The sequence below is a fragment of the Falco biarmicus genome, chromosome 5, assembly GCF_023638135.1.
Source record: "Falco biarmicus isolate bFalBia1 chromosome 5, bFalBia1.pri, whole genome shotgun sequence".
Lineage (NCBI taxonomy): Eukaryota > Metazoa > Chordata > Aves > Falconiformes > Falconidae > Falco > Falco biarmicus.
This window is the reverse complement of record NC_079292.1, coordinates 82738093-82809984: the sequence shown is the minus strand read 5'-3', so window position 1 is coordinate 82809984 and position 71892 is coordinate 82738093. Positions and strand designations below refer to the sequence as shown.

The 71892-nt window shown below is 44.8% G+C and overlaps 1 protein-coding gene and 1 long non-coding RNA gene across 2 annotated transcripts; both read left to right on the top strand.

Moving 5' to 3' along the window:
• The first annotated feature begins 21085 nt into the window (after nucleotides 1-21085).
• Nucleotides 21086-23243, top strand: LOC130150614 (potassium voltage-gated channel subfamily A member 6-like). The gene has a single exon (XM_056341748.1). It carries the CDS (start codon nucleotides 21087-21089, stop codon nucleotides 22644-22646), a length of 1560 nt encoding a protein of 519 aa, XP_056197723.1. The 5' UTR covers nucleotide 21086; the 3' UTR covers nucleotides 22647-23243.
• Nucleotides 23244-24599: 1356 nt separating this feature from the next.
• Nucleotides 24600-48401, top strand: LOC130150615 (uncharacterized). The gene is made up of 3 exons (XR_008822296.1): nucleotides 24600-27208; nucleotides 27525-27611; nucleotides 45870-48401. It is a non-coding gene; the product is annotated as an uncharacterized LOC130150615 (long non-coding RNA).
• The last annotated feature ends 23491 nt before the right edge of the window (nucleotides 48402-71892 follow it).

The window sequence follows — 71892 nt, the reverse complement described above, 5'->3', positions numbered from 1 at the left end:
TACAACTGCCAAAAATTAAGATTAATTGGTTTGTTGCTTTTAAAATTAATTGTCTTATTATACTTTAATAGTTTGAACCAGATGTATATGTAGCACCTATACTTCCAGAAAAGATTAAAAGGCTTTTGTTCCACAGATGCTTAGGCCTCAAATCGGAGATCAGGACACGTGGAATGGGTCAGCGGAGTTAATTATTGTTTAGCAACTGAGTGGCTCAGATTTTTTCCTGTCTTTTGAAAGCTTTAAAACCTAATTGTTTTGCCTGAAAATGTGAATGTCCTGCTATGGATCCACTGTTTCAAGAAAAAGCCTCATAGCCTTGGTCTGCCATTGTGCCCTCTGTATTTCCAGGTGATGGTTTTGGGAAGCCTCAGAAGCCAGGGAGCCAAATACTGTTCTTGATCAGTTTCCATACATTTGCACAAAACAGTTTAGTGCTGCACAGGCCTCTAAGCAGCTACCATGTTATGGCATGACCCAGGGCCATAGCTTAGAATCACAGAATCAGTCAGTTTGGGAGGGATTTCTGGATGTCAGCAGTCTGACCTGCTGCTTAAAGCAGAATCGTCTCTAAAGGCAGACCTGGTGGCACAGAACCCTGTCAAGTTGGGTCTTGAAAAACTTTAAGAACATAGACTGTACAACAGATCTGGGCAGGCTGTTCCTGCTCTTTGTTATATTGCTGTGCATTTTTTCCCACCTTTACGTCTAGTAAGAACCTCTCTTGCTTCAATTTATGACCATTATCTATTGCTCTGTAGCTGGGCACCTAAGACCCTGGCTCCTTATACTCAGTAACAGCCTGTCAGGAACTGGAAGGTGGCTTTAAGGTATCTTAAGCTTTTTCTTCAGTCTAATCAAGTTCCATTTCCTCAGCCTGTCCTCACAGGGCAAATTATCTAGCCCCTGGACAATCTTGGTGCCCCACCTCTGAACTCAGTTTGTCAATATCTTTCTTGCACTGAAGGATCCCAACTTGGAAACAGTATTCCAGATGAGGTCTCCTGAGCACTTAGTAAAGGAAATAATGATACTCCTTTTATCTACTGGCTGTGCTCCTGTTAATATAGCACAGTATGCAGTTAGCCTTCACCGTGTTGTGCTGCCCTGCTGACTCCTGCTTAGTCCATTGTTCACTAGGACCTCCAGTTCATTTTCAAAGCCAGTCAAACTGCAGCAGGTGCAAGACTTTTTTCATTTAAGTTAATTTTTTTGAGACTCTTGTAGGTCCTTCTCCCAGCCTGTCTCAGCCCCTTTGAGCAGTGGCTGTGCCCTTGAGTGTCGCAAGTGTACCCTGGTTTGTTGTAATTTGTAAACTATATGAGAGTGCAGTCTTCCCTTGTGCATATTTGATGAAGATACCATTGAACACAGCAGGACAGGACTGGAATAGGTTCCTGCAACGCCCCACTTGTAACCACCTCCAGGTAGATCCCTTTTGATCCCAACAATAGAGCCAGTTTTTCACCTAGCTAATTGTTTGCCCACGTAGACTGTAACTTCCCAACTTGGATATAAGGATGTTGTGGAAGAATACCTTGAAAGCTTTGCTAAAGTCAAGATAAATGACATCCATGGCCTTCCCCTTGCTGTATATTTAGTCTTTTTGTAACAGAACATATTCAGATCATTCAAGTTTGATTTCTCCTTGGTAAATCCATGCTGTTTCTAGTTACCACCTTCTCCTTTGTAAGCCCAGAAGTGGGTTCCTGCTCCTTGATTTTCCTGGGGACTAGAATGAGACTGACTGACCTGTAGTGCACTGTATAGTTCTTCTCATCCTTTCTGAAGTTAAGTCCACTATTTGCCTTCCTCCTGTCACCAGAAAAAAACCCCAATCTGCCTTTCAGACATGATAAGACTGACCCCACCATGACATCATTCAGCTTTCTCAGCTCCTTCAAATGCACCCAGTCTGGTCCCATGGACTTGCATGGGTTGAGATTTCTCAGGAGATCCATGATTTGTATCTCATTGACCTGTCTCTCCGGGCACAGAGGCCTAGAAGACCTTGTTGGTGAAGACCAAGACAAAAAAGGCATACTGCATCTCAGCAGCCGTGAAGCTTGGGGTGGAGGGAGTAGGCATTGCGATGATGAGGACAGGCAGAGCAAAGAAGAGCAATTTTCAGGACAAGGACTTCATTTCATTCCTTGCAGCTGGACTAAAGCTAATTATATTCCCGCTCTGGATGTAGGCAGTGATACTTACTCATCAAAAACAGCCAAAGTGTAACATCCTCTCACATCAACAATAGCTCCATAACCCCAGGACTAGCCAGCAGCAAGGCTGAGCATGTACGAGGCACACAAACACATATACTTGCACATACACACAATACAGATATACATTTATACACACATCTAGCCACAGAAATCAATGTAGACACAAAACACAGCATTCATGCAAGCATGAACAGTACCCACAGCTTCATCTTTCTGCCCTCATTCCCTGTTCATGATGAAAACCCATTAATGGGTAATATCTATTCATACAAATATAAATATAAATATATATATATAAAAAATAAAATATGGACCACTCCAGTAGCAGGTCTTAGGTGCCCATTCTATCCAGGAGCCGGACCCTGGACTACCAAGTCGCTGGTAGCTGGGCATATGAACCCCTGAGGCTTGCAGCCCCACTCCAGTCCTGTATAATCCCAAAATACTCTTCACAGCACCCGGTAAAGAGCCCCATATTCCCATAGACAGTAACTCCTCTTCATCTATAAGATGACCCAGAGATTGTATCCAGTTGACTCATCTGGTGGGTCTCACTCCCCAAAAGTTGGGCTGGTCACTGCCCTGTGGCAGCTGGAGGGAGATGGATCAGGGTGCTCCGGTAGCTCTCCTCAGGTTACTGGGGTTTCCCCACCTGCCATTGTTTCTCTGTGCTCTTTTGTGTTTGTGGAGATGAGCCTTTAATCACAGAACATAAGGAAAAGTTAATACGGTGTTGTAGCACAGACAAACAGCAGAAACAAATTGCCAGCAGTTTTGTTTATTTTGGTTTTGTTTGTTTTCAAAAACAGAGCAACCTTGATCATTCATTCATCCATATTCTGCCAAGGAGTCCTCATTTTTGCATGGATTAAGTTTCCTTCCACACCTTGCCAATCATCCCTGTGACGGTCTTTGAGAAACCATTCACAATGGGCATGGTCAGAAGGTGCAGCTAGGGAAAATCAAACCATTGGGACAACATCCAGTATAGCGGAGGTCTCAGAAGGCTCCTGTTGGGACATAAGTGAAAACTGATGAAGCTTCTGGTCAGAAACAGATATGGAAAGCAATGAAAGAAGTGCTCCATACACTGTGCATTTTGGTGTGTTCCTCATGAGCAAAGTTAATCTCATGAGAACGGGCTGGGTGCAACATCACTGTGTGCTAATACCGTTATGCTCAGCTGTGCAAGCCTGTAAAGTGACATACTCCACACAAAGAGCAGTTATGTGCTAGACTTGGGCATGGTGTTGAAAGGGAAAGTATCTCCAAACACTTGAGCGCTCTCCATATGTCTAGTTGGGGAATTTTGGAGAGGGCGACTCCTCACAGAGATGTCAGACCTGCCCCATTTTCAGTTCTGAAGAGGAGCCTCACCCAGGGAAGTTCAGATTGATTACAGAAGAGAAACCCATGTTCTGAACTTCAGTCTCATACTACTGTGAATCTGGCGTAATACCTATTAGCAAAAATATAGTCCATGTGGTAGGATGACTCTATCTACAGTGCAGCAGAGCAACGGTCTTTCAGGGCAATTGATAAAAAAGATGTATCTGCAGGTATTGCTTCCTGCTGAACATTAATCTATATTTTAAAGATCCCCTGAAATAGCTGTTTATGCTTTAGTAGTTTTTAATGTTTCATCTAAAGGGATGGATAATCATGGCTAAAACATTTTAACTGGATTTCCTATAGGCCTATGTTCAAATATACAAGCACAGCATCTGTTTCACATTTTCCTAACATTCTGTCTGGGTCATCTTTTTATTTTTTGTGTCTCCCCCATGTCACCCAGGACTCACATTCTGTTTCCATGGAGAAAATACAGAGTTTTTGTCTTGAACTTTAATGAAGCCAATAAATTGGGTTCTTTAAGTTTTTGTCCTACTCCTATGGCTTGTGTTATTAATTAGGCAAAACAGCAAGGAACTGCTGCTTAGAAATGTACATCTGTGTTTTGTCAGGTAGAAAAAAAAAAGGCATATCGCTGCATATGTCTTATCATCATGTTAAGTGTTAAATGTTGCAAATAATTTACGTTAATAATGCCATTGAATGAGCTTTCCTGTCAATTCAGCTCAGCACATGATGTGTAAAGCCCAGATTTCTCCCCCGCACACCACTACCAAAGAATGTTCCTTCCCTTCTCAGACTTGGTCAAGAAAATTACTTCAGGAATAGAAATGAATTATATAAGGCTGTACCCTGGCCATCTGACAATCTTACATCTTCCCAGTAGGCACAGTACTAACTTTATCCCAGCACAGAGCTCAGGCTAATATGAGTCATCTGATAACCTCCTCATTGTGCATTGACCTCAACCTTGGACCAAAATAAACATAAATTAAATTACAAACCTATACTTGGTACTCTCATCCTCTCTTTAGTGCCTCTGAAGCTCTGAGAAGCGTGGCAGACTTGGAGGCTTTGCTTTCTTTCCATCCGGCTGTTGTGAAATGGAAGCCGAGACTCAGAATATATTATTGCCTTTGTCCTCTAAAGAGCCCGTGGGACTGATCCTATTTTCCGTGGGTTCAGCACTTGTGCTGCTCTGTTCATTGCAGGTGAATTACTTCTGACTGATGCTGGTGTAAGTGCAAGCAGGTGTCCTCTGTTATATGAGAAAAACATTGCATCTTCCTCTGAAAGCCGGACCTTGCTTCTAATATGTGATTTCTTGACTCTCCCCCTGATTGCACTGATGGATGGAAAAGATTTCTGTAGTTTTATAGTATTTTACCATTCTCATACACATACGAGTTGAGGATCTCCAGGAGGAGAACGGGGCATCTGCAGGGGTGGAGGGGAGGATCCAGGATAGGCTTTTTTGGATAAGCTCTTCTCTGAAACAAATCCACATGGAAGACGCAAATCTCCATCTGCCTCCAGCCCTCCAGCCAGAGGTCCCTCAGCTGGATGCTGCACCCACGAACGGCCAGCTAGGCGTGCTCTGTGTGACCAGGGAGCAATGGCACACGGCCACACATGGGTACAGGTTTATTAGAGCATTGGACTGAGGCAAAGGTAACCTCAGCGCTGGGGCTCGCTCGGCCACTGACATGCTTTGTGTCCTTGGGCCCTCAGCTTGCTGGGTCTGTTCCCCATCTACAAAAAGGGGCCCAGCACTAAGGCTGGCCTCTTCCAAAGCCGTATGCCATAAACATGCCCACACACCCCTAACGATGTGTGCAAATCCTACAGTTATTTGGTTTTAATAACTACCCGTGTGTCTGGACAAGGTAAAATGGAATCTGACAGCAGTTCTAAAGTCAGGAAGTTTGGGTGGAAGACATTACTGAAACATGAAATAATTATTTCTAAAAAAAACCCCTTAAAAAACAGGGACTTGCAGACAGTTCCAGCAAACTTGCAATACTGAATCTGACCTGACTGAACATAATAGAGAGAGAAAAGATAGTTACATTCTGAGAAAGAGCCTACTCACTTAATCTGTACCCAGCTACCCTGGAATGAAAGGATTCTTTCATCTGAAGCGTTTAGGCTCAATACACCTTTTGTTTGAAATGAAGCCTGAGGTATTCACCTCCTGTCACTTTACTGGTAAAGTGTTTTACCTCCTTTTATAACTCGATCAGAAGATCTTTGTACTTGGCAGAATGTTCCCTTCAATGCCAGTCAAGCTGGGATGATTTGCGCATCTTGTTTTTTAAAAAAAGGACTAATGACTCAGAAGTGCATTCATTTTGAATGTCTGAATTCAGGCACATTGAAGAGTGTGATCCTGACAAGTGGTCAGAACCTGTTTTGAAAATCCTTTTTTCATTGTGTACAAGAATACACAAACAAAACAGTTCCTTGTGGAAATGTACTAATGAGCTCATGCATCTCTGGAAGCAACATTCTTAGTGTCTGGGGTATGAATCCGAACTTGAGACAGAGTGCAGTGCCTCCGTAATAGGCATAGAAGGAAAAAAGTAAATATCTCTGCTTCCCCTGCCCCCACTCTGTGGATCAGTATGCTTCCTCAGAAATCAATGAGATGTTTTGACAACATGTAGTGCTTAGAAATCCTTATGGAATTCCCTGGTGTAGTTCTGCTTTTGCAGTTAATCATAATCACTTGGGAATAGCAGAGAAAAAAAATGCATTTCATGATGATCACTACTTTTTGTTCCTCCCTCATTTATATGACTTGCAATATTGGTCTGTGCCTCTGGTTTTCTGTGCAGTACACCCACTGTATGACTCTGGAGTACACAAATGCTGACCATCAGAAGTGTTTAGGTTTTCAATAACCTTACCACAAATCCTACCTGTTGTAATACCCTTGAAAAGAACAGCTGCTCTGGCTGGGCTCTGGAGAAAGTCCTCTGCTAGGCTTTAGTAACTATCTATATTTTTGATTTAGATCTGTGTCCGTTAGAAGGTCCCAATTGATTCATTTTCACTTCTGATCTAGGATCAAATTCTGCACACAGGTATCATCTGGGGACTGAGCAGTCTTCCCCAGTGCTCTGTGGGCGTCTTGGACCTCGGTTACACTAATATCGACTTGCAGCAATCCTGATGGTTGCAGCAAAATTTCTGCATATTTATGCAGGGATAATCAATAACACTCTGTGTTCAGAAACTGAGTGGTTCTTTACTGGAGCCTCCTTCACTTCCTTCCTTTGAATTAAAAAATGGGGATCAGACACCCTTTCTTTCAAACAATAAAGATGGTAGTCCTTTATTTATGATAATTTGGGAATTACACTTTAGCCAGGGCTGACTGGGAACCTTCTGTCAGCATGGTTTTCCGATGGAAAATATGTGTGGTCAGACACTGAAATTTTACGGGGAGAAAGCTTTTTATTTTCCCCTCTCTCCCCCGGGGATGACTGGAGGGAGGGATCCTTGGTTGTCTGCTCACAAGGTTCCATCTGCAGAAGAACAGGACTCTGGAGCAGTTCTCAAGTGGGGATGCACAGCAATCACCTCCCTGCCTGCCCCGCTCAGCAGCATCTCCGGCAGCTAGGCACTGGGAGAGGGGAGAGGCAGAAAGACACAGGACTTTGTTGCTCAGCCTTATAGTTCTTATGGAGAACTACTGTCAGATTCTCTTTCTCCCTAGAAGCAGACAGGGAAAACGGGGGAAAAGACACCGAACCCCTTAATGGCACGCCTGTAGTAAGTCAGAATTTCCTCTCGTATATTTCTGATGCAGAGAACTAAGAAAAAGTGGGAGGCAGGCACATCATGTTCCTTCAGGTTATCATTTGGTTGGGTGTGAGAGGTCAGGTGAATTTATCTGACATGAAGCAGAAGTAGTCTGTGAAGCTTGATCTTGTTTTGTTGATACAGTGTCCTGTCTGTCTCCGCTCGATCAGTGATTTTCCACATAACTCAGAAATAAACAGCAGACGAGACATCTCCTCATACCAGTGCACGGCATGGCCACGGATATCTCAAAATCTATCAGTATAAGCAGCGTAGGCTTACATGTAATTGAAAGAATACTGGAAGCAAATCCATTTAATGGGTTTTCAGTAGCACTGATGTCCTTTTAATACTGCAGGCAGAGGAATGAATTTCAGGCCAGTGCTGCCTACAGAAGATATCAAGGAGATTGGAGGAGGAGCAGTCCTGTATCAGCACACGTGCTTGCACTACCTTGCAGGAACACCTGCCAAGGGATGGAAAAGAGCCTGGTCCTTATGTGTTCACATGCAATGTGGGTGCTCCGGCTTGGCTGCGAGCACCGGTTGGCTGCAGAAAAAAACGAATCTGTGCAACAGTCCTCCTCAGAAGGCTTGGGAAATACTTTTCTCGTTTAATCTTCCTCGTACGTTGTTTGGGGAGCGTACACCAAACATTTTACTGGGCTACAATGAGCCCTACAGCTTGGGTATCAGTTGTTGCAAATACCTCAGCATTTGCAGAATTACCTCAGCAATTGCAGAATTATTGGTCATTTTGGGCTCACAAAAATAGATTGGATCCTTAAGGCTCCATTCCAATAGCTGGCTCTGATGACAGCTCAAAATGCCTTACAAAATGAAATACAGTTAATGCTATTTCTGTCCTGAGCTAATCTATGGGGTTTTTTTTATTATTCTTAAATATTAATAGCAACATCTCTACAAAAGATCTGAAGTCCAGAATTCCACATGTACCAATCATTTATTCAAACCATTCCTCATGTTAGGTGCTATTTATGCTAAAAAGGCGACAGAAGCATTTCTCAACTGGGAAAAAACTTGCAGGATTAGGATGGCTATCGTTATGTGAAATGGTTCTCTTGGGAAAAATCCTGGAGAATCTGCTCCTGAGAACCTACTGGAAATGAGATGGGCTTTGTTTTTTTTTTAGAAGCCTGGAATACTTCATTTATTTTTAGATGCCTGGCAATTAATCTGCCTGCTTTAGGATGCTTAAGCTCTTCATATAATCAAGTGAGGTTGCTCATTTTTCATCCGACATCAAGATGTCAACAACAGTTTTGATTACATAGACCTGGCAGTTCAGTTACGTTTGTTTAATTGACAGTGTTAGTCTGATGAAGTCTTGTTTGCAAATACCTAGTTCTCAAGTTTTGGCTGGCCTGTTGCACAGACAGGATATAACAGAAAAGGGTTAGGACACTATTTTTTAAAGAAAGCTTCCTTGCTAAAAACCGGGGTCTACTCAACTCGGAGTTCTAGAAAGGCTCAATATATGATGGTGTGTACAAGCAGAAACTGACATTTCTGTTTTTTTCAGGATTGTGAAACTGAAAAATTGACAGTAGCTGAATTGTGAAAGTTCAAAACCAGTTTCTATGACAAATTTAAGGTTCCTTTTAATTTTTTACAAACAATTTAGGCATTTTCCCACAGGGGTTAATTGACTCCAGTGAGAACAAAATCAGAAAGAAATTCCATTCTGAACTGCAGCTACTAGTTTGAAACCTTGTTGAAAAGCTATGGGAGAGGCATTATGCATTTTTCATAGAAAGCAATAAAATATTAATTCCTTTTAGTGACTTAGATGAGCACTATAAAAAAAAAGTATCAGAACTGGGGCAAAAGAACTGCATTATTTAACCACAGCCTCTTCATTACATGTTATTAAAAAGATGTTCGATATTTTGAGAGGAAAAAGACTTTTATAGTTCTGGTTATTAGAGTTAAAAATTAAAATCTATTTAGTCTTGGGAGAGAGGACAGAGGCTGTAAGAAGTTGTTGCCCCTCCTTTCTTCCCCTTCTCTTCTAAGGAAGCAAATGTCAGCTTTACAATTGAGGAATATTGTTGGACACCTTTATGGGTTTATCCCCTGTGCTGGAACAGCGTTTTACAAGACTGCTCATCAGAAAAACCCTGAGCAAAGTTAGAGCCTAGGTCCACGAACACTGACATGCTGGGCTCCCTCCCTCTCAGCAATCCCAAAGAGGTTACTGGGATGCCACCAGCAGAGGAAATTTGCTCCTGTGCCTGTCCCTACAACAGTACCTAAGTTACTATATAAGGCTTCTCACTAGTAGACGTCTGTGTAATATTTGTTCCTTACAACCATAATCCATTGGGCATTGACATGTGCGCAGCAAGCCTTGACCCACCAAGGATACAAGGTTAACCATATATATATCATTATATATATCATTAAACTCAGAAGAGTGATTCTGGAAGGTGCCCATTTTATTTTCCAGGCAGCTTTCGCCTGTTCAGAGGTTTTGGGGAAAAAAAAAAAAAAAAAAAAAAAAAAAAAAAAAAAAAAAGAGTGGTGCCGCTGCTGTTCCTCCTCACAAGAGCTGAGGCTTGGTTTGGCAGCCGCTAGGACACTGTTGGATATAAGTGGGTAAGACAGTCTAATGGGAGGGATGTCATGGAAAGAGGGTGATTCATTGCTTTGAGCTGTGCGCAGAGCTTGGTTTAATTTGGTGTTAGGTACCAAACTACATATCTATAGTTTGACACCAGGACTAGGAAAGATCACTTTTCCCCTTTGCTCTTGCTAATCCTGAACTCTTCCTCCTCTTTTGAGGAGCCTTTCCTGAATGTCTCAGGTTGGTTACATTCCAGTTAGATAATCAGATACTAGTGCTGGAGACATGCTCTGCAAGGAGCAGCTGGAGCTTGGAGAACATACTCTTTCCTTGGAATTCCTTACTTTCTAGGAAGTTTTTGAACAAATTTATGCCAGCTCTGCTTCCCAGATTAACACACGAGGCCTTAAACCGCTTCTAATGCTTAAAGCTGTGATTCTGCCAAGCTCCAAACCTTGAAAAATCCTAAAATTAGAGGACTCTTATCAGACAGATCTGCAGCATAGCTCTCTATTTCCATTGCTGTTTAACACATTCTTCGGGATTCATTAAGTTGTAGCACAGCGTGGTACATATAGTGAGGAAAGGGTAATGGCTGTTGTTTCCTATATAACGTACATTTAAGCACGAGGGAACACTGTTGTTGATAAAACAACGTAGGCAACATCCGTTGCTTTCTCCTCCTCCAGTGAACCAGTTTTTTTCATCATAAAAGGGAATAAAGTTGGTCAGATTATTTGCCTTTGATAAATTCATGCTGGCTTATCCCAATCACCTTCTCATCATCCTTCGTGTGTCTGGAAATGGCTTCAAGTGGGATTTGCTTTGTAACCTTTGCAGGAACAGCAGCGAGGCTGACTGGCCTGCAGCTACCTGAATCCCCCTTCCTGAAAATGGGGTTTGTATCTGCCCTTCAAACAACAGGAACCACTGCATGACTTTTAAAGATGATAGAAACTGGCCTTTGAATGACACCGGCAGGCTCCATCAACACCACAAAAGGCATCCTGGCTTATCCCATAGACTTACGCATGTCCAGCTGGTTAAAGTGCTCCCTGACTCCATCTTCCTCTGTTGTGGATAATGCTTCACTCCCACAGACTCTGCCGTTAGGTTCAGTGCCCTCAGGGGCCTGAGGTCCAACTTTGCTGGCAACAACTAGTGCAAAAAAAGCACGATGGATATCTCAGTCTTTTTCTCCTTTGTACGTACCTCCCCTGCCTCACTGAGCAATGGGATCATTTATCTATCAGCCTTCCTTTTTCTGCCTGTTTACTTATGGAATCAGTTCCCACTGCCCTGAAATCTGATTCAGATTGAAAGCTTGTGGTTTGCCAGCGGTTTCCAGAAAGCCTAGGAGCGAAGAGAGATGATTTTGCATGGGTAATTCCTACCAGACATTATCTCTCCTTATCAGTAGCCCTTATGGTTTTTATTCAGCTTCTCTGCAATGCCCCACTGATTTTCAGCAGTTTTCATCCAGGGGAAGAGACTACTCATATTATGAGGCTGATGCTTACAGCTGTTTCTTATTGCTTCATATTCAAAGGTCATCTTATTGTTCCAGTGGCCAAGAAGAGAGGAAATTATTTTTGTTCTTTGTAGCAGTTAACATGGGAGGACTGTGTGAATGGAATTAGTCTGTGTAGTGGTTTTTGTACATCAGGTTCCTCTGTTGGGTTTTAATAGTGTTTAGTGTCTATTTGGTCTGCATTCAGTGAAAACAACCCCAAAATAGTGTCACTAAGAGCAATGATCTTGCTACTGTTATCTTAGAAGAGCCTGGTAAAGCCCTCTCTGCTCCAGCTAGAAGGTTTCTTGTTGATCTTAAGACCGTTCAAATAACATTTTTTCATGTTGGGTTGTCTACCTCGGGGCTAATTTTCTTGTTTGTTTTTATTTGGAAAGCTTCTGCTAAAACAAACAAATGAAAAAAAGTGATTTGGCTGCCTCTGAAACAAAGTTGGTGGAAAATGTTTTGCTTTGCCTGTCAAAAATTATTACACTCATTGTGCTGCAAAGCTCTACTACTTTTCGAGCAGAGATGGAAAATTTGGCAGGGAGGCTGTTCTGATGTCATTATGTGCTTTTTTGCCATCCTTGAAGAAATTTGCTCAATACATTCCTGTAACATGTATTTCCTTATAGCCTTGTCAGAGATTTACTACCAAAATCCCCGAGGTTTTCTTTGCACCGAGAAGACCAGATGTTTCCAGTTCAGTGGGAGGGGCTGTACTGGCAAACCAAAACCTTGCTGCTCCTGTCCATGCAGGATGGATGCGATAACAGGCAGCAGACCTGAGAGCTGTTTCTCCAGTGGTCTCCATGCTTACAGGCAGGACACTGGAGAACAGGGAAGTTATGTGGGTCAGGTGTAGAAGTGCACCAACTGGGGCGAAGGGAGAGGCAGACTGAGAAGAGAGAAGGAACACAGTGCTGCCAGCTTTGGCTTCACAGGCAGCAACATGACCTTTATTTGGCCAGAGGAGCTCTAGAAGTCACATCATTTCTATTCCAGGGGTGAACAGAGATCCCTGTGAAGGGCAGTTAGAAGTCACAGAAAGGCCAAATTCTTTCCCTCCTCTTTGCAGGTGGGATGGGGATGGACAGGGATAGCAAGCAGGAAGACCTGTGTGGTTTCAGGGAGCAGTGCTCCTTTCTGCTTTCCCTCTTGTGTGCAACTGGTCAGGCTACTGCCTACGCTCACCCTAACGATGCCTAGTGAGAAAAAATGGAAAGACAACCTTTACAGAGACCCTCCACTCCAAGAAATGATGGCAAAGATGCCTCACAGATCGTGGCTGGCGTGGGGTTGAGAAACACAGCATTTACATGTACAGAGGCATTATCAGTCAATAAGTAGGGGCAAAGGAGCAGTATGGAACCAAGGCAGGGGAGGGGGCAGAGATCTTTGTGCAGAGAGGATATTCCTCACAGTCTTGTGTGTGTGAGGACACGGGTTTACCTTGGGGGTAGTGAGTTCACATCAGAACTATACAAATCTCACTAAAACCTTTTTCATTCTCTCTCAGTACTGACATGCAGGGGTGGCATAAAGGAGGTAACATGTTACAGTACAGCCAACATCTAACAACCAGTTATAACTTCTAACAAGTAACAAATTTAAGTGTAACAAGTTTCCACAGGTCTCTGGGAGATTTGTTTTGTTGTTTTTTTTTTTTTAATATTTTTTAAACAGGCAGCATGTGCATGTGTCTGTAGAAATGCCCTCAGTGGAAGTTCCACTGGCTGACCCCAGACTCTCAGGAATGGGTGTTAAGGGATGCTACAAGTGGCTGCCATCTCCAGCAGCTCCAGGACCCAGCAATTGCTCCTGCCTGGAGGTTGGAGCCCAGCCACACATGCCTAGAGACCCAGGGGTCTCTGTCCGGTATCAGTGGACATGGCTGTTATTTTTCCATTTGCAGGTGGAACCAGTAGCAAAGCTGAGTGGGTACCCAAGAGACACAGCTGGCTACACAGACAAGGTGTTGTCTTCCACAACACCCACATAAAACACAGCTATAGGCAGGGAAGTCCCCTTTCATCTCTAGAGCTGCTCAGGATTGAAGGTCACTAGTGATGATACGCGCTGCACTCCCTGGGATCAGAAGCATGCACACACATGCTCATGGATTCCCCGAGTACCAACACAGCCCCTCTGTTCATGCAACACTCCTGCCCAGATCCCAGCCCCTCTTACCCACCCCACAGGTCCCCTACTCACCACTGCATCCCACTCAGCGCTCGCTAGCAAGCAGGCACACTCACTCACTCATCTCACAGGCACCTCACACTTACAGGACCCCCACAAGTACCAGCATGGACACTCTGCCCACCTGATACCCCTGCCCAGACCCGGGGCCTCCTACTCACTGGCTAGTGCAGCCTGGAGCTTGCTAGGGAATTGCCCGCGCAGCCCGGGCTGGGGGAGGACACAAGCCCTCTCCCCCCAGCACACGGGCTGTGACCCATGGCCCCGCTCCAGCTGCTGGCACCGAGCCCCTCACTCAGCCCAGTCCCCCCAGCAGCTGTGCCCAGGACACACAGACACCCACCCCAACCCAGGGACCGGGCTGAGCCCCTCACCCACCCCAGTGGCTGGCACCACCGCCCAGGGTCCTGCACCCCCCCGACCCCAGAGCTGGCACGGTGCCTGCGCACAGGGTGCCCCCGCTGCTGGCACCTCATCCTCACAGCACTGACACACAGGGGCAGGGGGTGAGATTGCCGGGGGGAGCATGCGGGGAGGCTTTAATGAGAAGCCAGGACGGCGGTGATCAGGGCAGGGCTGGGTCAGACAACGCTCACACACCATCAGCAGCTGCTCACACATGACCTGTACCACGTTACACCCTCTCCTCTCAGTTCACCTCCCTTCCCCTCAGCTTTCTTCAGTAAGTTTTGCACAGTCCCACAGGCCCCCTCTGTCACATCACAAAACAAGCTGACAGGCTGCAACAAGGTTTTACCGTTGGCCAGAGCCTATTGTCTGTGCTGTTTCACCATCCTCCAGAAGCCAGGCCACACTGCTCCTTGTCTCTGCTTCACCCAGCCTCCTCTCCCTCCCTTCTCAGGGCAATTTAACCACTCTAGTGGGAATAAGCTACAGGTGCACATCATCCATGTCAATCAACCCACTGCCTTGGAAGCAAGGCCACAGCTGTATATTATCAATGTCCACCAACCCACTGCCTTCATTCCTCTATACTCCTGGCATATCCCAATTCCTGTTCCTCTTGTCCCCTTCTTATAAGCTACAAAGCCCAGGCTGGCCCTCTCCAAAGCTCTGCCTGGAGATTCTTAATGGCTGGTCAATTAGTGGCTGAAGGCTTTTCATGTTTTTCATTGCCTCCATTATCCCTTACCTATCAGATTTGTGTTTCTGTGTGTTTTTCTTTCTCTCCCCCTTTGTTATCACCTTTGCATTGGAAGGGTTCTTGACTGGGTTACCTTAATGAAGCAGATGCTTTCTCCTTCCATATACCCTTATACTGGGTACAAGGTGCTGAGATGGATCATTAACTGGACCACTTAGGAGAAAGTTACAGGACCCCTTTCAAAGTAATATCACTTATTTCTCTTTTCCAACATATAGGCACGTATTTTCTCTTTGTTAATATTAGCTCGATAATGAGTAACTGACAGTGGTTGTGTTTTGTGTGGTACTGCTCTCTCAAACCTCCATTGTGTTATATGCATGCAAACAAAAACCTACTGTGAAATTTTCTGTTGCAAACGCTACCAGTTAAAAAGCATTAGAGGTGCCACTGGCAGCACAGGCAATCTGCTCTTAGCACAAATTCCTAGCACGGGCTATCTGTACCTGGGCTATAACAGTTTTCCTCACTATGCATTTGGAAGAACTAGAAGGATGAGCTGAAAGGGCTAGCAGAGAATAGAAGATGAAACAGGAGGATGAGACATGGGCAGGGATCAAGGCACAGGATGACAAGATAAACATTTGGGACCGGCTCAGGGGCTGTAGGATAGAAATAAATTAAGGGATGGAAATTGAATGACGGAGTGCAGGAGCACAAGGGGCTGAATGGAGCAAAAAGAGGAAAAAGTGCAGCTGAAGGGTGAACAGGCATCTCAAAGGAGTTCTGCCTGATGCTGCAGAATCTGGAGTTGGACATTGTGTTTGTACACCTCAGTAATCCTAAGCCACCTAGCAAATAGCTGTGAAACCCTCCACCTTTTTCTGGTGATGGGTCTCCATACTGTTGTTATCTTCTGTCCAACTCATTAACATGCTCACACAGGACAAGGCTGTGTTGTGAGCTTAAAAATTGTGACTGTCTGGCAAGCTAGCATGTTTTTCATCCTGTGGTAAGTAGAGCCCTGGAGCCCCTGAAACACATCTAAGAGGTCTCTCTATGAAAGGCACTTAAGAAAAAACAGCTTTATGTGGAAAGTACTTAAGGGATTTGGAAACAGAGGTTTAAAAGAGGTTTAAGTTACTCATCTGTAGGATAAAAGTTGCGGAATTTATTTTCAATTTCAGTTTTTTGAAAGCTCAAGACAAACATAGCATTAAAGGCACTTTAGGTTTACAGAGGTAAGTACTTGAAAGCTAGGAAATGCTGGCATGACAGTTTCTGGTACAACCTGCTTTCCCTTCTCCCTTTATTCCAGTAGTGTGACATAATTTTTAGTTACACAGTGGTATATTTTTGCCAGTACAAGGACCTGTCCTCATTCAATGCACAAAAAAGAGTGCACCAGGAATAGTCCTGGGTGATATAGTGAATGAGACTGTCATCTTCAGCTTAACATGGAAGTGTAATTCTTCCTCCATCAGTTAACGATGGCACAAGCATCCTATTCAAAGCACATTGTAGAGACAGCCTGTGTAGTGTTTTGTAACTGTGAAAGCATTGGAAACTGTACACTACTTTGTTATGAAATTACAACTGTCATCTTAATGGTAAAGGGAGACAGTTCATTCAAGTGTGCATGTGTGAATACGTGTGTGAGTGTGTGCACACATGTGAATTCATTGCGCTATGGCTGGTGTTACATCTCTGCAGTAACATCTCCACTGTGTTTGCTGGCTTTTCTTCAAATGTGTAACTATATGGGGAAAGGAGGAAACTTTATACGGAAGCATGACAGGAGACAGCAGTTCAGAGAACTGAGATTTATGCTTTCCTGTCAAAGAATAATCAGGGTTGCTTCTATATTGGGAAAACTGGGAAGTCCTATCACTGCCCATTGTGGCAATGGTGGAAACTGCAGTGTGATGGGTGCATGGGTACTGTTAGATGCCTGAACCTTACTCACCCTGATGCTTTGAGATCTGCAGTTACACAAATTGAGAATTCTTTGTATATTTTCTTCCCTCTTAAAATGCAATGTGAATACAAAAGCCAGTATTTCATTTCCCACATTCAGTGAAGTCACTCCTCTTTCCTAGCATAAGTGTGTCTAACATTCTGCCAGGTGAAGAAAGCAACACTTCAGACTTATGCCTCCACTTGGACAAGGATAAAGAGGCTGAACGCACTAAAGAATTTGGCCATTAACATTTGATACCATATCAGTTGGCTGCTCTGATGCCTGGAAGGATGTTAATAAACAGCTAGGTTTGTTCCTGGTTTCTGGTAAGAGAACAAACCAGAAGAACTTCTGTTTCTGAGTGGTATGGCTAACAGCCTCAGGGCATAAGCTAATTCTGCTTCCCTCTCCTGTTTAGCATGCTCATTTATAGATTTATGACTCTGAGTAAGTAGGGAGGTATGAAGCTGGCTGTAATTGGTACTGTGCATAAATGTAAATGACCATTTCAAATGTGGATGCTCTGCCAGCTATTACATTTTTTTTAATTGCCCTGTCTATTGCTCTTTTTAGACCACCAGGATTTGTTTTACGTGTGGAATATTTTGGCTCCTGGGGTTGAATTCTGCCTCGGGGCCTCAAGCCCGTGGGAGGTTATGCTGTACCTCCTAGGCTGCATGTTCAGGTGTTGATGCATGATTTCAGAGGTCCATACTTCACTTAAGTTACTGCAGGTATGAAGGATTGTTTGGTTTTCTTCCGGTGCCTTCATTGATGTGGGTGAGTATTACAAGAGATCGCATGAGCAAAGCACCTCTAACTGTTCTCCTGGTTACCCAGTGTGTCCTTCCAGTGAGCCAGGCAGTCAGCCACCATCTTCAGTGCTTAGTGGGCAGGGTCTCATCCCAATAGGAGTTTTGGAAAAGGGATATAAGAAAGTATATTTGCTTTGATACCGGGGGCCACTGTCCTGCAAGTAAGTGCAGGAAGTAGTAAGAGTCAGAGGGATGAGATGCATCATAAGTGGAAAAGTACCTGAATGTGGGAAATAGGAGATAGGGTAGCACAGGAGCCATGGAAGGGAGAATTGGAAAGTTCAGGAGAAGACACAGTGGCTGGGAAAGGCAGGGAGTGGATAAGAAGTTCTGCATATGCTAGATGCAAATCTAGACACCCGGTTGGGGTATCTTAGTTTTGGAGTGCTTACCTTGAGGGTCTCTGAGTTTGAATTTCCTGAGAAAATGCTACATACCCATAATTCTTGTGGAAGCTGCAGTGCTGAGCCCATAAAACCCAGCAAAAGGGAGCTAAAGGGAATCCAAAGGGTGGCAGTGTTACCCAAAATGCTGGCCCGCATTCGGGGGTGCATAAGACGTGCAAGGAGCAGTTTGGTTTGTTGAAGCTGTACTGTGATGCAGATTGACAGGTGCTTGTAAGGGCCAGGCTCAGGGTGCGCAATGTCCCTCCAGCTTCTGGAGTGGGATGAGAACCCAGAATCAGGTGTCCTGCTGTGCTACGGTCAGCAACAATTTTCCCATGTATCTATGAAGGGTTTTTTGTGGACCTTGTCATTACTGACCAATATGGCCTGGGGGAGCATGTGGTCATCCTCCTAAACTCTTGAACCATAGCGACATGCCATACCTGAGCTTGGAGATGTCAACACAGCCCCTACCTCAAAGAAAAGCTTAGTGGCACCTTCAGGTGGCACTGGTCTTGTGGTGTTGGCTTCCAACCTAGCAGCCAAATCACTCTGCAGAGTGTTATGGTACTGCTCTTTGGCTTTCCAGAGTTCTTCTCTGGGGTTCGCCTCTTGCCCCTCGCTGACATGTCCGGATCTCTCTTGCCATTCCTCTCCAGCTTTGCAAATTGTGTACCATTGCAAGATGCTGGCCCAGCAAGATCCACACGGAGGCTGAAACTGTGGCAGCTGGCATTGCCTCTTAATATAGAAGTGAGGGGTGCGGCTGCACAGGCAGTGTGGTGCGGATCAGTTTGGGAACAGGCTGTGTGCTAAAAAGAGTTTAGTTGCACATTGCAAAGGCTTTACAGGTTTAATACTGAATCTGAGGTGCAATGTTAGTACACAGAGGGAAAACCAGTGACTTCTTCAGGGCTCCGAGGAGCAAGCACAGGTGTTATATAGCAGCCTGGGTGCCGACTCAGAGGTGGGCTCTGGCAGTGGGTGAACAGAACGGGTACATGTGGCCAGATGGGACTGCAGCTTGCATGGAGGCACCTCAGCTATCAGTAACACTGCTAGCTCAGGTAACGTGAAGACCAGAGCTGTGGCAGCACGAAATGTCTGTGTGGGCTGGAAAATCATCCTGAAAACCACTGTGGAGCTCCATGCTGTCTCTGCTCTGCTGCTTGAAGCTTGCTCATTTAAACCCAGTAGAGGATGAGCTCAAGCACAGCACTGACTGTGATGTAGACATGTCCTATACCCTCTTATAAACCTCGGGAGCTTTTCCACCCCCCCGAAAAGCTTTTTTTTTAAAGGATTTCTCAATAGTTCACCATGTGAATGAATAAATCATAATTATGATTCAAATAGTCCTGTGAATGAATAATTCATTGTAATAAGTGAAAAAGGAATCTCAGCAAGAAGCATTTTACTATTACATAGGTAAACACTGATTCATTGTTTTAAAAGAAAAGGTATATTCTCCAGCAAAGTATTTTTCATTTGTTTGCCATACCCTAATTGTGTATAATATGAAAGAAAAATATGCTTCCTTGTGCGACAGCCATCTTCATATAAATGGAAAAATATGCTTCCTTCTGCAACAGCCATCTTCAATGCTAATGAGCGAGAAAGGAAAAAGGATTAAGTGACATTTAAATCACATTCACCTCCTTCCTGAGGACAGAACCAAACAAGGCAGCCATAGTCAGCCGGTCAACATGTCCAAAGTCTGAAGTAACCGAATGTTGCCAGCTAGTTAGAGAGGAATTGGGAGGAGGGGTAAAGACAGGAATGTTTTCTTCTAGATCTGTGCTGCTAAGAGATAGTGTAGGCTAAGCATATGGCTCACAGCCAGCAAAGGCATCAGATACTATGATGATAAAAGCCTGGTTAATAATATTTAGCACTGACAAAGGGCTTTCCAGGGAAAGACCGACTTTCATGCTGAGAAGAATGGAAGCAGCCTCACCTGTTAGCCCCGTTTTCTGAGGGAGACGGTACACTGTCAGGAGTTTCTCTACGCTTTCAGATGCCAAGCGTGACATGGTGGGAGCAAGCCACAGGTTTCTAAAGCCAAAAAATTTTGCTGGTAGTCTGATCGCCTGCGAAATGCAGTTTTGACTCCCAGGGAGACTAAGTGCTGACTGTGCGGTGGTAAACAAAAAGAAAAAACAAAAACAAAACCCAAAAGCGCAAGCTCACCTGTGTGGTACCTGGCAGAAGGGACAAGCTCTACCCACGCCAAATGAGAGGAGAGAAACTGTATTTACCTCTGCCTCTCCCCAGCTGCACTGCTCACTGTGTGACAGGTTGTCTCCATCTGTGGATGGTCCGATGCCACTGTCGCGCTTGCATCACGGCAATGACATTCACAAATGGAGGTCCGCGAGCCACAGGCACGGAGCGACTGGCTCAAGGTCAACTACAGCCTGCGGCAGGGACGGGAACACCACCGAGGTCTCCCGGGCCCCGCGGCTGCGCTCTGGGCAGTGGCCGGAGCCGGTGTCGGAGTCCCCGGCAGGGCTGTGACTCCAGGGGCAGGTTTTCGGGGTGGGGGGGGAAAGACGGTGCCGCCCCTTGGGCGACCGGTTGCGAAGCGCCCGGCCGGAGAGCTGCGGCTCGCTGCGGGATACCCCCGGGGGTCGTCGTCCCCCCGCCCCCCCCGGGCTGGGGCGAGGAGGGGGCCCGAGCACCAGCCTCCGCGCACGTCTGCGGGTGCGCGCCTCGGTCCGTAGCGGTGTCCGTGCCGGCGCTGCCCACGGGTGCGTGTCCCTGCCCGCGCCTGTGTGTGTCCGCCCGCACCTCTCCGCCGCGTAACCCAGCGTGTGCGCCTGTGTGTGTGCGCTCGTAGCCGCCCTCCCCGCCTCCCTCTCCCCCTCCCGTGTGTGTGTGTGTGCGCGGCGGGGAGGGCAGAGCCGGGTGCGCCGTGCAGCAGCGCGGAGCCCAGCGCGGGGCAGAGCGCGCCGGGGCCGCGGCCGGAGCCGGGGCCGGGGCCGGGGCCGGGGCCGAGCCGGGGCCGGAGGAGGAGCAGCGCCGCACCGAGAGCCCCGCGGAGCCGCCGGGCGAGGCGCAACAGGCGGGGCGGGGGGCGGCGGCGCCCGCTGAGGGCGCGGGGCGCGGCGGCTCCGCGGGGCAGAGCGGGCGGGATGCGGGCGGAGGAGCCGCTGGCGCTGGCGGCCCCGCGGGCGGGGGGCGGCGAGGCGGAGGCGGAGGCGCCGGGCGAGGAGCGGAGCGGCGGCAGCTGCTGCAGCAGCGAGCGGCTGGTGATCAACATCTCGGGGCTGCGCTTCGAGACGCAGCTGCGGACCCTCTCCATCTTCCCCGACACGCTGCTGGGCGACCCCAGCCGCCGGGTGCGCTACTTCGACCCGCTCCGCAACGAGTACTTCTTCGACCGCAACCGGCCCAGCTTCGACGCCATCCTCTACTACTACCAGTCCGGGGGACGGCTCCGCCGGCCGGTCCATGTGCCCCTCGACATCTTCCTGGAGGAGATCCGCTTCTACCAGCTGGGCCAGGAGGCCATCGAGACCTTCCGGGAGGATGAGGGCTTCATTCAAGAGGAGGAGAAGCCCCTACCCCAGCACCACTTCCAGCGCCAGGTCTGGCTGCTTTTTGAGTACCCCGAGAGCTCTGGGCCGGCCCGGGCCATCGCCATCGTCTCCGTGCTGGTCATCCTCATCTCCATCGTCATCTTCTGCCTGGAGACCCTGCCCGAGTTCCGCCAGGAGCCCAAGGGGGCCCAGCCTGGCTTTGGGGAGGCAGCACCGGCTGGGGATGAGGCGCTGCTGCTGCCACCGCCGCCACCACCGAGCGGGACTCCGCCGCCCCTGCGCCCTGCCACTGGCGTCGGCCCCTTCTTCACTGACCCCTTCTTCCTCATTGAGACCCTGTGCATCATCTGGTTCTCCTTTGAGCTCCTCGTCCGTTTCTTCGCCTGCCCCAGCAAGCCTGAGTTTTCCCGCAACATCATGAACATCATCGACATTGTGGCCATCATCCCCTACTTCATCACCCTGGGCACTGAGCTGGCCCAGCAGCAGCAGCAGAAGCAGCAGCCTGGGAGCAGCAGCAACAATGGGGGCCAGCAGCAAGCCATGTCCTTGGCCATCCTCAGAGTCATCCGCCTGGTCAGAGTCTTTAGGATCTTCAAGCTCTCCAGGCACTCCAAGGGGCTGCAGATCTTGGGGAAGACCCTCCAGGCCAGCATGAGGGAGCTGGGCCTCCTTATCTTTTTCCTCTTTATTGGGGTGATCCTTTTCTCCAGTGCTGTCTACTTTGCAGAGACTGATGACCCCGACTCCCTCTTCACCAGCATCCCTGACGCTTTTTGGTGGGCAGTGGTATCCATGACCACCGTGGGCTATGGGGATATGTATCCCATGACAATTGGTGGCAAGATTGTGGGCTCCTTGTGTGCCATCGCAGGTGTGCTCACCATTGCCCTCCCTGTCCCTGTCATCGTGTCCAACTTCAACTACTTCTACCACCGAGAGACTGATCATGAAGAGCAGTGCCAGTACACCCATGTCACCTGTGGCCAGCAGCAGTCACCCTTCTCTGAGCCCAAGAAGGGGGACAGTAATCAGTCTCTCAGCAAATCTGAATTCCTGGAAGCAGAAGACCTGGAGTCCATGAAATATTCCAACTTCATTCCACCCAACAACCAGGGTTATAAAGAGAAGAAAATGCTGACAGAGGTGTGATCCTTTTTGTTGTCCTGGGCCCAGACACTGAGCTGCAAGCTGCTGCACAGCCGTCTTCCTACTAGCAGCTGGATCTATTCAGCATTTACATGCCAGACTGTGAATTGTGATACCGTAAACAGAATGATTGTGATAATGGGCTCTTCTGTCCTGATTTGCTGTTTCTCATTACTGTGTGCAGCCAGAAATGTTCTTGCTTTATTCTGTGGAGTGCTAGCTGTCATCCCCCACTCCCTCGTGAATTTCTTTCTCTGTTTTTGAAGACTGCTTTAATCCAGTATTTGCTCTGAAACCTAGCCTTTCTACTCCACTAGCAGAGAAGTCCTTGCCACTACTTCAGCTGAAGGAGACAGCAGGGAGTAAACAGTTAAAGGGGCTACAAACATCTGGCTCAAGCTGTGCCCTTAGTTCCTGTGCCAGCGCAGTGCCCTTGGCTGTGGGATCAGTCACGCCTGCCATGCCATTGCCTTTGAATAATGGAAACGCTGTAGCCAGCATCACAGTGAGTTGTGCAGCTGTAGGGGAAAGCAAGCAAATGCCTGCCTTCTTTCCAGCCCTTGGCATGCGAAAGATCGTCTTGGTCTGTGTTTCAGAAAAGGTGCATAGGTCTACATGTTCTTTGCTACTTGTGACCATATACCATTTATCAGAAACAGGCTTACAGAAATCAACAAGCTTAGTGAAGATTCTCTGTGTTTTGAGCTTATTTCAGCCTTATTTATGCAGTGCCCTGATGTTAATTGACTTTTATAGTACCAACTTAATCTTCATAGTGTTAAGTGCCTTCTGATGCAAGGCACATTTGAGTAAATTCATTTGTTATCTCTGCAGTTTATCTCCACACAATAGTGTATAATGAGATGTGCTTTATGCTTCAGATACCCAGTTATGTATTCAGGCATGTGAGAGCCGTTGACTCCACTGCAGTTTTATTGAGATGTTTGTATAGCTGAGGGAAGTTTGCATGTTGGTATTGTCTTGACATTGCTGAATAACCCTGACCACAGACCGCTACACCTGTGCTGTCTGAAGATTTCACCGATTTAGCGGGTCACAGGCATAAATTGCCCCAGGGTAAGTGTGTCAACTTAAGACTGAGATTGGCACGGATACCCATTTCCATAAACTGTCTGCACAAACCCAACAGCATACCCCAGACCTTTCAAATGAGGGGAGAAACATCTAGACTTGAAGAGATGGCTTTTGCTGTTTTACTGATCTAGCCAGTTCTTGGTATTTTGTGGACAGAAGGCACAGCAATGTCTTTTGCATGCATTAGGTTTTATGAGAGCAACTTATGCTATCAATGCAAAATGCATAGCTTGGCCTGTAGTATTGGGTTTGCCAAGGGACCAGAGATTTGCATCTTAAGATGCACATTTTGCTTCTTAGATAATTCCATATTTTTAATCAGCTCTGCCTTACACCTAAATTTTAAACGTTTCACATGCTGCCAGTGGGTGAGAAGGGGAAATGGATGCTTTCAGATTCTATTGGCAAATTTTCCTGCAAGGAAAAGTCTTTCTTGTTTTAAATCTAAGTGTATATTCTGCATTCACATGTGTGCATGTGTATGAAAGCAAAGGCAGCCATTAATGCCTTGCATCATACTGTATGATATGTATATTAGAATGTACTACATATTGCATGTGACACATGTAATACATAAACCAGACATAATACCAAGATGCAAAATATATAGAATACGTTTTATGTATATATTATGCTTTTCGACCATAAGGCTAAGAATGCTACAGGCATATACTTTAGTATAGCCAGAATTGGCTATAGAACTGGTTGTGAGATGGGATCTGTTTGCATCTTTGTTACCCTGGTTGGGTTTTTTTTTCATCCTCTTGAGATCTGGCTCCATGCCCAGAGTGCTTTTATTGTGGCCTCTCCTCATCTGGGCCCTGATCATAGGATTTATGCGAACAACTTCTACCTTAACTGCTGCATTTCTCCAGAGTCCCGTTGCCTCTCAAAGGTTTTTAGTGTACAGGGATCTCCCTCGGGGCCAGCGCACAATCGTTAGGACAGAACCTCTGTTCTCTCTCTCGCTGAAATCAGTAGCAAAAAGACCGCTTGTCTCAGTTACTGCAGGTCAGTCTGGGAGACACAAGTGTGATGTGGTGAGGGCTCTGTAGCTGAGAAGAGTTTGCCTGAATACACAGGTGCCTAATTCCCCTTTGGTTCCTCGGGACCGAGGCAAATGTCTGTGACAGTCTGAGCCTTGGGAGCCGTTCTGCATCCCTTGAAGCATGTAACCAGCTGGTGGGTAAGTAATCCTGGTGAATAAGTGGGACTAGGGGAGGATCAGAACAGTGGAGGCTCTGTTGATTTTGTGTAAAAAGGTGTCTTGGTGATTGAGTCAATTCAGTAAAAAGCTATTATTCTTAGTTGTGTTTTGGGATCACTATAATGAAATCTTTTCTGTGAGTGCAAGAGAGTGACTTTTCTTCAAATTTTGTGTTACTCTCACAGAGGCACTAGAAACTAGGAAAAGAACCTGCTATTTAAGAGGGGTATTTCAAAGCTGATGATGTCTCCTAGCAGAATGCCCATGTTTGGGGTTATTTTATGCCTGAGTGTATCAGCTGACAAAAGTTTCCCCAAAGTAAGATATAAAAAACTCAGGTTAAGCACAAGGTCAGGAGGAGGCATGAGACACACTGAGCCTGCGTCAGAAAATTCCCGTGCTTGTTTCTTCCCTTGGGTCTGACCCCATTGCCCCTGCCAGGCAGAAGCCCTCCTGCTCAGAACAGGTTGTTCTCCTGACCAGCATGACAGACAGCTGGGCATGGAGACTCTAGAAAAAATAGGTGAGACAAATTATGGGTAGCATAATCCCAGTGTGTCTTATAAAGATGCTCTTGGAAAGAGATTTCCCACTCTCAGGTGAAATTCAGCAGTGAGTCTCTAGCTGGAGTGTTATGGCTTTTGAAAAATCTCCACATAGCCACGTGCACGCACACAGCTGGATACACAAAGCACTGGTGCAAAGGAACTTTGTGCAGTTTTTGTGATCCACAGTTTTCAGTTCTGATAAGAAAGTGCGAATGAGAATGTGTGAAACAGGAGTGGTGTTTGTTCCCTGGGTTTTCTATGTTAGAGCTAAGAGAAATAGAAAAAGCCAACAGAAGCTTGGAAACTGTAAACCTAGGGACTTTCGTTTGGCCACGTAAATCCTTCTCTAAGCATCTCCTAAAAAGCAAAGCAGTGAAGTCCCAGAGTCATCAATAATACCCTATATTATAGAACTTCTGGAATGTGACATTTGTATTAAGGAGCCTTCAGATTTTTTTTTTTCAAGTGACTGAAGTGACATAGTGGCACCCTTGCTATTGACTTTACAGAGGACTCATGTTGCCAAATTGCAGGGATGCTTTCAGAGATCTTACCTGCAGTTCCCAGTCCTTAGCACTCACTCCTGGATGTTTGAAATACAGGTCTGTCAGTTGGTCTAGCTGTTTCTTTCTGAAGGCAGAGCGCATCCTCGTGAAGCAAAGTAGGCACCTCCAGGGACTTGTTTCCATAACAACCTCCCAGACTGGTGACTGTGACTACAAGCAAAAGCACTCGTTGAATATTTTCAGGTTTCAGATATTGGCACCTTATCTTTACAGCTGTTTTCTTTGCTTACTGAAGATGATTTCATCACCTTGTGTCATGTACAACTGTCCTGTCCAACCTGAGACAGACAGTTACCAGCATTTGAAAGCAGAGAATGCAAACCAGGAGGTGGGAAGGGATTTTATTTGTATATCCTTGCACACAAAGAGGTGGGGAGTGTGCAAAGCACAATCGGAACACTCACAATCAGGGAGCTGAAGGGCTGCTGACCTGTGAATGTGGAATTATCTGGGAGCCCGGTAACAAAGAGTGCAAGCTAAAGCATCACATTAAAAACCAGAAACTCTCTCATTAGGAAATAGTTTTGCTGTGGAAGAGACAATTGCTCCTTCCTGAACTCTTGGCTGTTCTGTGACAATCAGTTCCTCAGATAATTTTCCCACAAGAAGTTTTGCACCAAAGCAGGACAGGGCAGAAATCATCTTGTTGGATGTGGGGAAGGAAGGAAAGGAATTTCACTGAGGACACCTTTTTTCATCCACAACTCATCAACCACATAAAAAGATGGTAAGCGTGAAAGTCATGAAGAGCTGTTTTGCAATATTTCAAAGTCAACGTCACTGGTGGATGCCTGCACTTACCTCCAAGATGAAATTGCTGTTCTGCTCCTGTTTGGAAAATGTTGCAATGTGGGATTTCTGAGCAATTTTCTGTTTTGGCCCTGTTCCTTTTGATCCAACTTTCATGGATAAACATTCACTGCTACAGCAGCTGTGGGGGAGAAGGTGACTGGACTTGGTGTTCTTTCCTAAGCCCCAGCATACAGAGATCCCTATGGAGGTAAAGAAGAATGAATATAAAGGAAATTCAGGGCACCAAGAGACAGGGTAAGGACTGAAGTGTCTCCCATACTGTGATGGAAAGAACAGCATCAACCCTAAAAGCAAAGGAACAAACGGCTCCAGTGTCTGCTGCTATAGCAGAAGTAGGTAAGGTTTCTTTCTTTTTTTTTAATGTGTGAAATTAACAACTAAGAGTTTCTTGCAATTAATAAGGAGGGATTTCCTAATTAAGATTTGCAGCCTAAAGGGAGAATCTGGTTCTAGTTGAAGAAAGAAAGATAATTATAAACTACAAAAATGTAGTATGAGCCAGATCCTCACCATCTGCTGATTCAAGCTGGCAAAACTCTATTTAGTACAACTACCTTGGTTTATATTGGGCTCCAACTTCAATCTTCTGTGTCAAGTCATAACATATGTACTATTTGCTAAAATGCTTATTTTTGTTTGTTCTTTTCTTGAGGTCCTGTTTACATCAGGGAAAGATCTGCGGATTACAGCAGGAGTTAACCACAGCTTTCCCAAAAGCTCTCATCTGACTTGAGTCCAAGTAAGTCTACCAACTTCAGCAAAGTTAAGCTTCCCCTTTAAGTTTATCTTGACAAAAATAAGACCAGCAGCGTTTTATTTGTTTTTTCAATGGTGGAAATGTGCAGGCAAATACATAGAGAAGTTTAAACGAGCTTCTGCCCTGAGCTGCAGCCCTGTAAGCACAAGATAGCTCTATTTACATTGCTGTAACCAAAAGCACAGTCTGAGCTCTTCATCTTTGCCCTTTGGAGCTCGCAGTCTAGACAAATCCTATTCTGCAGACATTTGTAGCCATACTATCAGCAGGCTCACAGTCGAATCCCTGACTTGCAGTCATCTGCTTTACACAGAAAGTTAGGGAGGGGAGCAGGTGCTTGCAGGATGAAAAGGCTTAATCCTCTGATAAAATGAACCAGTGAATGCTGAGTGTCCTTAGCTGCCACCAAACGCGGTTGGTGATGAATATGCCTGCCAATTACAAGAAGGAGCAATTCTTGTGCAGGGCGAGATCCTAAGTAGGGCAGGACCCTAGTCAGGAAGATAAACCCAGAAAAATGTGTTTTTTTGGGGAAAGCAGACAGGGACTGCAGTAGCATTGATTTCCAGTGTAGCTTATGCTGTTAGTCCATGCGAATTCTGTGTGCCTTGCCTAACTGGCTGCATTCTCACTTGCCCCAGGGGCATCTGTCTGGGGCGTGTTGGCTGGCACAAGAGTTTAAGTATCATTGCATGGATTTACACTTTGGGAAACAGGTAACTGATTGGTGTGGGTTTTACGTTGCTAAAGCATAAACATTCATTGTTAAACGCTCAGGGCAGGAAGTATCCACGTTCTCTGTAGTGCAGATTAAGAGGGGCTGAAGCAATAGGGTGAACTTCCCTGTGTGCAACTTTTTCTTAGTGAAAGAAAGGAAAGGATTTACTGGAGGGAATGTGCTCATCAGCTTCCATGGGCACCCTAAAATACCGAAGCTTTGTTGCTTATTGGTTAGAGAGAAGACTCATGGGAAACCTTTGTCTTCATACAAAATATTGAAAGTTCAGTAAGTCCTTCTTTGGCTTCACTTTCACTAAACGAATAAAAAGATACTCAGTAGTGTAAAGTTTTGGAAGACCCTTAGTCAAAAAGTGCTATAAATCACAAATTTATCAATTTATTTACCACACTTACCAATTAAATTACCAAATCTAATTGGTATTGTAGCCATTGTGTTTTTAAAGAAAACAAGGGTTTGATTCTGCTCTCTACCTGAGGTTATATAAATATGTCCTTAAGGATGTGAATGGTGTGACTCCTGATTTAAGTGACTGTGAGAGAAGAATCAGGCCCAAAGAAGAGGGCTGTAAATGCAGACATCTAGGATATATCTCTTTAGCTGTTGTAGATATATTGGTCTGTTCACCTAAAAGGTTGTATACAATTTTACACCAACAGAAGAGTTAGCTTTTAGAGTACAAAATGGTTTATTCTTTTACACTCTCTGGAGAGAAATTAAATGGTATTTTACAAGAAAACTGGAACATTACTGTCTCCTCTTGCTGCTTGTTGATGCATCTGTTGTTTTCAATTAGCTTGATGGCATCCATTTTCAGGAAGCAGATGCTGCCCTCTTTTACACTGGTGCAATTCTGGAATAACTCCACTGACGTCAGTGAAGTGACTCCAAATTTATCCCCGGTGAAAGCAGAATTGGACCACAGTCTCTTTATTTGCTTATCTGCTGTGGTGCCCTTGGGAAGGCGCACCATTACCATACCATAAGGGGAAGGCAAGCACCTGTCTGCTGTGCCATGCTCAGCTCCTTTGTGTCCTTGACATCACACTCAGTTCCTGGCTGGAGAAGTCAGGCTCGTGTGGGGTGTGAATGGTCACTAGATTCCCCATGTTGAATGGAGCAGTTGCTGGTCCTAAATTCTTGACCACTTCCCCATTCCAATTTCTATCAGCTTTCTCTTGGATATGTTTTCCAAGGAGACAAGAGTTTTTTAAGCTAAAGACATGTAATTGCAAGTTGCTGGTCCTAAATTCTTGACCACTTCCCCATTCCAATTTCTATCAGCTTTCTCTTGGATATGTTTTCCAAGGAGACAAGAGTTTTTTAAGCTAAAGACATGTAATTGCAAGTCCTAAGTAATTATAACAGAAGGGTAGCAGAGGTAGGCATGGTGACAAACTCTACCCCTTCTAGTTTTTCGCTGTTACGGCTATGTGAAACTTGTTGCAGTCCCGGCAGGTTGGCTATACATATGCTGGCTTCAGAGTCTCCATTTTCAAGGACCTTTCAGGGACAAATTGGGCTACTTCTTTCCTACTCTAACTGCTGGTCTCAGCCATGCCTTCCCTGGAACTGGACAAAAAGCTTCATATAAAAGCTGTCAGCATGCTGTGTAGAAAAATACCACTTGAGATGGGGCAGATGAGGGTGAATAGCAGAAACAGAGTCAGTAAGGAACAGAGTAAATAAGCAGTGCGAGACAGGAGGGAGGTTCTTAAAAGAGTTCCTCAAGGATTGGTCCTGGGATTGTTTAAAACATTGGCAGTAGAGCTGTGACTATGAAATTCAGCAATTAAGCAGCCTAAGTGTCATCATCAAGTCTGTGGGTTAGAACACAGAACTAGATGGCTGAATAATTGAGTTGAAGAAATGGAAAGATACTAAAGAGCACAGAAACTAAAGCTGTGGTAGGGATTTTGGTGACAAGTTTATCAGTTGGGGAAGACGGACAAAAAGAAAGACTGGGGCTGCCAAGATCAGCCGGAGTGCCAGTGTCACCTACTGAGCCACCAGAGTAATGCAGCCATAAAAACTGCAGGTGCAAGTCTTTGCAAATCTCAGAAGAAGCTCGTTCAGCACCACCTGGGAAATGTTGATTCTGTAAGGCCTCATCTGGAATGCTATGTGCATTTTTGGTGACCTAAATTTGGTCAGGAAGGATGCACAGAAGAACAGCAAGAATGATCAGGTGAATGGAAGGTGCTTTGCGTGAGGAAGCTGGAAGAGCCTGACTTTTCTAGGTCAGCAAAAGATTGGCAAGACCTATAGTTAGAAAAATACTGGGGGCAGAGTAGCCGAAAGAGGTAAGAGCTATTTGAGGTAAAAGGCAGTGTCGGTGTTTGAACAATAGAGCATTAATTGCTATGAATAAATTTACCCTGGTAAGAAAAAGGTGATTTCTAATATAACAGAGAAGGAGAAATGAAAGCTCATTCCAGGTTGAATAGCAGAAATGAAGGCAAAAAACCCAGATATTTTTTTTTTCAGGTGGACTTTGTAAAATTTGTGAAAGGGATAATATGCAAGTAGTTACACGCAATGGGAATAGCCTGAATTCAGTGACTTTGTCTACTGGAATCCTCTCCTACATCTGGAATGTCTTTGAGATACTGAATAGATGAAAAATCGTAAGATCTTCCCTGATTTCTTGTGTCCTCCAGTTAATTTGCCACACTGCATCCATTTAACTATAAAACACTAAACTGGTGATTTTATCGTTTATTACTTGGAGGATCTGTGAGTCTTGGGAAATGTTTTTTCTGTATGGGACTGGAAGAAGAGAAGGGAGTCCTAGGAGTGGGGTAGGATGGGGCAGGGGATACCAGGTCACTCCAAGAGCTAGTCTGGAGACAGAGGGAAAGTTCATGCCCTTTAAAAAAACACCAGTCTCTGTTCACTGCTCTTCCCCTCAGTCTGGAACCTCTGCTGACCTTGTCTGGTCCTTTCTTCATATCCAGAGCTCTCCAGCTCTATGCTGACCTTCCTCCTCCCTGGGGTCTCTGGCAATTCCTCACTACCATGAGCTCCCTGGAATCATTGGAACGGTGCATTGCACCTAATTTTGAGAAAAGCCTTGAGACAGCTCTGCTGCAGCTCAGCTAGGGTGTCTGATTTGGATGCAGAAATCAACAGCAATGCATGATTTTCAACAGCTTATTTTGAATGGAAGGTCAGAACAGTTAATATAACAGTGGCCACTCTGGCCTGAAGAAGTGAGCAGAAATATTTCCTGTTCCAGGCAGTGTTCTAGCAGAGACAGAATAAAGCTTCAGGTTTCCTCTCTTAACTCTTTCAGTTCATTTCATCCTGTAGAAAAGTCACAAAATAGCCGCTTAAGCTCAGCAGATAGACTAGACATTGATCAAGGCAGGAACTTCACCCATCCAGCCAGCTGTGTGTCACAAAAGCACCAAGAAGAATCCATTCTTATACTTTGTCCTTGAGCCTTCTAGCTTGTTGCTGCTCTTTGTTCACTTATGTGAGGAAACCATCATCTTGTGATTTGTGTCTTTGTTTTGGCTAGCTAGTTCTGCTCTTTAACTTTGAAATAACTCTGCTTTTTTCTCCTTTAAGTTGAAAAAAAAAAAAAAAGCAAAGCAAAGGAAATTTTATGAATAGCCATGCACGTGATGAAAACATGTGAATATGGGCACCACCTGAGCTTTATCAATGACATTAGCAAGATGGTTCACACAAATACGGTTGTCCATAAGTTGTCTTAGGGCTTGTTCCAAGTGCTCGACATAATTTCTTGAATTATGTCAGTAAGACAAATTAGAAAGGAATTATAACAAATACAGAGTAAGCCAGTGATTTTCATATGAAATATGAATACACTGCCACATCTGTTTCTGAGCTGAGCTCACTTTGAAGTTGATGGAAGAAACCACCCTAAGTGTATGTGCATGTGCTTCTTCATTTACTGCTGTTGTGTACAGAGCATTGGGCTTGAAGAAAATAACATATTAATGATGAAGATCTTCCTGCAGCATTCACCACACAAACAGAGCAAAAGCTGGGCAAAGGCCTTACATGGTTAAAATCGCATATACCTTTTTGGAGCATGAAGAACTTGCCAATAGTAAGAGAACATTACTAAATTTTGATTTTGTAGTAGGAACAGAATAAGGCACAGTTAGCTGTGGACAGTAGTGGGAAAACAAGAGTCTAAATGAGCAGAACCCATGACTCATTCTTTAGTGCTACAGAAAAAATCTTCATATTCTTGGCCCTGGCAACCATGTCTTTTAGCAAGGAGGTGTTGACTTTGACAGGGATTACATTTAAAGAGCACAGAAACAAACCCTACAAGTAAATGGTGTTGATTCATGGGGATGTTTAAGAAGCATGGGAGATGCATTTATTGTGAATCTTCAAGCCAGTGTGATTTATTTATGCCTAAACAGTATTTACACATACTCTTTTTTTTTTTTTTTTTTTTGTTTTTTTGGCTTGGCATCACAAACAGCTCAAGAACACTTTATCCACTGTGTGAAACACCAACATGCTCTTAACTTGTGACCAAGTTCTGACCCTATTTGCCCTTTTCTATGCTTCAGTTTTAAACCTTCTTTAGTCAAGACCTGCATTCTCATAATGGGTTTATATTATTAAGGGTAGGGCTGTCATCAAACAGTAAGGAGCTCTGTGCACAAGCTCCCTTGTCAGTGATGAAGAAATAGACCTGCTTTGTGTTTGAATCCCACTTCATCATCTGTACATGAAGTAGAAAGGTACAGAGTAGATATTTACCTGTTGGTCCTGTTTGGTGTCAGATGACCAAACTTAGAATGTCTACTTTATCACTGTATTTTTTTCTCTAGATAAGTACCACAAATATATTTTATATTTCTTGAGCTCTGAATTATGCTCCTATTTTAATATATCAGAAATAGTACTGCCAGGTACATTCCTTTTTAGTACTATAGATTATGGGCTTTCATGCTTACAAAATAATACCCACAGAGCAATTGATCTTTGTAGTCTGTCCTTGGAGATGGCACAGTGGGGTATTCACTGTTGCTTATCCATTAGTCTCTGATTTGATGACCTATTACAGTTTTCTACAGTGGATTACAAGCATTTCTGTAGGACATATTTCCATCAAAAGATGCTTCTTCCTCAAAATCAGCAAGATTTGTGAGAGGAATTTCATTTCAGCTCATTTTGGTATTCTTTAGAAAATGCATATTTGGAGAATTTTGTAATGTGTGTGATTGTTTTCTTAATGTTCTGAATATTTTTGCTCTTTAATATTTTTTTTAACAAAAATTAACAACATTTGCATCTATGCCTTATTTACTTTTATCTGTAATGAAAGATATAACACGGATTTTGTTGGGGTTTCTTTGGGTTTTATTTTGGTTTGGTTTGGTTTTTAAGGGAGGGGATTGTCCTTGGTTTAGGTGAGTTTATTTTTAAAAAACTTCTTTTCCAAGCAGTGTAGTGGTAGCCATTGGTTGTTCCTATTACTAGCAGTGTGGCGCCAGTGTCAGCTCCAATACTTCCTTGAATTCAGTTAGGTGATATTCATAGAACCATAGAATCATGTGGGTTGGAAAAGACCTTTAAGATCATCAAGTCCAACCATTAAGCCAGGACTGCCAAGTCCATCACTCCACCATGTCACTAAGCACCACATCTACACAATTGTAAAACACCTCCAGGGATGGTGATTCTACCACCTCCCTGGGCAGCCTGTTCCAATGTTTGACCACCCTTCAGTGAAGACATTTTTCCTAATACCCAATCTAAACCTCCCCTGGCACAGCTTGAGGCCTTTTCCTCTCATCCTGTTGCTTGTTACCTGGGAGAAGAGACCAACCCCCACCTGCCTGCAACCCCCTTTCAGGGAGCTGTAGAGAGCAATAAGGTCTCCCCTGAGGCTCCTCCTCTCCAGGATAAAAAACCCCAGTTCCCTCAGCCGCTTCTCATAAGACTTGTGCTCCAGACCCTTCACCAGCTCTGTTGCCCTTCTCTGGACACGCTCCAGCACCTCAATGTCCCTCTTGCAGTGAGGGGCCCAAAACTGAACCCAGGATTCAAGGTGTGGCCTCACCAGTACAAGGGGACAATCACTTCCCTTGTTCTGCTGGCCACACTGTTTCTGACACAAGCCAGGATGCTGTTGGCCTTTCTGGCCACCTGGGCACACCACTGGGCACACATATTCATACGTCTGTCAGCCAGCACCCCCAGCTCCCTTTCCCCCAGGCAGCTTTCCAGCCACCCTTCCCCAAGCCTGTAACGTTGCGTGGGTTGTTGTGACTCAGGTGAAGGACCCAGCACTTGGACTTGTTGAACCTCCTACAATTAGCCTTGGTCCATCAATCCAGCCTGTCCAGATCCCTCTGCATCCCCCAGATGCTTCAAAAGAGGTGAAATGACAAACCAAATGGAATGGGGACTACAGCATGTATTAGCAGTGACAGAAGGGATGTTGCAGTGCTTTGGCTATTGCTGAGGCAAGCCAGCTGTTCTTTTCTGCAACTGGAAAACCTGCACAGGTAAAAAATGAGTCCAGACTGCGTTTACAATGCAGCCTGACTTGCTAGAGCATGTCATTAGGAGTTCTGAGCCCCTCCCCCTCCGTTTCCACTCAGTGGGTAATCTTTTAAGATGTTTTTACTCATAGATTATGTAATAGGAAAAGGCAAAACGAAAAAAAAACCCAACACCAAACCCCACAACCAAACCCCAAATGATTATTTTCTAGTTGTATTGGCAAGAACAGAAGTAGAAGGTGCTATCTGCAGTGTGCTGTAGCTCACCTTACTTTTTTTTGTTGGCTCTTTAAAAAAAAAGCGCAGATTTGTAAACTGCCATTAACACTTAGCTTAGTGGATTTCAGAGAAGATGAGTAGTGAGCTCTTTGCATAGTAACCATTAATCAACATTTCCATAGAAAATGTCTGAATACATATTGATCAAGCCAGCTGCAGCTGTGATATAGCTGTGTTGGGTTTTAGAGTTTGGTGCAGCTTTCCTCTCCATCCTGCATCACCCAATCATGTAACCTACATAGCAGAAAAAACACCTGCTGGTACTTCTGGCCCTGGCATTTCTGCTTATTAGTAAGTTGCATCAAAAGGTTGTGTAAGGTTTTTCATTAGTTAAGAGACTACTTAATAGGAAAGTCTTGTAATTAAATGTTGGACTTGGAATCAAGGGGACAGTCCCCAGTACTGTCACATGGCCTTTGGATTTCCCACATCTCAGTTCCTTGGCAATAAACTGAGACGTTATTATGCCATTTAGTCGCTCCTTTTCCCTAAATGATTTAGACAGGGAAATCTTGGTGTGTATGCCTCATCTCTTACCTCTATAATGTCAAGCCACAGTTGGAGAACCCTAGTTTCTGAGGACACTGTGTTGCATTACTGTCATAACAATAGTAACTAACATATGGATGGTAAGGATCAAACAAACACAGAAGAACATTTGGCCCTGTGCATGGGACTTACGGAATATCCAAATGCTAACAAGTCCTGCCGTTACCTAGCTCTGTGTTGGCTTTGGGCCAGTGCTTTGACCATACTAATCTGATTTCTGTTTTTCAGGCTCAGACACAAAATACTCAGTGCAACGCTCTTAATTGTGACTCTCTGTTCCCTTGCAGGCTGCCTTACAATTAAAGGTGTGCAAAATATTCCTATCTGACAAAGTCCAGAGCTGACTTACTGCAAGGTAAATTGAAAGCCTCTTGAATGTGCCACGGAGATAAGAGGCTGACATAACTTTTCGCAACTAGTCCAACAGAAGTAAAATTATGCAGGTTTTTCTTTTTTCACCCCTTGAATTGCTATCAGGGACCAAGGTATTAAAGCAGAAGAAGAGGGTATGCTGGAGATGGGAGAACTTTGTCATCTCTCTCACAGATTTGTATTAGCCCTCCAAGCACAAAGGTGATGCTAGGATGCTAGGAGCTCACTGGTATTGAGCAGTCAAATCTGCACTTGGAATCTGGCAAGATCATCTTTTTACAGATTTTCACTAGCATGGTTAAGAATTAATCCTAAATGCTCTGCTAGTTTTTGTTCCTTTATGGTCTTTCAGAGGAATATGAGGATACATAGAATAGCAATTATGGCTTTTCATTGTTTATATTTAGTCATATATCGGTGATTCAGAAGCAAGCATATGTGAAAAGGCCCAGATGAATCCTTTTGCAAATTCCTTCCTGTCTTATAGCGTATTTAGGTGCCTGAGTCACATTTTTGGAGAGGCCCATTGTCATGTCTTTGTGCTTACCATGATACATGAGGAGTTTTCTTGATGGCCAAAATATTTTAACACCCCTACTGATGCAGAGAGTTGCTGTTAGACAAGTGAAGCCAAATTCTCAGCTGGTATTCATACATCAGCACATTTTTCTTTTGATGCCAACTGGGCAGGGTGGTACAGGGTATTTTATAAGCCTTCAGGTTTTTTTTTCAGCTGGTCAATTTTCCATATGGTTAGGAAATGAGTCCTGTTTGCTTGAAAATTTAGTGTCTTGAAGTACAACTCAAATTTCCATTTGAATGGTTTTGAGTTTTCACTGTCAGATCTGCCATAGTGCCATACCAGTCTGTGGACAGACTGATGCTCACACGCACATTCTCGTCCTGGTATGCATGTGGCATTTCTTTTTTCCCGTGCCTCAATTTGCCCAACTGTAGAAGGGAAGTAAAACCTATCTCTCCTCAGCATGCAATTGGGTGTTTATCAGTGATAAAGATCTATAGGTACCAACGTATTCATTGGTAAACTCATTTTTCTCCAGGTGACGCAAATGACCCTTTTTCCTACAGGGAATCACAAACAGGTGGCATGAGGCAGGGCTGGGATTGGACTTAGGTTTGCAGCTGGGGCAGTCATTCACTGTGGGACCTTCAGATAGCTTCTCTGTAAGTCATTTTTGATTTCATATGGTTGTAATTTCCAGAAAGGGCATCAATATTTTCACAGCTGGAAATGGGATAAATGGGATACTGACCCTTTTTACTTGCTTCTCTGACATTGCCTCTGTTAGTGTTTCCCTCTGCTCCTACACTTTCCATGCTTTCCATTAATAATCATAAACCTGATTACTAGGTCTTCAGGTGACTATAGTGGGAGTATAAATACTTAACTAATCAGCCAGGCACTACGATAAGTCTCACTTCCAGAAGTTTGGTAGAAGATAGCACTTTAAAAAATGCCTGTTAAAGCCTAGAAACACCATAGCTATTGGGATTTTCTTCTAGTGATCTCAGTGAAACAGGGTTGGGCCAATTTGCAAGTCCTGCCTCTTGCTTTAAGCTGAAGTAGTAGTTGACAGTGAAAGAGCAACAGGAGCAAAGGATCCTTTGAGCCCAAACCACCTACTTCTTAGGGACTGGTGAGCTGTAAATGAACTTGCTGCTTGTACTTACATTGGTGTTTTTCATCACACTCCTTCTCTCCAGCTGTTTGTTGCTCTGGTGATCCCTTGAGTGCATGACCTGTGCCATGCCACCTCCATTCTCACCTCCACAGGTGGACTCCACCAAAGCAATGCCTTTCCTCACGGTGCTTCCTTTAAATCCATGATGTCATCAACTTGTGGCAATTTTCCTATCAATTAATGCAGTTGCTTTCAATTTATTAATGTTTTACCATGCCAGCCTGATGTGTCTCAGCTGCAAAGGCAAAATGAAATATTGCTGCATATGTGGGGCCAGAGTTAAGCCTTGGGGAGGAACAGAGAGAGAGAAAGGAGAGCTGAGACAGAGGGTGCCTGGAGACCCGTGGGAGGAGGGGAGAGGTAAGGAGTGGAGATGACTATTACTGCTGCCACAACCACGGCAGCAGTTTCCTGGTCCCCACGCCCCTTTCCACACCTCGTCGGCAAGTGCAATCCTGACTTCCCAGGGCTTGGGTGTAAGCAGGGCAGAGGGCAGGACCATGGCTGGTTTGCTGTCCCCAGCAGCCTGTTGACCTTAGCAACTGTTGTCTTTGCCTCGGCTGTAAACCCAGCTCTAATATTTTTTGCGATTTTATGCGCTGGTTCCCTGGGTGTATCCATACTGCAAAAGAGCATTTAAAACAGCAAAGAAGATATAACAGATAAGGCTTTAACAAGAGCTAGCAACTGAAGCTAAAGCTGATAAAGGAAGGTTAGACTCAAGCTGAGTAAAGTTACTTCATTTTCTCAGATGCTTTAAGCTGGAATACTTGACCTTGGTGATCCTTTTCAAAAATTTTAATAAGGACGAGCATATGTTGTTGGATTTTAATTGAAAGTCATTGACTCTGCAGTTCTCCCAGAATATTTTCTTGAAGGGATGCTTTGTAAGTCTAGGGAAAACTCTAAGCCCTGTGTCATAGGATCCTCAAACACTGATGAGAAGGCTTTGAAATCTGATGCACAATTCAAATTTTAATGTCTGTGTTGTGGCTCCGTCTTTGACCCATAAATGGGAGAGGATCACAAAACTGTATGGGTGCTGTATCAGTTGGGTATATATGTCAAGTGTGTCCATGCATGTGCATGTAAAGGCTTGAGCCCCCTCTAGCCCATGCTGGATAGCTGTAGGTTACACAAGCTCCAAGCTTTTGCAGTGATATTAAGTAGAATGCGAATGATGTGGCGATTAGCAAGATTGTTAACTGAATTTGGTTTGGTACAGTATTTTGAACAAAGAAAGCATATTGTAAGCAATAGCTGTTATTAATTAGTTTCAGCCTTACCCAATACAATTTCTCAGCAGCAAAAAAGAAGCAGTTGTTCTGGAGGTTGCTGTGGCTAACCCTTTTCTGGGGTTAAGCTTACTGTTGTTTATTCAAGCAAAATGCCTACAGAAAGCAGATGGTGATCTTTCCAAGCAAAGACACAGAGGATCAGCTGGTGTGCTGGCACAGGAGAATCTGTAGAATTATGCTGAAGACTGGAAAGACTGAAAATTCAAAAGAAAAACCCGTGATGTGAAAAAGTCTGCCTTATACTGACTGTTGCTGCCAGGAAATGCCACCAAAAGCTGGTGACGAGTTTGTGGGGTGGCACAGTGCCATCCTGAGGGCCATGGAGGGATCTGACAAGGCAACACTTGGCTGTGGGACCTGCACTGCGACAGGGCTGGCAGCTTGTGGCAGAGGTGAGTTTGGCCATGAAGGCTCTATTTGCGTAAGGAGAGTTGCCTGCTTCGGCATTTAAAATATTTACGCAGTTTGCTACTGGTGAGCTACCTTGATAGCCAGTGCTGGGGTGTGCCATGAACCCTCCATAATGTTCACGAAGCTCTGCACCCTGGCTGTGCAGAAGCAGGACTCGTGGGGCACAAACCTCCCCTGATAACAGAGATACAGCGGTTTTTTTGGTTGGTTTTTTTTTTTTTTCTTTTTTTTTTTTTTTTTTTAGCTGAGCGTAGACTAGCTCTTTCAAGGCGTGAGAGAGAGGGCAGCTTCTTTTTGTGCGGCGAGCAGGACCCACACTGCTAGGAAAGTCCCCTGGCCCCCAGGTTATCAGAGGAGGCTGGTGAATTCAGGGGTGCAGCAGGATGCTCTTCTTGCTGCTGAAGCTTCGTGGGACATAGAATTAATGATGCAGAAGAGGAAATATAGCTTCAGAGCACTCCTTAAAGCAGGGAATGAGACCTCCTGCTCTTCACTCTTTCCTTCTTTCTTGGGTGAGATTTTTCTACCAGCAGCCTGGCAGATCTGCCTTGTTTTGTCATTCTGCCAGTGGATCTTGAAATCGTTAACGCTTTGCAAAGATCATGTAAACAGGCAGCTCTAGGAGCACTGGATGGTCAACTTGCTAATGCCTGGGGCTTTGGTGCTCTGGAGGCAGCTGCCATAGAGGCAAGCACAGAAACAAGGTGTCTGGTATCCTGGGTGAGTGCCCTTAACCCCTGAGCTGCGTTGTAAGGGCAAGCAACTACCCGCTCTGGCTCTTCCCCTTCTGATGTGATGGGAGAGAAGGTGGTCAGCCCTCCAGGTGCAGAGCATGGCCTGTCAGCATGCTCAGAGCTGGACCTCTGGCTTTAAGCAACACATGTAGTGAGGTGTGGGCTGGTGGTATCTGTTGGGAAGACCTGAAGCATTAGACAGCCTGAGTGGCACTGTCATTTGCCATGGACATGTGGAGAAATTCAGTGTTTTCTATGTTCTTGTGTCTCTGGAGTTTGGTGACAGCTGAGGACAAGCACTTAGCCTTGCTATATTGAATTTAAGCATGTCGAAGGGAATGGATGTGTGATTTGGCCACATGACCCATTTTCTGAAGCAAGTCAATAAATTTTTTGCACAGCATCATAAAGGACATTAAATCCAACAATGTCCTTTTAACTGTTAATGTCAGAGTTAAGGAACATTTGCTCTAAAGTTGAGATTCCTCAAAGGAGTTCCATATGGCTCCTAGGGAAAGAAGTGCAAAGTGCATATGGCCAGCACTGTGTGGGGTTAAACTGGGGATTTAATTTGAGGAGGGATGATGGAGTATTGGGTGGGAATTTCCCTGAATATTTTCATTCACTCAGTCAAGCTAAAACTACCAGTTTCACATGAGGCAGTGCTGCACCTTTCCAGTGGAACTTTAACATCAGCTGATTTTGTATGCCACTGCATCAGTTTCCCTGTGTTGGAGCAGGACAGTGGAAGGAGTTCATGGGTTTATGATCTCCTTAGAAACAGAGTTGCTCACTTCCCAGTTCTGTTGTTCTTTTTTGCTTCTTTGTTTTAAGATGGGTACTATAAACACTTTGGGTCTGGTCTGTTTAATCGCCTCTCCCTTATCCTTGCACAGTGTAACAGCCTGGCTGCCACGTGTGTCTCTCATAACGGAAGTGAGCATCATTTGCTTCAGCAGAGTTACATCACTTGAAGTAACTTCTCCTACGATTTTGCTGTCCCTAGTGTTTTCAGCTGAGATACTCAAAGCCTTAAGTTATTCTCAGTTAACTTGCCAGTAGTTGTTCCTATGTGTAGATCTCCCTCTTACTTACACATATAGTTTGAATGGAATTGTGTCTCTCACCAGTGAGAAGGATTCAAGGATCTTGCATGGTGGCGGGAGGCAGCAGGTTTTTTTAAAATATGAAGGAGGGTCTGGAGCACCAGTCTTATGAGGAGCAGGTGAGGGAACTGGGGTTGTTTAGTCTGGAGAAAAGGAGGTGAGGGGGGACCGTATCGCTCTCTACAGCTACTTGAAAGGAGGTTGCAGGCAGGTGGGGGTAGGTCTCTTCTCCCAGATAACAAGAGGAAAAGGGCCTCAAGCTGTGCCAGGGGAGGTTTAGACTGCATATTAGGAAAATAACTCCTTCACTGAAAGTGTGGTCAAACATTGGAACAGGCTGCCCAGGGAGGTGGTGGAATCACCCTGAAGGTGTTTAAAAAAATGCATAGATGTGGTGCTTAGTGACATGGTGTAGTGATGGACTTGGCAGTCCTGGGATAATGGTTGGACTTGCTGATCTTAAAAGCCTTTTCCAACCTAAATGATTCTGTAGATCTATGATAATTGCATATTTTCAAATCATAAATGTAGGAGGTATCTGAAATGGGGTTGAAAAATTGCACAGGTGAGTTTCAATCCCATTCCAGAACATAGTCCATTTTTTCATGTTGCCATTTTCAGAAAGCCTCACTGCAAAGTTAGGAACTATTTTCTATGAATTTGGACATCAATATCAGACTTAAAATGAAGGGCAATAAGAGATAGAGAAGCTGGTCACCAAAATTAATCCTTTTACACATATATGAGTCCCACCTTTTAAAACATGGCAGCAATGTAATAGGTTTTGTTTCTGGATACCTGTAAAAGGCCTGCAATCTGCTTTCTGAAATTCAGTCCCTTCAGAGTGTCAAGCTGAGCATCCAGCATAACTGGCCACTTTGGAAATTCTTGGTTTAGTTTTGTAATTTATATTAAAACAGTATTTAAAAGTAACGAGTAAGTCATAGGCTGGCAAGGAGTACTTTAGTATTTCATTTATCTTATGCTTCAACAGTTGCCTTACTTCATGTCTGTTCCTTTTAGAAACCTTACTTTTACGTGTATAGAATTAAAGGCATAGAAAAATCCTCTTTGGTCCATCTGCCTTTCTTCTGGCCCAGTCAAAATCTTTCCTCTCACTTTTTCTGTGTGTGTGATAGTAATCATTACCTTAACGGTCCTTTCAAGCACGATTGTAAACTTGGATCTGGCCCCTGGTTTCATGTCAGTCCTTCACTGCTGTATTGTACTAGCTAATCCCTTGCTTATTTGGCAGATTTAAAATGTCAGTTTTGCTGTCCTGTGGCCATACTGTTTGGGTTTTGCAGTGTTGAATGACTATGTATTCATCAGTTATACTTTCTGAGCTGTTTTCAGACATCTACTTGATGCTGTGGTGTTTGATCCCTGCAGTTGCTTTGTTTATAAAATATTTGATGAAAGTTGATCCAGAAAAATTTAGATTTGGGCTTTTGGATTTGCAAATACTTCAAGAAAATCTTTCATGCTAAGCTCAAAAACCTGTTTATGTTATGTTATTTTTTTTTTACTGGGACCATTTCTGTTGCTATTGATTTTAAGTTTTGCATAAATCTTACTTTGGACAGGCAGATGATATTACATACCTTAACCATGCAATACTTCCAGTGCAGGAGGAGTCTTGTTTACCACTAAGGAGCTTCACTAAATGAATTTACAAACCATAAAAGAGCAGAGATTTTCTCCCTGTAGATCAGGAAACAAACTCTAAGAAAGTATATTTTACATTTTCTAAGCATTTGTTGGATTATTGATGTACACAATGGATAAAAGGAGATCCAGGATATCAGTTCTTTACTAGATAGACTCCTGTCCTCTACTGGAAAATCTCTGCTGACTTTGGGGAAGATCCACATCAGATACATCAGTATAAAACTAAGAGTAGAATCAGACCAACAAACCCCACTGTGATTGTTCACTCTGTGGGAAAATCCAGTGGTTGGTCATAGGTTCAATTAATGCAGCTGTTGCAGACATCTGTCTCTGCCGGTGAATTGTTTGATGGGGTCTCTGACTTCTCATACTCGAAGCAATCACTAGTATCCAGTTATTTTTGCTCTGAGTTTTTGGAAAACTATGATCTAGCCTTTATATCTCTGCCCGCTTGTTCACTCTCTGTAATCCCTGGGTTGAAAACTTCTCTCTCCAACATGTAAATCTGCAGGAGAAAGCTTACATGAAATACAATTCAGTGAGGGAATTTTGATTTGAAGATCAGCACAGATTTAGCGTGCAAATCAGAGATTTCTCACAATTTTCATGAACTCAAAGCAAGCAGGCTGTACGTTTTGTTGGTAGAGCTGGCTTTTCCTTAGAAAACTTTTTGAAGAGTGAATGCATTTTACAAATTCTTACTTGTAATATTTTACACATCTCTATATATCTGTAGTCAATGCTTAAATACATAGCTTCTCTATGAGTGTGAATGTGTTTATATATATATTTTAAAAATATAAATATATTTTAATATACATGAGATATATAAAATAGGCAGACACATGCTTAACTTCTTTAAGCTCATGACTAGCCCTGTCAACTACTGTTAAGTCTGGGCCTCAGAAGTTCTAAGATGATTAGTGTCCCATGCTAACCATATGGCTGTGGAGGTTTGACCATGACTGGATGCCAGGTGCCTATCAAACTGCTCTATCACTCTCCTCCTCAGCTGGACAGGGATTAAAAATACAACAAAAGGGTCATGGGTTGAGAGAAGTACAGGGAGAGCACTCAGCAATTACAATCATGGGCAAAACAGACTCAACTCAGAAAAAATGGTTTAATTTATTACCAATCAAGTCAGAGTAGGATAATGAGAAATAAAGACTAAATCTTAAAACACCTTCCCTCCACCCCTCCCTTCTTCCCAGGCTTAACTTCACTCCCAATTTCTCTACCTCCTCCTCCGAGTGGTGCAGGGGGATGGGGAATGGGGGTTGTGGTCAGTTCATCACACGCTGTCTCTGCCGCTCCTTCCTCCTCAAACTCTTTCCCCTGCCCCAGCGTGGGTCCCCATGGGGGTCACAAGTCCTGCCAGCAAACCTGCCCCAGCCTGGGCTCCTCTGCCCATGGGTCCTGCCAGGACCCTGCTCCAGCGTGGGCTGCCCACGGGGTCACAGCCTCCTTCGGGTATCCCCCTGCTGCAGCGTGGGGTCCTCCAGGGGCTGCAGGTGGATACCTGCTCCACCACGGACCTCCATGGGCAGAGGGGCACAGCCGGCCTCACCGTGGGCTTCACCAGGGGCTGCCGGGGAATCTCTGCTCCGGCACCTGGAGCCCCTCCTGCCCCCCCTGCACTGACCGGGGTGCCTGCAGGGCTGTTGCTCTCACATACCCTCACGCCTCTCTCCCAGCTGCTGTTGTGCAGTTGGGTTTTCCCCAACTTCTTAAATACTTTCTCCCAGAGATGCTGCCGCCATCACTCGGCCTCGGCCAGCGGCGGGCCCGGCCTGGAGCTGGCGCGCATTGGCTGTCGGACATGGGGGCAGCCGCCAGCAGCTTCTCACAGAAGCCACCCCTGCAGCCCCCCCGCTACCAAAACTTGGCCACACAAACCCCATACAGTATTAAAGGAACATGTAAGCCATCCTGTGTAAAGAAAAATGGAATAGGTAACTTATAGGGGCATGTTAGGCCAGCAGAATTGAGGCTTTGCACTGTTGACCTACAGAGGGAAAAGAAATGTAAGTATTGCTTGAGTTACGAGGACCTTTGTGCCTTTTCAGGTTGTAACAGTCTTTGACCAATTTAGGAAGGCCCAAGTGCTACATTTATTGCAGTCACTTTTATGTTCTTTTTCTCTCTCTTTTGTTGTGGAGGACTGCAGGTATTTTTAGTAACTTACGAATAGCCCTTTAAGTTTTATGTGTCACCAGCACAGATGCAGCTAGAATGGACTGCATCAGAGCATGGCAATGGAGAAGTCTCTAAATGAAGAGAAGTCCTCACAGACCGAATACATTTTCTGTTTGTTGCCTAAATAAATCTTTTCAGATCTGATTAAAAAAAAAAATATATTTTTTTAGGATTCCTTCTCTTGTTCTAATACACTTTCCTGACCCTGGTGTAGAAGGAGAGGCTTATAAACTGAATTGTCAATGTAGATCTGTCTCAAAAGGACTTAAAATTAGACATCAAGAAAATGGCTACAGGAATTAACAAAGTCCCAGTTACAGTAAAGGTCAGACCTTGGGTCTCCATCCTTGGAGAAGCACAGCCCTGCAATGCAGACTAAGAAACTCTGCAAGGAGAGGTGTGTATAATTCCCAGCATCTGTAAGGAAAAATCCCCCATAAATCAAATCCCACCAGGCATCAAGATAAGCAAACATATGTAGCACTCTCCATTGTACCCAGCTGCAGTTATATTGACAAGATATCTCAAATAATGTCCCTTCAAACAGTCTCATTAAGAAATGAATGTTTAGGTTGACGTGTCTTAACTCTGATCCATGCAAAATAACACATTAGCCTTGGGTATTTTCTTAACATGTAACACTTTTTTTTTTTTTTTTTCCTTTTCTTCTTTCTAGGTTGGATTCTGGATGTTGCAAGGCTGTCATGTCAGGATGCTGCAGAAAAGGTTGTTGCATCTTCTTGCTGTAGAGTTGGTGAAGTTTCCCTGTGTGCAGAGAATACATTTATGGACAGGAAACTGGTTTCCTTGCTTTGCGGTTTTCTTGTTGCTGTTGTTTTTGAAGGGGTTAACGCTCTTAGTTCCAGAAAACTGAAACGAGATGTGAACTGGGGTTGGAAGGAGGAAGCAGGGGGAATCCCATACAAGATTCGAATGTGTCTTATTTCTGGGAAAACTAAATAAAGCAGGATTCAATTGCCAGTGGCTAAATAGCAGCAGTTTATGAGCTGTTCATCAATAGCCTCAGACAAGCACTAAGTCCTGTGAGAAGCTGGAAATTGACACAGGGCACCTCCAAAAGGCTCCATTGTCAAAACTTACTTTAAACTTTTTTTCAAGTGAAGAATACAGTCCTGGCAAATGTGTAAGGTCAGCCCTTAGAAGAGCAAATAGCTTTCTCTAATGAATCAAAAAAGTGGCCAAAGTCTGTCCATTTGTCTGCCTGTCTTTTGGCCTTGGATTACTGTGCTATTTAAAACTGTGTTTTCGTAACTCAGATAAATAGTAGGTGTTTCACATAGCTCTGCAAGTAGTAATCATCCTGTTTGTGCATAATATCTGATATCTAAGGGATGGGCCAAAACTAGAGGTATTTCTCATTTACCTATGAAGTGTCTTGCTTTAGCATACGTACAGTCAATTCTTGTTGTGAACATGTGAGTCCATTGCCTGCTCTATAGGAGGCAGGGACTTAGTTTCAGTGGCTGTAGAGTTTCACTGAAATAGCGCTGTTTGTAGTCTTTCATGTGATTTAGAAGGCACAATAGCCAGACAGTTCTGAAAATGTAATATAATTGTATGCAGCGTTCCCAGAAAAAGCCCAGAAGTCTTCTCCCATTGCAGCATTGTGATAAAAACCTCTGTTGCTTTTCAAGCTCCACAAGTCCATGCTGTGCTCTGCTGAAGCTGATAAAAAACCCAATAAGCACTGAAAAGTGAAGGGCAGAGAGGGATGCTCTGGCCTGGAATCCCCTCTCTTTGCAGCAGCAAAGGCAGTCATGCAGCTGAATGTCCATAACCAAAGGTGGATCCACCCCGTGTGTGTTGCCAACTCTCTGCAGAGATGAGTGGGTAGAAAGAATTGATTCTGGAAGAGGAGAAACTGAAAGGAAGAGCAGTGTAAAGGATGCCCTGAGCATGATGACTAGGATTTTCAGAAGGTACTCTGATGGGTACTGGGCATCCAGCCTTCCTAAGACTTTTTATCAGTAACACCCTCTACGTTTCATGAGTGACTTTTAGCCAGTCTGGCATTCTTCACAGTCAGTGTGTGAGGGAAAAGAGGTAGAAGGCAGCTCACTCTTAATTTGACAGCTATCGGCACCTGTAACAGGCTAGGACTGTGATACCTCCTCGTGGCTGCTGGCTGAGGGTCTGATCCTCTGCTGAGCTGTGACTTTCTGATGACCTGTAACTCGAACAGACTTATAGGACTGGGCACAGAGGAAGCCTGAGGTGCCAGATCCAAAGATGCTTTTGGAGCAGATCTGCTCAGTAGTCCTGAGCATGGATGTGAACCCACAGTTCTTAGGAAGCAACATTCATTCCACATTCATATTGTGTGGGTGCAAACAATACAGAGATCTACTCTATGTCTTAGTACAGGCCAGCTTGCCATGTGGGACTTCTCTGAGTCACTGTGTATCCTGATCTGCGTAGCAAAGCCGTGTGGCTGACCATGGGTAGCCAGAGCTGCCATGGACCCTTCTTGCAAGGGCTGTTGTCTTCAGAGTCAACTAAGTGCAGGCTGCCTTTAGAGAGGTGTGAATATGCTGCAGAAGTCTACGGGTACCCTTCAGATACATGGCATGCAGGTCAGACTTTAGACCATACTGTGTGCCAGCACAAACAGCAGAGATGTTAGTTACAGAATCACTTTGATTTTGCTGTGAAACCTTGTTCTGGTGTGTTATTTCAAGGAAGGCAGTTAGGACTTGCAGGCCAGATCATGTGGTGAGATAGTAATTCCTACTCCCTTATTGGAGATAGGCTGATTTATACAAGTCTGGTCCAACATTTCTGAGAAATTGTGGATGGCAGGTATTTTTTTGTTTGTTTGTTGCACTGAAAACTTGAAGCCTTTCAAATAAAGTATGTGAGGTAAATAGAATTTTTAGATGGAGCGTGTCCTTCAGTCTGTTTGCTGGATTCAGACTTCGAGAATACAAGTTCTTTGTACAGAGTCCCTCGCGCAATGCGAGAAGAGGTTTTTGGGCTTGAAAGTTGACCAAGGAAGTGGGACTCAGTTGAGCTTTGAACAGCAATCATTGTTCTCATTGGTGATGCCATTATATGTGCTTGACTGAAATCCAACATTGCACAGGTCATAACCTGATAAAACCATGTAACTGATATTTGTGATTGTTCCTATCAGTGTGATTGACTGTTAAATAGGCTAGACATACGAATAAAATCAATATTTTTTAAAGTGTGGTGTGTTTTTTATGGCAAAAAGACTGGTTGCACTCTTGGACTTCATTATATTCATATGAAGTATTTGATGTGGAATTAATACAGCTGTGCAGCTTTCTTAGGACAGCTCACAGCTGCTTGCAGAAGTGTACCTTTTCCTCCTCAGACGCGATTACTGCAGCGCTGCACTGAAGACCTGCCACAGGGAGATGTGAAGGTAACTTGGTATGTCCTCCTCCTAGTCCTGCAGGGATGGTCCCTCTGTTCTGTGACAAGCTAACATCATCTGAAGTGATTTCATGGCTAGAGATCTGTATGGTGCTGGTGAGGGGGGGTGGCTGTCTCGTCACACCTGCTGCTGCTGCCTCTGTCCCTCCCCTTCTTGCCTCATGGCCCTACAGATACCAAAGGATGGATGTGTTTTAAAGGGCTTTCTCCATTTCTGTACAGTGCTCCGTTCCAGCCCCTGTGGGAGGAAAGATGTTTTTGAAGGTACCTCTGAGGTGCTTTTGCATCTCCCGTATTCTGGGTCTTGTTGGAAACCTAGGCAAAGTGCAGCTGACCCAGGCAGCTCTCTATGTGTTCCCACCTCCCAGAAGAGCTAGCTTGCTCCATCAAGCTCATGGCATCTGGGAATGCTCAATGGTGACCTCTGATCTCACATCTTTTGCTTGCTCCTTGTCTTGGCAGCCACAAAGGTAAGTCCATGTGTGTGGAATTTATCCATGGGGGAGGCATTCTGTCTGCCTTACAATCGCACTGAAAGAGGACAATGAGACAACAGTCAAGGAAAATGCAAGACCTGGTTTCCCTCACTAGATGCAGTGGTCTGTGTCTGGCTGAATGAAGCAAGGGCAATCATTTCATCTTCTTCTAGCTTGATGCTGTGACAGGGCTGTTGCCAGTGAGTATGTGTGCTCGTCTGCTCCCTGTCAGTCATCCAAAGACCTGAATGTCTGTAATCACAGCCTTACACACCATTATATAAGGTCCTTGGCTGTCTTTGTAGTTCCTTAAGCCCTGAACTCTCTCACTTTCAAATTTGAGTTCACACACATCTTTTGTTTGTCTTACAAAAAAGGAGTCAAAAATCATCTGGAGGAAAGGCAAAAGTTACTCTAGTTACTCTACAAAGAACTCTACATTAAAGTGATGGCAGAAATGGCATTGAGGAACCAACACGTGTCTTGGTTCCCATCATTACAGACACTATCACCACAAGCCCTGCATTAGCAGTGGTCAAAACCTGCAGCAACACGTAGATATTAGATTGCTCACAAGTGCCAAAACATTTTACAGGTGGATGCATTAAGTTCAGAGATGTTATAGGCTATAGTAACAGATAAATCATCTTCTGGTCAGCCAAAAATAAATAAATAAATTGATCAGGTTCAGTTTACAATTCAGATCCAGTCATGTCTAACAATGCAAACCCCCTTATCCCCCCATCACCACCACCTCTCCCCCTTTTCTTTTCATTAAGTAAAACTCAAAATGTTCCTAGAAAAAAAAATAAAAGTTTTTCCTATGAAAATGCCCCTTTTATCCAGCAGGTAGCAAAGATCTGAAGTACCACCAAGGGAGGAGTGGTCATCTTGTTTTCTCAGGCTGCATGTAGGTGATCACTCATGAGAACTGAAAATGGATGATGGAAATAAAAGCATTTCTAGTTAGGCTGTAAGCTTAGCCTCGATCTTCGCTCTTGTAAATACTTACTGAATAAAAATGTCACCCTGCAGAAACACATAATTTTGGACAGAACCGTACTGCACTGGTGTGTGGTGATGCTGTTTTATCATTTCCTACACGCTTCACATTTGCGCCTATGAGACCCTTAGCCATTTTGTATCTGAGTGCCAGCACCATCCCTAATTCTATATCCTTATCTATTTGGACAAATTGTCTTGTTTTAACGGGACAGCATGACATACAGCCTGGCTCATGGACACAATCTGATCTTTGCTACTGTGATGAGGAAAGCAGCCAGAAATTGAGGCTAGTGGTCCAGTTGCACAAAAAGAAGGGAAGGACATGTCTTCATTTTCAGTGATGCTGAGGGAAAAACAGTATTACATGGCTTCCTTCTGAAACCTGGGATTCAGAGAGTCCTGGCAAAAGATGCAGCTACTCCAGGACTGGGTCTGTGAGCACCAGAAATCTGTCTTCCTACATTTCCTCAAACATGATGGTAAGTTCTGTGACACCCTCTTAAGTCTGACTTACTGCAGTGTAAATACTGTATGATGGATAAGCCAAAGAATTTTTTTTCGAAGTCTATGGTAAGTTTTGGAGTTGTTTTTGGAGGAAGGACTGAGCTTGCATAACTTGCACAACTTGCGTAAGTTGTGCAAGGCAAACTGATCAGTTGAGCTATACCTGCCGTAAAGGCCCATAAAGCCTATGGAGTATGCGATCACAGCTGCATTCGTGGGCAATATAGGTGTAAAAGAAACAGCAGAAAGAAGGAGCAGTAACAAAGAGTATAAATTTATTAGAGTACAGCATTTATATTTGTTGTTGTAATTGGCCTATTATAGTGTTTTTCCTAGAAGTGAATTTGCAATGCCAGTAGAGAATACCATTTGGAGAGTCACTGAGTTAGAAGAAATGAAATCAAAGACAGGCATATCTCCTATTAAATAACCGTGGCAGAAATTGTGTTGCAGAATACAGAATGAATGCTGACAAATCACCGTCACCAGAACTGAGTGGTATTCACTCATGACTTTTAAAAGAAATAGTGGAACTACTTATGGCACTGTATAATTCAACTTAAACTTCCACAGGTGTCTGAAGTCTGGAGAGTGGCAAGCATGGTACCATTCTTCAAAACAGTTTCCACAATGGTTTCTAAGCAACTGTGGTCTGCTTAATTTGACATTTGTACTAGGCAAATTAATAGAAAATATAACAAAGAATTGAATCAATGAGTGCCTGATAAATGCAAAAAATTTCCTTGGAAAAAGTCAGCACAGTTTCTGTTAAAAAAAGGTTTGGCCTTAGAAAACTAGTGTCTTTGAAGGGGTAAACAAGCACAATGATAATGATGAGTCTGTTTGGTTAGGCTGGGTTTCCAGAAGGCTTTAGAGGGTACTGTACACCCATGGAATAAAAGGCAAGATCCTGGCATGGTTAAAAATGGGAAACAGTGGGCAAAGTATCTGGCAGCTGATGGGGCAGCTGTAGGATGGGGTCTATCCTGAGACCTGTGCTGTTTCACACTTTGATCTGGCAGAGGGGGTGAGCACTGAGGTGATCAACTTTGCTGATGATACAAAGCTTTTCAGAGCAGTAAGGAAAAGGACTGACTGTTGCAGAAGGACCTTACAAGTCTGAGTGACAGCACCATGAGAAGGCAGATAAAGTTCTGTGTAGGTAAACGTGAAGTGATGGGTATGGAGAAAAATAATCCTAGCTCAACAGTGACAGCTAGTGAGTTGGTCCTTGTCAATCAGGAATGAGACTATGTGGTTATGATAGATATCTCCATGAAAAATCCTCTCAGCACTTAATAGCAGTCTAAATAGCAAATCAAATATAGTGCTCTGCTAGGAACTTGAGTACCATCCGCAGTCTTGGTACCCCATCTTCAGACTATAACCGGAAAATGTTTGGAGATGGCAATGGGAATCATCAGTGTATGCAACAGCCGTTTGAGGACTGACTGAGTGGGCTGGCACTCTCCCACCTGGGAAAGGGACTATGGGTGGTGGGGAAAGTATGACAGCGGTCTAGTTATGAATAGCATGGGGAGCTTGAGTAGGGATTAAGAGTTACCTGTTTCTTCTGTTGAAACTAGACTTGGAGTAATCAAATGAGGCTGTTGTATCTAGGTTCAAAACATAAAAAAAGAGGTGGTACTTCACACAAAGAGAAGCAGAACTAGGGAGCTCATTGACAAAGGATGGTGAAGAGGCAAGATATTTACACGGAAATAAGGGGAGACCCGATAAGCACTAGTAAAACAGATTGATTGCAGATTACCAAATAAACAAAACACATCAGGTTCAGTAGAGTCCAAGAGCTAGAAACTGTTAAAAGATGGGGAAGTGTCATATATGTTTGTTCTGTTCTTATTTCTCTTTAGGTGTCTGCTTGTGGTCATTCTTTAGACTTGCTAATTCATGCAGAAGACTGGCAGAAACAGAAAACTTATATCTAGACCAAAATCAGATCAACTTCAATAGTAAATGATATTAAGTGGGGCTATATAGCTTTGACCCTTTGAAGATCTAGTTCTGATCTTTCCCAAGCTCTCATGGAGTTAGACAACTGTTTTCCAACCTTTTATGATCTGCAGATTTTCTAGATATTGTCGGTGGAGATGAGGATAGCAGTGCAGAAAATACCAGATTACTGATAACTGGCTATTTTTTCTTAGTGACCTTTATGGACTCCTTAAAACTTGCCCGCAGACCCTCAAAGAGTCTTAAACAATAGCTTGATGGACACTAGCAGCACTGTGTCCAGTTCATCCTTACTTTTCAAATTTATTGTATGCAGCAGACATCTACTCCTGGGAAACCAGCAAGTCAGTAGACGCAACAGTGAGAGTCTGAAGTTCATTAAGAAGGGAGATAAGTGCACACCAGAGGGAGCTCTACTTCTATTTGTCTTTGTGACTTGGCCAAATTGGTCTTCGTTAATTACCATGTCCAAATAATCGAACTGAAGTGATGATGTTCTTGGTGAAACCATCACGTAACACAAGGTCTGTATAGCACACTCTCTCTTTTTTAAAAGGGAAGAGATCATACTCTAGCCCCCAGACCAATGAGAGCCGTGTGACCGGTGCATTTGCCTCTGAATGGAGCAGACAATCTGTCTGTGTATTGATTTTGTGCACATTAATAGCTCCTAATAGCCCAGGTCATTTCCTGAGTAACAATTTGCATACTCATAGGGGAATAATTCCCTTGTTTATTAATAGAAAAATTCACCCTTTACAGTATGTTTTGATGCTGACCAAAAAAAATTACAATTTCAAGCCACTTTGTAATATTCAAAGATGCATCACGTAACCACAATCTCTGTTAAGCTTGCAGTTAACAAGCCTGGAGTAGACTGTGAGCCCAGCCTTGTGTCCTCAGGGTCAGCAAGTTCAGACAGTCCTGCGGGAGAAGGAAATACTCATATAAGACTTATTTTGCTACGATCACTTGATCTGTCTATCCTGGCATGCAGTTGTGAGAGTGAAGAACATCAGGCCCCCTTCTCCAGTGGTTTGTAGGTAGCAGCTTGAGGACAGGGAGAATCCAAGCCTGAGTGGTCAGTATTGCAGTGAAATATGCCTTTATATTTGTACCTGAATGTTGTTTGGGAGCTGGAGGTGTCTATGGAGGCTTAGTGTGTATGCATCTTTGTCAAGCAGGGGCTGAAGGCAGCGTGACAACATCCCTGGGTTAGGAGAGGTTTAGTGATGATCTGAGGAAGGTGTTAAGGAGAAAATGTGTTTCAGGAAGCCACCTCCTTTCCTAAATTGCTTCACTATATACGGGTGTGTAGTTGTAGCTTCTTCCGGATCAAGCAGGTACTGGTTACCTCCTGCAGCTGCTCATTTTCTGTCTTCTGATTACTCTGCACACCCAATATAGTCCTTCTGTTGCTGTATATGTCCATATGGGAGTCAAACCTGGACATCACATAAGGAGGGAAGAAAGCATCTAGGACTTCCATGCATGCACTGCTGACGGCAACCAAACTGGGAGCGCTGCAATTCCAAACCGGAGGCTCCACCAAGTGGCAGAGGTGTAAATACACAGCAGTGTGGGGCCCGAGTCTGATGCTTTGCGAGGACCTGCTTGGTACCATACAGTCATACTATGATTCAGCCTTTGTACCTCCCTCTGAAGTTGCTTCTGGTGTCGTGCTTGGTCTCCTCACTGTGACAGTGGAGAGGAAGAGGGGTCGCGGGGTTTACCCTTCCTGCTAGCTTATAGAACTACCTTTCTCTCAGCAGAGAGCCAGAACATGCATTGGGATTCACCAAATCTCTGCATGCCCTGGCCAGAGGAACAGTGTCCTTTGAGAGCAATGTGGATCTTACAGGCTGTAGAAAGAGGTGGGATGAAGAGCTAGGTCTCAGTGATACCTTGCACTATGGGTAGAGTCTCCAGAAGCAGGGATGACTTTCCCCCATCTTTGAGGAACTGCTCAATCCGTGAGGTAAGACTAGCAATGACCTGAGGATTGGTGATGGGGGAAAGAGGGAGAGAGGGGGTTATCACTGCTAATGATACTTGGTGGTGCTGTGATGCTGTTCGATACCAGTGTTGTGAAAGACAAGCCTGTATCATCCATGACCATAGCTTATACAGGTAAGAGTCAGATGCACTATGGCCCTTGCATGTGGAGTAGACGTCTTGGAGCTCCCTTCTTGGAGTATACAGGGAGAAGGGTGTATTTGATTGTAGCCATACCAAACTACTTGGTCTTGTCTAGTTTAAGGGCTGATGGGGTGGAGAGGAGATGCTGCAGCAGGAAGAAATACAGACATGAGAAGGAAAAAGATAATATATACACACTGATTCTGCTTGTGCCTACACTGGTGTGTGTGGCTGGGGTAGCACTGCAGTAATGTTAGCAAGAGCAGCATGTGAGTATTTGAAAGGGAAGGGAGCAAGCTCACATCTTATGTTTTCTGGGCTGCATCTGCTGTGATCTGTCTTGGTTAATTTTGTTTGCGGTTTCGATTCCTGTTTAGTTCCTTTTCCCTGGAAAATGTGACTGCATTGGGAAACCTTTCACTTCCCTGCAGCAGCATTAATGACTGTTTAAGGCACAATGCAGCAAAGGCTCATCTTCAGGGCTGGGTGCACTGTATTCACCTGCTCTGCATTCTTCCCTATGAGAGAAGAGGATACACTTTAGCAGTGTCATAAACAGCACTTGGGGTGACTTTAAAGGTGGGTTCTGAGGCTTATTTCCACAAGATGTTTAGGTGACATATGTACTTGCCGTGTTTTAACCCCAGCTAATAATTTAATTGACTAGTCCTGGGTACTGGGACCTGTGGTCCCTGATGTGGATTCTGCCTATCACAACTAGTGCTCTCCCTAATAATTTGAGGAGCCGTTTTGGGAGTCTGGGAGTTAGATCAGCCTGAAATGAAGGGTTTGCATGAAGCCAGAGTGTTTTGGAAGACTTAAGGCCTCATACCTTCCCAGCATAAACCACATTATTGATTGTGATACTCCAGGATGAAATTTATGCCAGCCAGCTGAAATATAATAGCTTTTGCGGCTTCATAAAACTCAGTAAGAACTTCTTGCAGTGAACAGATCTTTTGTGCTTACTGGTTTGAATTTCATTTAATAGAAATCTCTAGAGAAGCATGGGTTCCAAGGAAAACCCACCTTTTGAAAGAAAAGCTAAAAATCAGATTAGCTCTTCTTCCCTAGATTCTCTAGAAGTGTACAACAAACCTGCAAGGGAAATGGCTGGTGTGACATGTTGTATGGGGTTTGCGTGGCAAAGTTTTGGTAGCAGGGGGGCTGCAGGGGTGGCTTCTGTGAGAAGCTGCTGGCGGCTGCCCCCATGTCCGACAGCCGATGCGCGCCAGCTCCAGGCCGGGCCCGCCACTGGCCGAGGCCGAGTGATGGCGGCAGCATCTCTGGGAGAACGTATTTAAGAAGTTGGGGAAAACCCAACTGCACAACAGCAGCTGGGAGAGAGGCGTGAGGGTATGTGAGAGCAACAGCCCTGCAGGCACCCCGGTCAGTGCAGGGGGGGCAGGAGGGGCTCCAGGTGCCGGAGCAGAGATTCCCCGGCAGCCCCTGGTGAAGCCCACGGTGAGGCCGGCTGTGCCCCTCTGCCCATGGAGGTCCGTGGTGGAGCAGGTATCCACCTGCAGCCCCTGGAGGACCCCACGCTGCAGCAGGGGGATACCCGAAGGAGGCTGTGACCCCGTGGGCAGCCCACGCTGGAGCAGGGTCCTGGCAGGACCCATGGGCAGAGGAGCCCAGGCTGGGGCAGGTTTGCTGGCAGGACTTGTGACCCCCATGGGGACCCACGCTGGGGCAGCCTGTTCCTGAAGGATTGTGCCCTGTAGGAGGGACCCACGCTGGAGCAGTTTGTGAAGAACACCAGAGTGGGTCCTTCCCACAGCCTAACAAGTTTGTGGAGAACTGTGTCCCGTGGGAGGGACCCCACGCTGGAGCAGGGGAAGAGTGTGAGGAGGAGAGGCAATGTGTGATGAACTGGCAGCAGCTCCAACTCCCCTGCGCTGCTGGAGGGGAGGAATTAGAGAAAATCATGACTGAAGCTAAGCCCAGGAAGAAGGAAGGAGTGAGGGGAAGGTGTTTTTAAGATCTGTTTTTATTTCTCATTATCCTACTCTGATTTGATTGGTAATAAATTGAACTAATTTCCACAAGCTGGGTCTGTTTTGCCTGTGATGGTAATTGCTGAGTGCTCCCCCTGTCCTTCTCTCAACCCACGAGCCCTTTGTTGTGTTTTCTCTCCCCTGTCCAGCTGAGGAAGGAGAGTTGTGTAGTGCTTCATTTTTCTCTCTAACACAATCTTTGTATTACATTATATCCTTTGAGCTTTCTCCCTTCTAAACGGTCCCTGCCTTTTCCAGGCTCTGATTGCATCCCTCAGTTTCCCTTTCTCTCGCCTGGCTCGGCTGGGGTGAGCACAGTGCTCAGGAGAGGGCGCAGGAGGCATTCCGAGATGAGCTGCAGGCAGTCTGAATGCCTGATTTTTTTTCCCCCTTCTTTTTGATTTTCTTCTTTTCCTCTGCAGTGCTATTTCAGGTGTGTAAATACTACAGACTCTGCCTCTGGGACACACTCTAGATTTTTCTCTCTGCCTTTTTTAGTACAGTCTAAGTACCTGGGGTTTTTTAGTGGGGTGTGTGGTTTTTGGTGGTTTTGTTTGTTTGTTTTCCTATGGAGCTGCCCATGCATCTGTCTTTATGGAGTACAGCTGTTTTCAAACTCCCCAAGTGAGACAAGTTGATGTGACAGTCTTGGTGATTTTACACTTGGGCTGTATTCACTTCTCCTTCACTAACTACATTTCAGTGGTAAAAGGTATGTCTTCTGCCTGCTAGTGTGGGGTGTCTGCCTGCTCACGTTATCCTTCAGGGTGACAGTGGGGGAAGAGCTAGCTGCATTACAGGGCTGCTTTGCCAGTAGGTCGAGTTTCCCCTGTTCTCTTTTCTAATTACTTTATATTATATGGTCATACCAATTGTTTCTGGCTTTAAAATTGATAGCAGGTGTATTCCCCAGATAATGAGTTGCGTAAAAAATGATATGAAATCTCCTGTTGAATTTGATACCAGGGGTACTGTTCCACTTTAAAGGTTATAGGATGATGCAAAAAAGCTAAAGAAAGATTATCCTTTTCCACTCTGCCTTTGGAACTTCGGTAATTACAGAGCTGACCTTGCCAATAGTAAAGCATATGCTTTTGGATAACTGAAAGGAAGCTCCCTGTGGACAAGGAAATGCAGGAGCATTCCCCATGTGTGAAGTGGACAGAGCTGGGGCCGTGCTGCAGGGGGCTGAGAACTGTGACACCAAGATTTGCCAGCAAGCACCTTCTCATGGCAGTGTGGTGGCATTTGAAGTTCCTCTGAAAAAAGGGAAACCATTTTTCGAACCAGAAATATTCTGTCATATTGCACTTTGGAATTTTTATTTTATTTTATTTTATTACTCTTAATCATGGTGGAATGCATTAATATCAAATAACTACAGCACTGTAATACTGTCGACCCTTTTTCATTATTAAATATGATGTCATGTTATAGACAGATCTGTAACCTAGAGATTTTGCAGGAGGTGCTTTTCTGCTTCTTTGACACTGATGTCTTTACACCTCTTAGCTGTGGAGAATGGCTCCATGGACCAAACCCCTGCTCTGACATCAGTTGCTGGGGTAGACCTACATCTTTTCTCTAGGGCAGTGGCAGCAGATACCTTGCTTATGGTATTTGAAAAGTCTTTGGTCCCACGGTCACACAGCTGTTTGAAGACAAACATTCTTGCTAAAAGCCACAAACACAAGCGTGGTCCAGGCTCATATTCAGCAAGAGAGCACAGAATAATTAGACACTTCATATCTTAACATATCTGGTGTCAAGAGAGGCTGTTTTTCTTTTCCTGTGGCTGCCGCAAATGAAGTTAGTCAGAATGGTACTGTGGCCCATGGCTGGGGATGCCACAGCAAAGCAGAAAATGAATAGTTAGGGAAGGACGTGTGCTAACATGGGAAGGGTGTGAGCTGTTAGAGAGATCCAGGGTTTAGTGACTGACATTCTATTTCGTGCCACTAGGGGATACCCAAACTGTCGCCAGTTGTAAGAAACAGCTTCTGAAACCTCAGCTTCCTTGGAAATCAATTGCTAGGAGAGGGAAATGTATTTGGAGGGAATAGAGAGAATAGATATTTAGGCATATCTAAAACCTTTCCTTCAGGTTACAGTAGGAGTTCAGTGAATAGAATCGTGCATACAGGTTGAAGCAGTGAGTGACAGCAAACCCAGCTGATGCTGTAACTTTGTCAGTGTCAGAGAGTGGCTGGCTTCTGTGAGGCAGGGCTGATACCTCACTGATGGAGCAGCCATGTCCTATTGTGAGGGGCTGGAAAAGCTAAGGTGGTATGAGAGAGAGAAGGACGTACCTAAAAGCTTAGAGAAGGGGCTGGTGATTTTCTGTTGGCTGGATAGCTGGGATCAGTCCATGCCTTCCCTTTAAAGACTGCAGTGGTGTGAATGGGATATGTGCCAGGAAAAAAGGTCTCTAAACAATTTCCTTTAGCAATTGGAGATAACTTCTTTCACAGGGACTGGTCAGGGATGCAGCTGGAGGATTCCATACCAAAAGGCTGTGCATTGGGATGGATAAGAAGTTAACGTGACCTTGCAAGGTCAGACAGACGCTCCTTTTCCTTTGGTCCCACTGAGATGGATTTCCTGAGTGATTGCTGATCTGTTTCTCAGTGCTGTTGTACCTGCCCACCTGAATATCATTTGTATGCTGCTGGCATGTGGACTCGTTTCTGCTTTTCCAAGGGCTGTATATCAATGTTGAATAAGGCAGCCAGAAGTCTCTAGAGCTCGTGAACTGCAAGTCATTAAACTGGACTCACTTCAGCTTCATGCATGGTGAACAAGCTGTTCTTTTTAGAAGTGATTTATTGTCTTAGAGTGTAGTAAATACTGCCCTATAGAACAGGAGAAACTCAAGTTTGCAGTGAGACGTTTTTTTTTAAGGTATTTGAAGACACTTTAATTGCTCTTTTCATTAAATTATGTTCATTTCTCCTCACTGGCTTCTTGATCTCCAAGCAGGATATAACACATCTGAAAACTTTTTGTAGCCACTTGTGGTGTTTTTTCACCCACAGGAAGCTTCTCCAGCTGTGCCTTTTTAATCTTCAAAATGTCTTCCATCTTTTCCTCTTCTTCTCCACCTGTTTGATCTTCTCCTTTTGTCTGTAAAACCATGCCAGATGCTTCCTTGAGTTCTTCCAAATGTAGGCTCCCATTTCATTCTGATCATTGCTTGTGGCAGAGTGAAATATCTTTTTTTTTTTTTTTTTTTTTCCTTGTACAAGGGCCTTTGTGGTAAGTTAGCCCTCCCAGGATAGAAGGGATAACTGTAATGCCATGTAATGTATGGCTATGACTGTTGTGGGGGGGAAAACCCATTCTTTTGCTCACTGTTTCTAGAGTCCATAGGGCTGTGGACTTTTGCAGAACACATAACATTAACACTCAGTTTTTGCAGCATCAGGAAAATATAAGGACTGATTACTGGGATTGGGTACACCCTCAGTTAAGTTTGCAGACAACACCAAGTTGGTGGGGAGTGTTGCCGTGCTTGAGGGTAGGAAGGCTCGGCTCTGCAGAGGGATCTGGACAGGCTGGACTGATGGGCCGAGGCCAGTTGTATGGAGTTCAACAAGGAGAAGTGCTGAGTCCTGCACCTGGGTCACAGCAACCCCACACAGCACTACAGGCTTGGGGAAGAGTGGATGGAAAAGTGGTGGAGAAGGACCTGGTGCTGGTTAATGGCTGGGTGAACATGAGCCAGCAGTGTGGCCAAGAAGGCCAACAGCATCCTGGCTTGTGTCAGAAACAGTGTGGTCAGCAGGACCAGGGAAGTGATTGTCCCCTTGTACTGATGAGGCCACACCTTGAATCCTGGGTTCATTTCTGGGCCCCTCACTGCAAGAGGGATGTTGAGATGCTGGAGCGTGTCCAGAGAAGGGCAACAAAGAGGGTGAAGGGTCTGGAGCACCAGTTTTACAACGAGTGGCTGAAGAAACTGGGGTTGTTTAGTCTGGAGAAGAGTAGGCTCAGGCGAATCTTACCACTCCCTACCTGACAAGAGGCCATAGGCAGGTGGGGGTTGGTCTCTTCTCCCAGGTAACAAGCGACAGGACAAGAGGGAAAAGCCTCAAATTGCACCAGGGGAGGTTTAGATTGGATATTAGGAAAAATTTCTTCACTGAAAGGGTGGTTAAACATTGGAACAGGCTGCCCGGGAAGGTGGTGGAATCACCATCCCTGGAGGTGTTTAAAAAACATGTAGACTTAGTGCTTAGTGACATGGTTTAGTGATGGACTTGGCAGTCCTGGGTTAACGGTTGGACTTTATGACCTTGAAGGTCTTTTCCAACCTAAATGATTCTATGATTCTGTGGTGGGAGGGAAGCAAAAAGTGGACACATAACTCTTCTTACCAACCTTCTTATGGTTTGGGATTTCATCTGCAAAAAGCCAGACCCAGGCCTCATAATTCAGCAAAACTGCATTTCTGTAGGGTTTTCTATTCTTTCCCATTGTTTTCCTTTTGGTTACAGGCCATTTTGAAGTGCAGTGTGGTTTCTGGGAAATAATTAATCACACATATTTTATGGGGTTTTTTTGCATCTGTGCATTCAGCTTGATTTTGAAGGTCCATGACAGAAGGCCTAACATGGGCTGAAAGGTTAATCTTGTCTCAGGTGTTCAAGAGTGCCAGTCCACTGCACCTGCTGGGAATACCATCCTTGCAGCTGGAAGCTCTGCAGAATGGAGCACTCCATCACTATCGGCACCTATTAGTGGGCTAGAGCTCTGTGGGGAACTGTGGACCTGCTGGAGAAGGATGACTCCGCTGCAAGGTAAAACAAGTAACCAGTGAAATGCTTAACTGTTTTTCAGCTTTAAGAGTTTGGGATATGTTTGTTGGAATGAAGTTATGTGGGAGGCAATCAGTCTCGAGAGGAAGGGCAGGTAAATGGCATTTGATGGGCCCAGGAGGTGAAGTCCCCTGTCCTTGCCCGCAGTCTGCAGGGTTAGGTAGTACAGATGAAGAAAAGAACTGGTGTTTCTTTTGGGAGCGCTTGCTCCGGGCTTGGTGAAGCTTCCTGTTCCTCTTTAGTGTTTCTCCCAGGAGCAATGAGAGCTGGGGCAGGGTTGAGGTTTATGTAGTCCTGCAGAGGAGTAGGGTCACAGTAATAAAATAATTCCATGAAGGAACTACTGTCACATCTTCAGGAGCCATCATTAAGAGACCTCATGACCTGGAGTGGCATGTACCTGAGGTTCAGCTCCTGCTGAGTCCGCTTCTTGGTAAATATCACACTGTATTTGAGAAAGGACAAGTACATTTAGGAAAGTGCTCAAGTAAGGAAAACATCTACAGTGCGCAGTTTGTAAAGCAGCTGCCAACAGCACAAGCAGAACCTCATCTGGCTGAATTTTGTGGCTACCTTAAATGAAGATAACACCCTGGAGGCTCATAACTATTATCTGAGGTGACAGAGTGGCTTTATGGGGGTATACAACCTCTCCTGTACCAGTGGCTTGCCTTTCTGTGGCACTTCTGCCAAAAAATCAGGCTAGCTTTGTCCTCCCCTGCAACTCTCTGAGAGATTTCTAACAAGTGACCATGGCCACTTTAAATGGCTCCCACTTTCCATTAATGTCTTCTCAACTAGTGATGAGGGTGAAATCTAGTCAGGGGTAATCTGTGGGCAAATTGCAGATTTGACAGATGTGCCTGGATTTCAACCTGAGGGAGTCCACAGTCCACACATCTGTCTGCACTGACTGCTCCCTGTCCTGGTATATCCCACCAACTTCAGCTGTCAAGCCCTTTCCATACTATTTGTTGGATGGTGCCAAGGTAAAATAGGTCAGCTAGCTTGGAGACCATCTCTGATTAGCCTCCAGCAAGGTTACCAGGGCGGTTTTGGCCACCGGAAGGCTCCGGTTTTATTTCACAAGTATGACAGAATGATACTAAAAATTACCATTGTAGTGGGCCAAAAGAGGGGTCGACAATCCTGCAAAAGCCTCATGCCTCATCCTAATGCTTGGGCATGAAAATAGAAAATGGGATGTCCAGCTTCCTGCTTCACAAGCTATCAAGAATCTGGGACGCTTGCTTAAAATTATTTGGTTTATTACAATGATTTTTTCAGCCTCCTGAGGTCTGTCTCTGTGCGAGTGCAGCAAGGATGTGTTCATAAAATCCTTTTTTGTGTGAAGGAGCATTGGCACCAGCAAACATGAGCAGGGGAGTGTGTGGAGGGAGAGGACTGTGGGAGAAGCAAAGAGAGAGCCACGACACTTCTCTGAGATGCTTTTACCAAGAGTTGGGCTGGGGTAGGCAGGGAGGGAATCCCCTCATTTCACCTGCTTGAATTTGTTAAAATTCTTCCTTTATCTTTCTTCCCTCATTGAGGGACCAGTGCAGCACAGGAGGGGAATCAGAGAGAAAGCTTTTATTCGTTGCAGTACACTGCAATGAATTCATTGCGTGTCCTTGAAGGAACCACACGTTTTATAGCTGACCCGAAGCTTTAGGATCAGCAAAGCTTTTTTTTTCCCCCTGCTTTTCACCACCACCCGCCACTCCCCCCCCTTGGTTCTAGTCCTATTTTTAGAGCTTGCCGTTTTCTCAGGGGCTTCACAGTCTATTTTTAAAAGCCTTTGCAGGCTGTCAAACCATTGTTATTTTCTCTAGGGTGGTGTCAACATGGTACCTATAGTAAATGTGTCCAGCATTTGCAATAAGTATTGTTTTAAAGCCGAAAAACATTACTGCTGAATATGAAAAATGCTTTTACAAATACAGTCCCACGGTGAAGTGCTTTATTTCAACAGAGCATCCTTTGCTTGCCTCATGACTTTCCCCTTTTCTGAAACACCATTGGTCTGACCGTCAAATTGCTCACTGCTGCATGAACCTGATCTGTACATTATTAGATCATCTACAGTGACTGTAAATCAGGTTTGGTTCAAATCTTGCAGCATGTTTAATGTTTTCATAAAGCTCTTTTTCTTGCCTTTTATATTAGGAATGAGTTAAACAGCCCAGCTCTGAAAGCAATGTAAGGAAGAGTTTGAAGGGCTTAAGATATGAACAGTAGCAAATATTAGTAATAATCATCATGATATCATCAATGTCAGTGCCATTTATCAAATGAATCTGGGATAATCACAGCTTCTTTTTACCTGTGAAGAATGAAAAAAAAAAAAAAAAAAAGGGAAAAGTCAGGAACAGTTATGTAAAGGTGTGGGAGCAGATGTACTGCTGGTGTAAGTTGGCACTACTTTGCTGATGTCAGTCAAACTACTTGATGTGGAGGAATATTTGTCTGTGAGGGAAGCTAGTCTCAGATTTACCAGTGAGCTATGGTGGCTTCTTAAGTTACTACACATCAGCTTAACACAGTATTTGCCCGTGTCATGGTCTGATCCCTTCACAAATGTGAGGGACAATGTCTATATTAAATCTCTTTCATGGATGGTTAAGCCAGTGTCTCTTCTCTACTGCTTCCTGCAGACAACACTGCCCAAGAGGCCAGCCCCTGCTTTTCGACCCATGTGCAGCCATTCCTTGAGCTGTAACAACTCAACTGTGCCTTTGAGCACTGACTTTACAGGTCATGGACACGTGCAGAGCTCGATCAGCTTCTTGTGTGAATGCCATGGGAGGACTGAGGGAATGTCTCCATGGGAGATGGTGAGCCACCCTTCTTCAGAATTGCAAGGGCATTTAGAAACTTTAAGTTCCTTGTTTCAGTAAAATTTGAGATCAGAAATACTTCTGCGCATTTGAGCCCTGGTATGCACTATGGGTGCTGGGCAAGGGAAAAAGGCACAGTATCTGTTATTTGCACAGTCCTTATTCTGAGTCCTTTCCCTGAACAATGAAACATCCAGGAGCATCACAGACTGGTGGTATTCATTTCAACTGTAAAACAGCTGCCTGCTGAACCCTTGTAAACAGCTGCCATCCACAGCATCCTGCAGCAAGGAGTCCCACAACTCAGCTCTCCCACGTGGAGAGTCACCTCCTCTTATTTGAAACTGACCTTTATTTGTTGCCTCCTCACTCATAGCTTGACTTCACTGGATTTCTGGAAGGCTTTGAATTGCCTAGCGCTTAGTTTCAGTTCACGAAAAGCCCATCTCAAGTTTATCAGGAGACCTGTGAACTTTTGTGAACCTAACCTGAGACTGGCATTTGTAACCAAACCAGAGGAGTTTTGCCTAGGTTTGCATTTCACTGCAGATGCCTTACGCTTGTTTTATAATCCCACTGGGCAAAGAATGATCATTTGGAAGCCCCCAAGAAAACTGCCTGACTTCAAGTTATTTTGGCACCAGCCCTCTGCACCATAGCCCGAACTCCGAGAAGCCACCAATTCTGATTTGTGCTCTTGGCAGCTGAGCTGTTTGGCTGGTTTTGAAGGTACAACTGCCATAGCAGATGGCTGTGAGGTTAGCAGGGAATTTATTCAGAGTTGTGCATAAACCAGGCTGTCTTTCCTTGGAGGGAATGGCAATCAAGAGCACACTCACATACCCACCCACATCTGCACAATAACATCCCAGTGCTACGTGGTGACCGAGGAGCGGAGGAGACAGCCTGTCTGTCACACACCAACTCTTCTGTGCTGCTTTACCCCACAGTCTGTGCCAGCTCAGCAGGGCTGTTGGCTCCGTCTGCACTGCTGAACAGCAGAGGTGTTTCATGAATAGATGAACCTGCTCTGTTCACCGGGGAATAGGGCTGAAATGGTGCAGAGCCTCCCCCTTGGGCATATCCTTTCAGATACCCTTCATGACCCCTGCCCAGTCAGCAGTCCTAGGTCGCTGTTCTACTTCCATTGCACACTGGGTATCAGCAGTCTGTAGCTTTTCTGAAGTAGTGGTTTGTAGGAGGCTCAAAGTCTGGTGGGAATCAAAAGGTTGGGACAGGAGATACAGGAATAATTCACTCTTTATTTTCCCGTGAAACAATAGTATATTAGAAGTTGGTGTTGCAGTGGCAAGAGCTGAACAGAGGGGAAGCTGTAAACCCTCAAGAAGTTTCCTCTGAAGTGTCTGTCTGTAAGAGCTAAGCATCTCCACCATGTGCTGAAGCAGATGTGAAGGACATTTGGTCTGACTCAGCAAAGATACCAGCAGGTAATGGGATTTGAGCTGCCAGCTCCTTGACTTCTTTCTCTGCCCCTAGAGTAACTGCATTAAATTTTATCTTTAAACATTCTTGCTGCATGAACAAACCCCACCAATGGTACCGGTTCTGAGTCATCCCAGCATATTTGTATGCTGGTGTATTCAGAAGTAAAAGCTGTTGAAGTTCAGTAAGTATCAAGCAGCACTTGATAAGTGAAGCAGCGGTAGTAGCAGGCTATTTAGATAAGGAGAAGGGAGGTGCAGTATGCTGTCAGTAAGTACTTGGCACCTTGTGGTATTGGCCCCAGAAGAGGTTGGCCCAGGCTGTTTTTAAGTCACTGGATTTCCTGCAAGTTAAATTCCTTCCCTCAGACTTGGAGGACATATCATGTTATCTTCCTGATGGGAGGCAGATTTAGATAATGAAGTGTATTTTGCTGCAAATCTGTTCTTATCACTACGTCATTTGAAGACCATATCTGCTAAATTATATGACTCATATACCATCTCTGTTTGTCCTTTTCACCTCAGACTGTGGTAGCAGAATTAATGACCGCTGATATGGGATCTGTGCATTATTAGATCATCGAGCAGGACCAGCTGGGTCTGAAACAAGGTATGGATATTTATCATGTTTCTGCTGAACTATTGACAGCACACTTAGTAGTTGCTTGCAGTAGTTGCAGGAAGAAGGATAGCACCTGCTCTGACATAAGGCTTTATGGGAGGGAGTTAACCTCATATACTTTGGGATGCGTTTGAATGGGCATAGTGACTTTATATGCCTTTCCTATATGGTTGTGCCATTTTTGCTTTAGCTCCAGGAATCTTAAAAACAAATTTGCAGTGTCACTACACAGGGTATAGACTCCTTCTATGTACCATTCTTGTGCCTGTAGTATAGCGGGTGTATATCAGAGATAAATTTGAAGCATGGGTGGAAACCTGTGAGGCATCCCTTGATCTGTAATGCCATGGAGTTTTACAGTCTCTTGATGGACCATGCAAACATGCTAGCACTGAGGTGTGGATTTAGGGCCATCCTTAAGAGACAGCACTGGCATAGCTGTCACTCCCCCAGATCCCTAGTTGCTTTATTCTACAAAGAAATGATCCCTGTGACCAGACCAGTGCTCTGCTCATTCAGTCCTGATTTCCAGTCTCTGTCAGACATCTGCACATAACCTGGAAACTCAGTTGCTCCCCTGAAGTACAGGAGACGAGCTTTTCATTCAGTTTCTAACCAAGGTCTTTGTTCAGATCCACATGCGACCAACCTCAGCTTGTCAGACTGCAGTTTCTGGGTTACTGCTCTGCAGAGCCCTTGCTGGTGTTTCAGGGGAATTGGTTAGCTTCTAGCTAACGGGTTACTTCTTTGCTTCCAGCTGCTAGAGAGCACAGAAAGAAGCTTAAAATACATTTCAGCTGACACGTAGTGTCACTTCTCCACGTGAGGGGTTTGTGCAGTTGCCACAGGGATGTTCAGCAATTGCACAGGGGAGGAGACATAACCCTTATTTTTGTGAATAGAGGGGGAGGTGTCCATGAAAAAAATCCCTCTATGAAATGGCTGTGGAGCCCCGTACTTTGATGCCTGTCTTGAAAAAGCGTGTAGCTAAATACTCACAGATTTAGACCAACCAATCACGTGTGAATGCTATTTTTGGAAAGCACAGCACAGAAATATGGCATATGCATCACATGTGAATTGGGAAAGTGCAATCTATTTTTGGAGCCTGTTTGCATATGTGCTGAGTCAAGGTTTGCACACAGAGCAAGCTTGTACCTAACATCTCTTAAATCTGCTTTAGCAAGGTTGTTAGTTTTCAAGCAGTTTGTGGGTCCCACAAAATCCTTTCTGCCTCTGATTATACTAGCATCTCACCATTGCAGGGAGATTAATTAGAAAAGACAAAAATTAATTGAGAAAGGGAGCCATAAGAAAAGGGGGAACAATTTAGAGTTGAAGGGGGATGAGCTCTGCAAAAGTAATAGCTAGGCAAGTGCAAAAAGGTCAGAAAAACATTAAAAAGTACAGAAAGGCAGGAGTGTCTGCGAAAGAAGGTGGGAAATTTGCACCTTATTCTATCTTTACTAAAGCAAACCTATATATAGGGAGCAGCCCCTACAGAAAACAGGAATCAGAGAAAGAAACTGGAACAGCACGAATTGCATGAATTGCAGCCAGCCCTGACTTTATGGAATGGAAGAAAAGCCCTTAGGTTACAAGGGCTGTCAGGCTGCATGGCAAAGGGATGCTAGCTGAGGATAAAAGACTGGCTGGCTGGTGTTGGTCTCAGTGGATGGACTCTGTTCTGCGGCACACGACCCCTTGCGGACTGCTTTCCAGAGCAGTGCTGCTGTACTTACAAATGAAGGAAACTTAAACAGAGGTCCCTGTGTGGTCAGAGGTTTTGCCTAGCAAGGCGTGCTGCTTTATCAACTATTTCCAGGAGGCAAAGATCTCAGACACTGGAGGCAATTAGGCTGCTGCAGACTGCTGTGGTCATTAGTGGGGGGTTTTAGGTCCTTGTCTTCTCCTGCCCTGCCATGCCTTTGACACCAAAGTACTCCAGTGGCACAGTTTACCTTCTGCTGGTGGGAAGCAGCAGCACAAATCTGCAGAGGGGGTAGGGGTGATGCTGACGGGGAGGCTTTGTCTACTCAGGTCTGGAGAACCTTCTTGGTCCTATGTGCATGGAAATGGGTCTGCAGGCATGGAGAACACGGTGCTAGCGCATCAGCAGGCACACCAGCCAAGCAAGGGGGCTGGAACGTGGCTGGGCAGACGCCACGGTAGGACTATTCTTTAAGAGCAGTTAGTCATAGCCCGCTAACCACAGGCTGCATTATCACTGCCACTGAGAGCTGGATAAAGCATGACACTGTGAGGCTGAGTGAAGACAGCAGGCTGGGGCTCCCACCCAGCCATCCTGCCTTACAGCAAGGGTAGCACACAGGTGAGCAGAAGGTGAGCTGGGACAGGGCACAGCCTGCACTGGACTCTTTATCTGCCCATTCCTAATTTCCAGCAAGTCTCCTGACTTGCAGAGTAGCTGTGGTATGAAACCACAAAGCAACTCTACAGAGAATGGCTCTACCCTGGGAAGATACACATGCCATACCTGCACCCTGCTGGAGCCATTCCCACAGTTCAGGAAAAGGCACTCTGGCTTGTTTGGAAGGACCAGGATGGTTTTCTATTCAAATGAAAACCAGAAGGTGAGTGGAGCCAGTCAATATTCACAACTTCCACTCATACAGCTCTGGGGGGAAGGGAAGGTGGTTTTATACTAAACAAGATGGGAAGGACAGCAAGAGCAATCTGAGGATTGGCTTCTTGGTGGTGGTCCAGATGAGGTCCAGCAGAGAAACATACTGCATCTTTCACATCCAAACCAGCCCTGCAGAGTTTGTCGTGATGTTTTAAAGCCCTTGCCCTGGTGAGGTTGGCTGTAGAGATTGACCCGAGTGCCATCTAGTGATCTAAATGCATAAATAAGTGGTATTCCAGCCAAATGACCATGCCACACTGCAGCAGATGCTGTGGACAGTTCAGTCAGGAAAAGCAGAGAAGCAGCCCATGTTGATGAGGTGGATCTCCACTGAGAGATAGATCTCAATTGAGTGGAAAGCATTTTCCTGAAGGCCAAGTCTAGTGATGTGCAGAAGAATGGCTTGACATTAGACATGTGAACAGCCTCACGAAATCTGCAGCGCTGCAGAATGTGCAGGGTTCTTATATTCCTGAAATGTCGGCAGCAAATGTAAACCCTTCTGTTGCAATCTACCTACAAAGTGACAAGCTCTATCCATGAGCAGCAGACATCAGGTTTTATACATTCCCCCAAAAGCCTTCTGAGGTCTCAGGTGTAGAAGGATTTAACTAATATCCTATTGTGTTTCCCTCTGTCGATACTATATTACCCTAAAGGCTGCCCTTCAGAGGTTAGCAGTGCTTTCTGAAGCCCATCGGTTGCAGTGCTGGTTCAGCTCTTGCATAGCTGCTCAGCACATGCACAGTGTATTGTCTGTAGGACTGTGGGTAGACATTGCAGCAAAGAAGGGGAAAAGGCATTAGCCCTGTTTTCCTGCTCTCCTGCTAGGAATGGCACTGTCACCATGCATCCTTGTACAGGCTGCTGGGGAGGCAAGAGGAACTTCAGCAGTACAAGGCAGAAGAGCTTTGGAGCACAGGCCATAGAAGAAAAGGGAGCTGCAGTACCCTGACACGGTTAGCATCCCTCTTGCACTGATAATGCCATGTCATGCAGCAGGATACAGTGAAGAGGTGGGTTTCATTATGATCTCTGTAGGGGGAAACTGTTGACTCAATTTGTTTATTCAGTTGCTAGTCATAGATGTCAAAACAGAGACAGATGTCAACATAAGAACTGACACATACTGTAGAGGAATGAAGCTGGGTTAATTAGCATTGATAATATACAGCTGTGGGCTGGCTTCAGGGGTGGGAGGGTGGCTGATGTAGACAAGGTGCAGATGTGGCTGGTTCTGTGGAGTGGTTGGGCAGCCGAGGAAGAGAGAGGAGGAAAATGTAGAGAGAAGAGAGAGAGAGTGAGTGAGAGTGCATTCTGGATGAGGACAGACTAGGAGAAGGCAGCAGAGGGACTGGCATGAAGAGTATGCTGGTATGAGATGATAAAAGACTTTGTTGCAGCCGGCTAGTTTGGAGAGTGTTGTGACAACATACCTTTAAACAGGGTAAGACACAGCATGAAGCGTGGCTGGCAGACTGCCTCCCATGCTTGCACTCGTGTCTTCAGTCCTGATGGAGCTAGATCCACATGGTCCTTTCTGGGCCCTTCTCTGCCTAGGTACATGTGGTTAGGAACAGTCTGTTAAAATGACACATATTCTGATTTTATTCTTGTAATCACAGAAAATAAAAAATGAAATCCACTCCAGAAAAAAAAAAAATGTTTGAAATACACCTGAGATTAGGTCTCTCAAGCTCTAATCTTTAAGACAAGCCTAAGTTTAAAAGCAGAGTGGCTTAAACTAAAAGCAGAGTGGCTTAAATCAAAAATAAAAAGTGCAACTGTTGATGTAATTTCCAAATTTGGGAAGTGGATACCAGCCAAACAAATGCTGACATAACAATGCCCACAAAACAAATGAGAATTCCCCTTCAATTTTCAGCGTAAGCTAACAAGGGCGTGAACACATCCAAAATCTATGGAAAGGCAGAGGAAAATAATGCAGGACTCTGCTTTTAAGGAGTTCCACTAGAAAATTTTTTTCATTTTGACACCATTTAGTATTTCATATAACCAAACAGAGAACAGAAAGCAGCACTTTTCCAGGTCTTAGTTTGGACTGGTTTCTGATTAAAACCACTTAGGCTCATAACTGGTTTCTGATTAAAACCACTTAGGCTCATAACCTTCCTTTCTGCAACCATAGATCTTCAGCCTGAGATCCTAGGTTGACTCTAAGCATAACTTGGAACTGCTGGAAATCTGAGCAGTTATTTCATTCAATACTCAGCTCATGTCCAGGAACTTTGGTGAACCTAACCTGAGATTCATGCTTGTAATCAAATCTAAGTAGAGATCAGTTTTGCCTGGGTTTTAGTTTCACATAAGAAGGTGCCCATCTTCCTACTTGTCTTCACCTTGACCAGGCAGTGGAACATCCAGCCATCTCCTTGCATATCGTCAGTAGCTTTTCAGGTTATATAACCAGCCTCCTTGTCCTGAAACTCGTAACCCACCCATTTGTGCTTCATTCTCATAAAATTTGCTTTTTCTGGTTAGTGTTCCCTGCAGCTGACGTGGTCGGCTCTGTTCAAGGAATGACTCTCCGCCCAGATGGTAGCAAGCCTGACAAGGACTCTTTTCAGAGCTATGTACAAATCATGCTGTCTTGGATGGATTAGAGTCAACAGCACCATAATTGCAAACCCACACACCCACCTCTGCAAACTAGCATTCCAGGACTGTGCAGGAAAACAGAATGCCTGCCTGACCCACACAAATCTGCCGTGCCAACAAACCTCACTGGCTGTAAGCAAAATTAGAGATAATGGATTATTAGCTTAATTCACATAACATTTCTTGTTCATAGCATC

Excerpts from the sequence above, each read along its gene's own strand:
- LOC130150614 (XM_056341748.1), top strand. The coding sequence starts at position 21,087 with ATGCGGGCGGAGGAGCCGCTGGCGCTGGCGGCCCCGCGGGCGGGGGGC.